This window comes from Poecile atricapillus, chromosome 3 (genome assembly GCF_030490865.1).
Source record: "Poecile atricapillus isolate bPoeAtr1 chromosome 3, bPoeAtr1.hap1, whole genome shotgun sequence".
In the NCBI taxonomy this organism is placed as follows: domain Eukaryota; kingdom Metazoa; phylum Chordata; class Aves; order Passeriformes; family Paridae; genus Poecile; species Poecile atricapillus.
Window position 1 is genome coordinate 100,923,315 of NC_081251.1, and position 71,084 is coordinate 100,994,398.

The following is a 71,084-nucleotide window of genomic DNA, read 5'->3' on the forward strand; positions in this document are numbered from 1 at the left end:
TCAGGACAAACTCCAAGAAATACCAGCTAAAAATGTGCTAAAACATGTCAATAGCACAAAAGGAGGAACAATTTTGCCTGTCTCCAGCTCTTTGAACTCTTCTCCCAACCTGGCAAAGCCTAAAGCATTTCAGAAACTGATGGAGAGACTCTGTTTGGGTAGAGGCATGCTGTGCCAAGCTGCCAGGTAAGGACATGGTTACAACCCTGGAGTCCATTCACACACCCAGAGCCTGGATGTGCATCAGTCCTCAGGAAAACTTTGAGGTTTGATAGGTCCCTGAGCTAGGAAGTCAACATATGTCCTCCAGGAAGACATCATTGCATCCTTCTTCACCCAGAGGGGAAACTCATCCATGCACCCTGGGACACCTCTCTTGCAATTGTCTCTTCTAAACATCTCTACTGACACCTTTCCCAGCCCAAACATTTTCTAACTGAGTCAACACCAAAGATCTAGCTCTGACCACAATGTGGTTCCTGCCTTTATACCAGCAGCCAGTGCTGCAGGTACTTCCAGCACAAAGGTATTTATTTCAGCACAAAGACTGGTGCAAAGGGCTCACTCTGATAGGTATAGCTCCATGATCCTCATTTGTAGAGCCAAAGCCTGGAGGACAGCGGGGTTTTCCTGGGAAGGCTATGGCTGTCCTCAACAGCACGTGACACCCTGCTGCACCTCCACACTTCTGTGCCTGCCCAGCGCCACTGACCCACACAGTGTTGTCTCTGCACCATGGAGCAGCACCTGCCCAGCACAAACTAATCTTCTGACATCCAAAATCCAGCACTGACACATGACTGCTGGACTGCAGGAGAGGGAGCAGCAGGTCTCAGTGACTGGAGCCTCATTGAAATGCTGCATGCCCACTCTCAGGAGCTGAGAACACACCAAGTATGAAGGACGAGCAGAGGGAGCAAGGGGATTACTCGGGATGCTCAGGGCAGTTTAAAGCAAGCAGGCGTGAAAGTTTTGCTTTAGTAGCGGTCCTGCAGTGAGGCTGACACATCCAGACTCTCCACCTGTGTGCATCCCCACTTGGATCAACACCCTTACAGGGTGTTCCTAATGGTCTGCTGATTTCAACAGATGTCCCAGTAAACGTGTTAGAGAGGGAACAGCACCCCAGTAGCAACTGCAAGTGCTAAAGTCCCACTCTTTGGTGCAAAAGAGAAAATTCATCTGGAGAGGGTAAGTTATCAGCAGGTCAAGGGGATATTTGCAATTCTGGCAACAAGCAGCCTTCCTCAGAGCAGGGGTAACAGGGGCAGGCACAGCACAGCCTCCTCTGTGATCTGACCTCAACACCAGGGTCACCTCCTTGTTCACCTTCCCACGGCTCCTGCCACCCTCCTGACATGTCTCCATCCTTGTAGGAAACATCACTTTCCAGGCCCAGCCATGCCAGGGCAATGCACACCCCAAAACCCACCTGCCTCCCAGTTCCAGGTAGGGGATGACCTTCTGGTGACCATGGTCCAGTCAAAGCACTGGGCCTGGGGAACACTGTGTGGGGCAGAGCAGCTCGGCCACATGAGGAGGGGTGAGGCAGGCAGCATTCCCTGGGAGCATTCCCTGGGAGCATTCCCTGGGAGCAGCCTCTGCCCAGGAACAGAGAGAGGACTGAATTTCTATTCTGGGGCTGTCTGTGCTTCCTGTTTGGTGTGACAGCCTCAAAGGCGAGTTAGTATTTATAAGGCTCCAGTCACATCATCCCATTGTTCCCATGAAGGCAAGAGGCTGCAGGGGAGAGAGGAAGAGAGAGCAAAGCACCTCAGCAGCCTGCCACAGCAGTGGCACTTTGCAGGGAGGCAAAGCAAACAGCACAGTGATGTTGCTGATTTCCTACCTCCTGCCACCGAGCAGCACAGAGAGGGCAGTCAGATGCTGGGAGCACAGCTTTTCTCTCCCCAGGTGTCTCCTGATAGTGGAAAAGGCAAAAAGGACAGGGGAATATTTTTTCCCTCTGGCAATCTATAAGATTGCATCTATAAACACACTTCAAAGTCTTTGTAGACCCAATGACAGGAGCTCTAAAGGCTTTTGAGTGATGTCAGCTTCTCAGCTGGTCCAAAGCCATCCCTTCTCCAGAGCTGTTCTGTTTTCTGATGCACACAGATCAGTGTCATGTCATAGAGGCCCAGTGCCTTCTGCATGGGCAAGGAGAGAAGCCTCCAAGGAAGGGAGGGAATGCTATCAGGGCCCCAGGAAGAGGCAGCAGACCCCATCAACCCACCCTACCCAGGCCACACACAGCAGGGGAGATGGGACAGCAAGGCAGAATCAGGAGAGAGAAGAAAATGAGAGCATCTCACAGAAGGAATCTGGGGAGTAAAGGGGAACATAAGACAGGAGGGTGAAGCAGATGTGGCAAATGGAAACCAGAAATAGCTCCTGTGCACACAGGAGCCCTCAATAAGAAGCAGCACAGCATGAATAAAAGCTGTTTTGGGGCTTACCTCAGGATGCTGCTCTTCAGTGTTGCACAGCTCCTCTACTAAGCACAGAGAAAGACATTTTGCTCTTGACAGGAGGAAGGGGCAGAGACAAAAGAGAGGTGCACCAGGAAAAGATCCTGTATCAGTAGTAAGCCATAGCTGAAGACAAAGGCCTTTTATAGGTGAAACAGCCAGGTTAAGAGACTTCAGTAAATCTCTCTGATTATTTGCTTCACCTGTGCTAGGAGAGACTTGCACCTCATGGTGCTGCACAAGAATGAATGCAATAAAGAGGATGAAGCACCAAGATGATAAAGTGATGGGAATTGTGCAAGTTCCCACCTAGGTAAAACCCTCTGTTTCAACTCAATCAGCAGTGGAAATTGTTTGCTCACTACTTTTTCTTAGATTTTGAAGCCTCCCTGAGCCTGTACTTGCAGGACCACAGTGACTTGATGCAGGCTGTATCTCAGTCTCTGTTTTTCCATGGATTGGGACTCAGCATTTCCCATGAACAGCATGAAAACAGATTGCAAAAGGCAAATTTTTCAATCTGATTCTAGGCTAAACAGATTTTAGACAAAATGAGGTACACATGCACAGTCTGGTCTGTGAGAAAGAGCCAGCCTCCAATTTTGACAGTCAGCTTCAGAGGACCCAGAATTTCACCTGCAGTATTTGCTGACCTATCAAGCAATTCATTGAATGAGAACTTCTGCTGCTCTGTACCTTTGGCATGGTTTTATACATGATGATTGAAGAATTTCTTGTTGTTGTTTCCTTTCCCCATTTCATTTCCTCTTTAAATTCCAAGACAACTGCCTGTGTGCAAGGATAGCAGCTGTTTTATTCCTGGAATTAGCACTCAGTTACCGGCTGGCCAAACACTGGGCTTTCTGCAGGAAACTTGGCTTTCCTGATTTGTTGCTGTTTTCCTTAGGCTGAAGTTAATGTCTGCAGGAGCCAGGACAGACATTTAGGGTTTTGTCTATGGAAAGAAAGAGTTCACTCCTTGTCAGCAGCAACACGGGACCTTTCAGAAACAGAAATATTTTCACTCTTAGGTTTCAGCAAGACATTTTGGCAGCATTATGAACCCAAACCTTTGGCAGAATCACACAGGCAGTGAGACAGAGGGAGGGACTTCATGGGAATATGAAGAGCAAAGGGGATCAGAGCTCAGTGCTGCACTGAGTGTGCAGGAGTCCTTCCCACACAGCCCTCACTGTTGGCACAAAGGCACTGCGGGAAAGGGCTCAGACTGCTCCACCTGCTTTTCACATAGAACAAACAGGTCATCACATCACATCACAGTGGCTGCACCTCCAGAAATGTCCTGCAGAACTCACACAAAAATCCCAAAACCCATTCTGGAAGTTTGGGATTTGAGTGTTGGACCAACAGCAAAGCTGTGGGGAGCGCACCACATGTGCACCTCCTCTGCAAGAGCTGAGAGCTCGCTGGGAGAGGATTGGAGTCACCAGCTGGGGAAGTGTCTTGGGGAGCCAGAGGGCTGCTCCAGAGGGCTGGAATTGGCAATTGGCACTGTGCTTGCATTGCCATGGGCCTGCTGAAACCAGAACACACGATGTGACAGAGCTCATTTTTTGCCTTCAGGAATCAGGAGGCCCAGTTAAGTCCACAAACACACAGAAAATAAGTGCTGAAACCTCTGGATGTTGACCCAGTACAAAGTGAAGCTTCTAAAAACATTAAGTTTTCCCTTCTCTGACTGTATTTATCTCCAGCCTTGCTCGAGTGACTGCTCTGAGGAAGGAGGGCACAGAATTATGGTACTACTGAAAGGTGCTGTACAAGCTCACAGCCTCTATCAGAAAGCCATTTTCTGAGGGAAAGGTGCATTGTTTAAAAAAGCAAAGGGTCTTTTTGCTTTCTGTTTGGGAATCCATCTCACCTCGGGTCTTTCCTCCCTGGAAAGGCAGGGGATGTCCTCTGGTCAAAGCAAATTCCTCTCCTCCCCTTGCCCTCTGCTGGGCTGTCTTTCTCCTTCCCTTCCCTCTCCACCATGTCCACATGGAGACTTTAACTGGTCCTGGAGCCTGCACTCCTCATCCCATTAGGGCCCAGCTTTCCTGCAAACACTTCTAGGGCCCCAAGAGCTGAAGAACTGCAGGTCACAGGTGAAAATGAGGAGAGGAGAAAGAAAAAGAACAAGGGTACAGCCTTGACATCTCCTCCTGCCCCACCCTGGAGCCACCAAAGGCTTTTCCAAGTAAGGACAGAAGGCTGGGACAGCCAAGCACAAGTGATGGCAAATCAGATGTTCAGATAAAAATGGTGACAGGTTTTGTTTTGGCATTGAGTTTTTTCCAAAACCAAAAACCCCCACTGAATAAGCATGGCTTTGATCATGGATCTTTGCATTAATGTTCTGCTTAGTTTTGGTATGGCCTGACTTCTCTTTTCCTTCCATGTCTGAAGCTTCAGCTTACTTTACTTTTTAAAGGTTTTCTCTGGGACAAAAAAAACCCCAAAAAACAAAGGACTGGAAATGCTCTTTTTCATTTAAAAGGAAGCTGAGACTCCCTAACAATAAGATGACTCTGGCAGCTGGGCTCTTAAGGACACTCTGGAAATTACCACACTCCTGATAAAATCGTAGGAGCTGTCGAGGCAGTATTTCCCCTGCACAATTACAATTCCTTTGCCTGTGGGTATTGCTGTGTTGAAATGCCGCTAAAGTCCCTGCTATGTCATTGCATTTGCATACATTTCTCTTCGGTTCTTTCCTTCTCCAGCCCCTGCCAGAGAGCAGACATTCCTGAAAATCAACTAACCACACTCCCATAACTTTACAGCCTGAAGACCTTGAAGCAAATGAGTCTTGAAGAGTAATTGTAGAATTGCAGGCACCAAATGATGCTGAATTATGCAGCGCTTAGTGGATGCTGCTCGGTGGTTGGATTTGGGGGAAAACACTGGATAACAGGAGAAAAAGTCATGTTTTCAACTGATAGAGCAATACTAGTAAACTCTCACTGTTGTGATCTCTATTAGCAAAAAAAAAAAAGGGATTCAACAGTTAAGCCTGCACTGGGAAAGGTCAGGTTTATGCATCCCCCTGGCATATCTGCATTGCTGTAAGAGGTGCTGAGAGCAATCACACACCAAATCCAAACACTTCAGCTAGCAAGCATCAGCCAGGATGTAACAGGTCTTGGAGGCAGGTGTGAGCCAAAAATCCATTCTGGTGGCCCAGATGCTGTGGGGGGTGTGGACCTTAACCAAGATGTATCTTCCTAGTAGGATAAATTAAACCCTGTTGACTGTGTGAGATGATTTTCTCTATAGAAAACATCTCAACAACATCATCCCTGACCAAGCCAGGAGAAATGCAGCAGCAACATAAATAAGGAAAGAAACATGATGGAGACATGTGCAGTGATGTCTGGTGATGTAGGTTCATTTCAGGGGGGTTGGACAGATGACCTTTAAAGGTCTTTTCTGACCCAAAACATTCTATGATTGTTAATAATCATTAACCGTCTCTCTGTCTTCGCATGCAGGGTGTTCTGGCACATTCCATGAATGGCCTTCATTATTAGTAGTATTATTATCACTATTAATATTGTTATCATTATTTCTATTCTTCACAGGTAGGAATCAAGCTGAAATGTTATCATTAATTAAGAAATTAATGTAGAGAATCAGCAGCTTGCTCAGCATCATGCAGGAAATGGGTGAGGACTGAGGGATGGGAAGTGGGTGTTCCACTGACCAGACTGTCAGGTTGTAGTGGCTTCCTACCATCAGCTTGGCATTGCATGGGACCCAAAAAACACAAGGCTGCTGTAATGTTTGGAGGTCCTCTTCCCCAAGACTGTGATATTTTCCATGGACAAGAACTTGAAGAAAGGCGGAAAGGGAATGGGGGAAAGTCTGGCTGTTGATTATGAGTGAGAGTGATGGGAAGAGCAGGAGCTTCGATGGGTTGACCAAGAAACCCCCAAAAGCAGCAGTACCTGAAGGGCCTGGCACTCCCAGCAGGTGGAAATGGGCAGCACACGGCCCAGGTGTGCCCTGCTGTGGCACCAGGAGAGCCAATAACCCAGTCACTCGCAGGGCAGTGTGCCAGGTTCCCCAGTGCCCACCTACCACACTGTTCCATGTCCTCCTACCCCCTTCCTGAGCTCCCCACACAGGCTGGCCCCGTGGGAAGGCAGAGACTGCCACAGCAGGTGATGAAGCAAGAGCTTGAGGGAGGATGGGGAGGAGGGAGGGATAAGAAGGTGACAGTCCAATTAAGGACCGTGTGATAACGTCTGGCTCCAGCAGCCGGGCTGCAGGCATTTCCTGGCCGCGGGATGCTGCCAGCTTTGCCACCTCAAAGTTTGCCTTCACACGGCTTTGTAGTCACTGGCCACAGCCCCCTGGCTTGATGGAGAAGTGTCCAAATCCATTGTCCTTCTTTCGTGCCCGTGGGGAGGTAGAAGCAGAGGCTTTAGGTTACCTTTTGGCTTGTCCCTGTTGTTGGGTGTTTAAGCACAGGTGTCTGCTACTGTTGACACTGAGTGATAAGTGGAGACATTTTTTCCATCGGAAAGAATCTCAAGAATTTCCCTGTTCTCTTTTTATTCTTTTTTTTTTTTTTTTTCCCCTTTGCATCATGGTAAAGAGCCTGTTACTGGGGAGGGGATGGGGGAGGCTGGCATGAGGCAGAGGTGAGGTGGCACTTATTTAAAAATCAGATCCTCCTCCATTCCGTTCTCACAAGCATAGCCACTCTGGCCCCAAGCTTAAAATTATTGTTTAAGTAAAATATTCCTCCTTTTCTGCACCCTCAGCTGCCTCTAATAGTCACCTTAATGCTCTAGTCCCTGACTTGCAGTCTGGTTCCCCAAAACAGCATCCAGCAGCCACTTGGGATGGATTATCTCTCCAGAAGCGGGAAGAGCAGCAGCTCCTTTAGTGTAGTCTGTGATGCTGAATTTGCACCTTTGCATCCAGGCTCACATTTCAGCCCCCTCCTTGACCCCTTCAAAGAGAGGAGTAAAACGCTCAGAGCTTCACTTAGCAGCTGGGACAAAAGTGTTTGGATGTCAAATATAAAAACTATGCCTTTCCAAAAGGGAAAAAAGTAGACATGAGCTGGGAGAGGGCCCCCCTTCCCCTTGCCCATCTCATGACACTGACCTGCCACCATAAAACACCCCAGGCTGCCACTACCAGACAGCTCCTATTTTATTTTTCATGCTTTACTGTGTCTCAGCTCTGTTTCAGGTCATTTCTTATGCCATTCAAGCTGGTTAGAATTTTTTCCCAAAAGAAACCAGACCTGCCTTACTCTGGCACACCCTGGGGAGCAGGAGGAAGACCCAGTGACCCCACAGGCGTGCTCACACACCCTCCCAGCGCTGTCACCAAGGGGAAAACCTGGTCTCCCAGGCAGAGGAACATCCACAGCCACATGTGCAGCCACGTGTGTGCAAACACCAGAGGCTGAGGTGCTCCAACACGCAGGGGCACATCCCAGCACATGCAATTGCTGCCCAGCAAAGCTGCCCAGCCCCTTTTGCTCTCTCAGGACTTTGCTGGAAAGCAGACAAGGCACCTCCAGCCCTCCTGCTGGTGCATCGTGCCACAGGGCATCTCTCCTTCTTGGGGTAATTGTGATACTGATAAGCAGCCACCATCCCCAGCACAGGATGGAAAACATAACAAATGTGCTACAAAAACCCTAGTGCAATGGAAAGCCAGGCCCAGGGGGACTAAACCAAGTAGCCTGTGACACCAGCTTGCCTAACACATTCAGAGAGCCTTGGCCACCACACAATTGCCTGTATCCTCAGCTTCCTGCAGCAGCTAGCTGGCTCTGGTCATCTGCTGCCCCTGCCCCAGCAGTGGAGAGGCACGAGGTCCCCACCACGGTGTTTCCTGGGAATCTGGGCTAGCATAAAGCCAACAGAAGCTATTTTCATTGTTAAATTTTTTAAGAAACCCTCATTGCAGTGCAATGGTGTCCTCTCTCTGATCTGCTCCTTGGCTGGGGAAATGTTGGTGGAAATGAAACTGGATGGGCTGGTGTCCTTGCTGCAGAGGATGCCAGCTTTTCTGGAGAGGATACAAACCTGGCGTACAAAATTCATAAATTGCCCTTTTTTCCCTCCCTCATCTCCAATCTGCTGTGTGGGGCTGCACATGCTCACCCTCATGGAGCTGGTGAGCTTCCCCACCCATACCTCCCATCCCAGGCGAGGGGAACTATGGGGGATAAGAAGGAAAAGGCAAACAAGGCTTGTTTTGAACAAAAGGATAAAGAGGCCAAACCACAGATGAAACATTACCACTTCAAAGGGGTAAAAAAATAGATAACAACATTAGTCACCAGCAGTTAACGACCTACAGCCTGAGGGGGGGAGGGCTACCAGGAGCCTTCCATCCTCCTCATCCTCCTCCTCCTCCTTCCCGTCCTCCCATATGGTTTATGACAAAACAACTTATTAAAGGAATTATGCAGCTGAGGTCCTAACCCTTTCCACGCTGGAGTTTTCCAAAGCCTTACTCTTATCAGGCAATTGTGCTGGAGACAGCAGCTACCTGTCACAAGCCCTGTGGTGTGGTTAGTTTTTTTAATGAGGCCTCTGCTCTTTAATTGCTTGCCTGTTTGTTGGGAAAGCTTGGTCACATGAGTGCGAAGGTAATCCAGGAAAAGTGCTATCAGTGTACTCCATTCTGGGGGCTGGCATGCCTCTGGAATTGACCTCTGCCCACAGCCACAGCATCCCAGGAGGTCACTCAGTGACAGGACATCTTCACACCTCGCGGGGCAGCTGGTGTTGGCTCTGCAGCTCACGGTCCATGTCCCCCACAGGAAACTTGTCTCCTGACATGCCCACACGCTGGCTGCCCTGGGATTACCTGGGAAGCCCAGGTGATGGCTGAGGAGGAATGTGTGAGCCTCTGTACCCTCCTTCCACCCTGCTTTCCACTTCTGAAGTGCCTTTGTGTGCCTGAGGCTCCTACCCAGGGCTGGCAGATTTGCTCCAGGAGCTACCAGAGCAGCATCCTCCAGCAGAGCTGATGCACCTCTGGCCTTGCTCCACCCAGGCAATGCACCAGGACACCGGACAAAGGTCCCTGGTCCAGAGCCCCTCACGGAGGGCTCACCACCAGCAGGGACCAGCCCTGCCCTGCGCAATCATCTCAATTTGGACTGTGCAGTTTGGACCAGAGTTGGTTTCCAAATGCCCCTCAGGCTGCCAGCAAGGGGCTGGCGCACACACACACAGAGCAAACCTGCTATATGTGTTAGGAGTCACTCCCAGGAGAGCCAGCACCGTGGCAGGGCTTGAGCCGGGCACTGTGCACACACAGGGTGAAGGGCATGTTGTGTTGCATGTGAGTGTGGGCTTGGGTGAAAACCCAGCTCCCACGTTTGCAAGGAAATCGTCACCTGCTATTTCAGTTTGCTGGTTTCAAACTTGGCTCCCATTTTGTGTAAAACAAATAAAATCACCTACTAAAAGCCCACCCCTCTAACTGCAGCCCACTGGGTCATCTCACCCAGCCTCAAATCTTCTGGTAAACAGTGTGCATAGTGACAGACACCAGGCTGCTCCAAGCCTCTGCACACATTTGCAATATGTAACACAGCATATGAAAACTATATCTCTGTATAATTAGGAGTGCTCAGAGCGGTGACTCAGACATTCCAGTGCACTTTCTTCTTGTCATTAGTGTGTGAAATCTAACTTTGCTCATTTTTTCCAACGGCTTTGGATTTTAAAAACAGTAATTAGCAAAGGCAACTTGTTATCAGCTCCTGTTGGTTACTCGTCCTCCTGCCAGTCCTCCACTGTGTTTTGGTCACAGGCAAAGCTTTGGCAGTCATTTCCCAAGGCTTGCTTTTGTCCAGAGGAGCAGGGCAGCCAAGTGAAGAAAATAGGTGCTAAACCTGAAGCCCTTCCACACATCTTCGTGTTAAGCATCTGATCATTGAAGTAGCTCTAGACTGGGCCTTTATGTAACATGGTAAATAGCAGACAAGACATGAAATAAAACTTTAGAGGCATCATTTTCTCACTTCTCCTTCTAGTTACCGCTAGGCAGGCATCGACAGATGGAAAGTGAAAATACCGTACTCTCATCGTTGTGCTTCTCCTGCCGTGTTTTTTATGGTGCCTTTCATCTGTGCTGCTCACAGCTGGCTTTGCTCCCCATGCATTGTCACATACTGCTGCATCTGCAGGAATGGCAGCCTGCTGCTTTCCACTGCTGAAGGGTGCTCTGCCTTTCTATGAAATGTTTTCAAGGCTGCTATGGAGCCTGTGCTTTGTGAAGGGCAGGGGAAGCTGCTGCTCCCTCTAGCATGCTGCTGGTCCCTGTATTTTCTTTCCTGGTGGGATAGACTGGTTGAGACCCCAGCAGAGGAGGTTGAAAGACCAGCATCCCCTTAAAGTCTGTGGGGAGACTTTTGTCCAGCCAACTTGCCCAAGTGAGCCACCACTCATAGTACTTAGACTGACACTTGTGGGAACAGAAAAATGCTCAAGAGAAATGCTTAAGTCCACAACATTTTAATATGAAAAATTAGAGTGGAAATAACAACTTTACCTGAGACACTGAGGTGATTTCTGGTGAGTAGGCTGCGCTTGTCTGCCATTTGTTACAGTGAATCTCTGACACACACAGAAAGATGAGGTACTGTGCAAGATCCATGTGCACCCTGAGGTTTTTGCTGTGGGACCAAGGGAGCAAACAGGATCAGGCCCTACAGCTGGCCTGCAGACAAAGGACAGGGAGTCTATTTAACCTTCTTGGTCTGTTTTTCTCAGCTCAGGTGGGGAGAGTCATCAAGAGTTTGTGAAGCAGCTGCACGTGCTTTGACCCTGCCACCTCTCCTCCAACCTCCATGGTCTTCATTGCAGTCTTGCTGTGTGTTCCTCATTCTTCCCATTCGCCACTGGAATCTTTTTCACTCGGTTGTGTCACTTCATATGACTGATGTCCTGCTGGTTTGGGGTTATTTATTAAGAAATATGATTTTTCCAGCAAATTCAGTCCTTTGGGTGCACACAGAATGGCTGGCTATGGATGTATTAATCTTTTTGCACTATTGACATGTGAAGGGGCAAACCCAACAAGGGGAAAGTACAAAACAAACTAAGGGTGAGGTTCAGCTCATCTGGATTCAGCTGCTTGACAGCTGGGCATGCAAACACGAAAACCATAGAATGGTTTGGGTTGGAGGGGACCTTAAAGATGATCCAGTTCCAGCCCCCTGCCATGGACAAGGATGTGTTCCATCAAAGCAGGTTGCTCAGGGCCCCATCCAACCTGGCCTTGACATTCCCAGGGATGGAGCATCCACAGCTTCTCTGGGCAACTTCTGCCAGTGCCTCACCATCCTCACAGTAAAGAATTTCTCCTAAAATCTATTCTGAACCTACTCTCTCTTTCAGTTTGAAGCCATTCCCCCTGTCCTGTCACTACAAGCCCTTCTAAATAGTTTCTCTCCATCTTTCTTGTAGTAGGCTCTCTTCAGGTCCTGGAAGGCTGCAATTAGGTTACCCCAAAGCCTTCTCTTTTCCAGGCTGCACAATCCCAATTCTCTCAGCCTTTCCTCGTAGGAGAGCTGCTCCACCCCTCTAATCAACTACATGGTTATCTCCATCCTCTTGCTGGCCTGAGAACATTTTTTCCAGATAGGCTGTTAAAATGATTCACCTTCTGGAGATGTTTACTTCCTTCCATGGAGTACAGCAGGAGACCTAACAACTACCTCAGACTAAACACCCAGATTTTAATTACCATGGAGGCAGATTAGCATGACTAGCCCAGTGCCAGGGTGGGAGGTGGCATCACAGGGTCTGAAGCTTTTGGGGTCCTTTCTTCCAAGGTCTGGAGCTTTTGCTGGCTCTCTGGGTAAAACTCAGCCAAATAAAGCATTTATTCTTATAGCAGTGGCTCTGGAGGTTTCTTCTGATCAGATTTCCTCAACAGTGACTGCTGCTGCATCACACCAGGAACTTTCCCTGTGGACAAATGTCTAAGGTTTGTTGGAAGAGACAGCTATGGGAAGTCATTGATGGCAAGTCCCTGTAAAGGATGAAATACATTAAATATTATACTTCATGCATTCTGTGGCATGAAGTATTTTACAGAGGTCAGGAATAGTTACAGAGGTTTAGTTGCTTAGATCAAGCAAGGCAGAGATAGGAAGCCCTGGAGAAATCGCTTGGGCTGCTACTGAGAAAAAGTAGAAAGGACTGTGTATGGCAAGGAGCACATGGACAGGGTGCAGTCTGTGAAACATGCTGCAGCAAACAGGCAGCTGAGGAAGGCCCTGGAATGGGTCAGGACAGCTTGGGAGTTCATCTGGGAGCACCAGTGGGGTGCACAGTAGCACACAGCACGACTTTCCCCTGCCCTATATGAATGCCCACAGGCTCTTCCCTCTTCCACACTGGGGCACCCACAGCAGACCCAGTCAGAAATCCACATCCAAGTGCTGATGATTTGGGCAAATCCCATTTCGGGTCAGCTGAGAGCCCCATTGATAGAGACAGGTCATGAGACTGCCCACTACAAAGTCCCTTTGTCCTTGAGTGCAGGGGATAATAGCCCCAGCACGATCTGCTGAGCCTGGCAGGGACTGAAGAGCCCCTGCAAAGTTCCCCCTGTCCTATTGTCAGAGCAAGTTTATGCATGAGACCCTGCTCTAAAGCTGCCTCTGTGTTCCCCTCTTGTGAAAGTATCCCAAATCCCAGCAGCAGGAACCTTACTGGACTAAACCCACCAAATCAACATCAGAACGTCCAATTACTCAGAAGGCTGAGCAGAGGGTAAAGCAAGCGCTGGGCACTGGAGCAGGGGAGGGCAGGGCACTGAGAGGCAAATCCCACATCACACACACACAAACACACACAGAGCCTTCTTGGCATGCTGGAAAGGGTTTTCCCACCCAGGGAACATGGGTGGGAAAGCTTTCCCCACCACCCATCTTCAGCCAGTTCACCTCCCCCCCGTGGAACCCAGCGTTGTTGTCACCTGGCCACCAAACAGGTTTTAAGCAGGGGAAGTGTGGCTGCAGCTCTCGTGGCAGCAGGGGTCAGTCCTCACCCCAGCAGGCAGCATCCACTGCAGGCTTGGCAGTGCTGCCAACAACTGCAGTGGAAAAGAGTTGTCAAGCACTGCTCAGGAAGGCTCGTGCTTGACAAATATTTGTTGAGCTGATTGTAAGCTGCCTGGCTCATACCTCCGAATGCAGAGAACCTGTGGGGAAGAGCTCAAACCCCGGCAATACAGCCACCCTTTCTCCCTCCCCCAGCACAGCTGGAGAAAGCTGCAAACCTGAGCCAGCTCCTCACCCAGCTGAGCTGTTCTCAGCGTGGAGAACAGCGGGAGCAGGCTGTTACATGACAGTGGCCACATTTGGATTATATTCCTGTGGTTCCCCTTGTGCTGATCCTCACCTTCGCAGACCCTGGAGGAGGTGGGGAGCTGCCTGGCTGTAGCTGGATGGGGCTCTGGCTGCTGCTCCATTCCTGCAGCTTGCAGCAGAGATGCAGGCTGTGTGCATGGGGGTCCCAGCATCTATGGCAGGGCACTGTGCACACAGCATGTGGCCAGGGGATGTTTGGGTGAGAGGCAGGACACATCTGGGACAGATAGGGCAGGACATACCTGGGCTCCTGAACTGGCTGAGGGCAGAATAAAGAAGGAAGCACTGAAAATGAAAGCAGAGCTGCTGTGACATTTTCATGCTTGGCTTCTGACATCCTCTCCCTCTCATACACTTGACTTCCTTGCTTATTTTTATCAGATGAAGCTGATGGTCGCTGCTAAGGTAACCCTGTGTGGTTACAGCTCTGGCAGCGACCGAGTGCTCAGTGCATGCTTCCTTTGTGGCTTGTGCAGTCTTCCCACCCCTCAGGGCTCTCAGAACAGTGGGTTTGACTTTGCTGTGCCTCAGCTGCCTGTTGTGGTGGGCAGAGGTTCCCCCCTCCAGGCTCTGTTCCCTTGCCTGCCAGCCACTGATATCTATCTTCCACCTCTTCTTGTCCTGTCCTTGCTGTCTTCAGAGGGACACGTACAGGTCACTGAGCCCAAGCATGGGGCTGGGGGTTTCTCTTTTGACGTGGATAAAGCACAAGACAACTTTCACAGGGCTGACAACTTGGTGTGGGAGAAAAAGCTCTTCATTGACAGGAAAAGGTCTGATTTGAAACAACAACAAAAAAAATTACTTCTCTTGCTTTCACCCTGGTCATTCCCCTTTTAGCCATTATAGGGAAGGTGAGACCACAGAATAAAGGAATCTCTTCCCCAGCTGGTCTGTCTCCAGTCCTGGTACCCAGACTGCCCCCAGGCTTTCAGCTCATGCTGGGGCCATCAGCACAGCATGACACAGTCGAGCCCCACTCATCTTTTCCTCCAGGTGAACTTCCACTGAGCAAAAGTTGGGAGCTGCAGAGGTCAGTGGGTGCCCCAGGGTATGTCCTGGCTGCATTTCCAGTCCTTCAGGCATGAAACCATGGAGCCACAAAGGCCTTTGGCAGAGCAGCTCTCCACTATCACACCTAACAACCCCAACCAGGTGCCCTCCTTTGCTTTGCAGCAGCTCTGCTCATCATTACATAAACACACACAATGCCCCCACCAGTCCCAGGCATTTCCTGGGTGAAGCAGGTTTCTCTGCACTCAGTTCCTCCCTAGGTGATGGGCATGAATACTCCTCCCTCCCACTCCTAAAAACAGCACTCATAAACCTTCATTTGTGTGAGGATGGGTTTGAGCTCAGCAGAGCTGCTCTCCAGCCAGGCTTGCACAGCCCTTTCTGCAGACGCATGACCACTGGGGCTGTAGAAAGTGACACATTTTTAACCCAAGTGCTCAAAGCCAATGACACTGTGTTACTGACATTGCTGGCCTCCAGGAAAGCCGGGGATGGGCCATGGCTTAGGGGATGTCCCACGGCTTAGGGGATGTCCCACACACTGCCCTCCTGCTGCAGAGACATTGGCACAGATGCTGCTGACCGTGGGGACACCAGGCAGGTGCACAACTAAACCCTGCTGTGCTCCTCTCAGATCCAGACACAGATTTTCACTGTCCAAACATAAGCAGAAAGGCATCACTTAGACCATGAAACACCCAGAGCTTTTCTCCTCAAGTAAGGATTTAGGGATAGCAATTCCTCTTGTTTATGTAGAGATGCATGGTGCCCCAGATTGCTTTTTGAGAGCTCAGAGCATGGGCATTACAGGCTGCTGCTCCTCACATCCCTTGGTTTGTTCCAGGTGACTAGACTTGGAGGATTTTGTTTTACTTTTGATTGTGCTTCAAGACATCTCAAAGCAGATCAGCATCACAAGGATGAAAGCTCCATGTCCTCATTGGCTGGGAACTTCCTACTGGAACTGGAATGGGACAGCTTACCTGAAAGAAAATTCAGCTTCTCCTGTTGCTTGCAATGATAAGGAGTGTGGCTACACCGGAGCACGACTTCAACCTGCACCAAGGGGATCTGTATCTTAGGGGTGGCTGCTCCCCACATGCAGTGCAGGTGAATTACCTTTGCACTCCCACAGAGCAAGAATTTTTCCTGTCTGCACCCAAATGTAGGCAAAGTCAGATGCCAGCAGTTCATGTGCAGAGGTTCCGGTGACTGTGGGCTTTGATGAAGGCAAACAGAAGTGGGTGCACACTAAACACTACAAATGGAATATCTGGGAACTAAGCAGGACAGCAGTGCACAACTTGCTGTGTCATCAGTTTCAAGTACAGGGCAAAGCTCTGAGGAGGACAAATGCCTCAGGTTTAAATGTGAACCAGGAGAAACATTCTGCATCCAAAGAAAGGTCCTTATGCCACCCATCATTTTTTTGGGATGAGTAAGGCTCACCCATTCAACATCAAACCTATTTTCATTTGATGATCCAAGTTCCAGTTTGGCTACAATAGCTGGAGTCAAGGAGCAGGAAAGAGCCTCCTTTCCACCAGCACTGCTCCAGGCTGATACAAGGCAGACCCCCTGGCTAAGCAAGGCCCACCCTTCTGGTCTCACCACAAAACAGGATAATACATCAGGATTCACTCCTCATTCTGATGTGAGCCTGGAAAACCTGTTGGTGTGAAGCATATGGAAGCAGCAGACAAGTTCAGTACATTTGCAGTCCAGCGCTGTATTTTAAACAAAAACATTCTGGGTCACAAATAAACATCCTCACTGATTTCAGACCAGCACAGATGGTTGTCTTGGAAATCCTGCAGCAGCTTCTACAAGGCAAGCAACTCTGTGCCCAAGGAGAGGAAGAAATCAAAGCCCCTCTGCTAGAGGTTGATTGAAGAAAAGGAGAGGTCAGCTTTAATACTGCATTTGTTCCCATGGCATAAAATATCCATGAGGGTTGAGCACAATACAGTTCATCACTGAACTGTGGGGCTCACATTGAGCATGCCCTCAGTTCAAGCATTAAATGGAAGGGTCATTAGTTAGTGTATTTAAACTAGTCTCATGTAAACATAACACTCCAGCCTCAGCTGGGCTTGTTTGCCTAGGTGAGATTAGAGAGTCAGCTGCCAAATCACAGGAACTTCTATCCATGTACTTTAAAGATATGGATATTCCAGGGTATTTGCCTCTTATCACCAGGTTTTAGTGGAAAATTTAATCCCACTAAGTACACAACTAGAATTACTGAATCCTGGCGTGGTCAGACTCCTACACCCAGAACAGTGCCTTGGTACCAGAGAAGCTCAGACTCACGCTCAGAAATGCCATATCCTCCAGCAGCACCACAAACTCATTGGTGAGGGACAACTACTCAGGAAGAGCTGACCTATAGACCCAAAATGGCCAACACAGACAACCCTGGGGAGCTCAGCTGGGGCCCTACGAGCACACAGCAAGGCAAGACTTGGCTTCATGAGTGCTGCTCAGGGCAGGGAAGAGCACACACAGGGAACATGACTAACAGCAGCTGTGAATAGCTCCCGCTCTCCATTAGACTTCATGTTCTGTAAGACCAGGTAAGGGGGTAGATGTAGATGACAGATACAAATACAGATTTTTTTCAGGAATAAATAAGCTGGAGAAGCTTATTTATTGGTTTTTTATTTTTATTTTATTTATTTTTTAGTTTGCTGCAGCCTTTCACACAGTAGTGAGCAACCACAGGAAGATGGAAGGCAAAGGTGCTGCCCCTCAAAGTTAACTTAGGTTTCCAATGTGATAGGGCATGATCTGAGGCCAGCCACCATTAAGAAACCAGCATCTCCAGGCTCAACTGATAGCCATGATTGGGAAGAGGCTGACCATCCCAACCCACTTTAGCAGTAAAAACAAAGCCAGTATGTTTGGAAAGCATTTTCAAACTTTATTTACAACTGTCACAGTGACAAAAATGTAGTTTGAAAAAAATGCTAGCTTCTCCCTGAGGCTCAAAAAGAATTACAGAAATATAGAATGTATATCATACAACAGGAGGAGTTTTACTGGAGTGCTTTGTTCTTTAGTTACGTTCAACAACAAATAGAAATATACACAATACTTCCAAAAAAAGGATGCAGACAAATATGCAAGTCTTTAGGGCAGACAGCAGGTCTGAAGTCCAAGGATTGCCATCTCACTGCTGCCCACATGGTAATATCTTTGATATAGAGCTTTGACTTGGTGGTACAGATGGTAGAGACCAATAGAGAGTAACACTTAGAAAGAAGACGACTGGCTGGTATGCGGTATACAAGCTCACTCCAGTAAGACAGCAAGACTAGAACAAGTGTTACAGACACAACAGCTGAATCCATCGCTAGAGAAAATGGTATCACCACATCATGGCCATTCGGTGATCAACCTTGCACCAAGGTGGGCAGGGAGAGTGTCTGACTGGGTCTGCGTGGCTGGACCAGAGGCCAGCTGCAGTGTAGGAACACTGAATTTCTCCTGCTTTGTGCTAACTCATCTCCAAACTCCGATCTGTCCAAAAATAGTTACACAGAGCTGATAAATTATTGCCATTATGTTGAAACACAAGCAAGACAAGACTAAAACAATCCTGCCAATATGTTAAAAGCAGTTCCCAAACCCCACCAGCGTTAAACTACTCATGAGGTATTAAAAATACAAATACACACATGTCCAAATAGATTTTAAAAATGGAACCAGTTATAAGCAAAGGAGGGTGGCATTGGGATTATTATGGAAATTTGGTTAAGGCCTTTACATTTCTTTTTCTCTTCCATGACCCCAGATTTGGTTTAGGTGGTAACTGCTCTCATCCTATCCCAAGACTGACTGGCTCCCAAGCTGGTCCCCAAGGCTGCAAGATCATCCCTTTCCAGGAAAGCAGCAGGTTACCTTGTCTGGCAGCAGACCGGCCTTCTCCTTGAGGCAGGATATGATGAAGAGAGGACAAACCCAGACTTCACAAGCCAGTCTGCACTTCATACCCCACTGGTGATCCACACTAGATCTGGTGTTTCGTCTCCGGATGACCCCCAGGTCTGGCAGCCCTCCCCACCAGCCTGTCCTGCACTGAGGAGGCCCTGCAGTGCAAAGCCAGAGGAGAACCCCCCCAAACCAGCCCTCTCCAGCCCACTGACCAACAAGTTAAGAGACACAAAGCCCTACAGCCTCAAGGACACCAAAGCAAGGAGACATAAATCTCCACCGTTGGGCTTGGGGCACCATAAAATATGAGACCACCCACAGCAGCCTCAGCAGACAGGAGAGAAAAATCTGAGGTGTTCAAACATGAGCTCTTGCTGCAGACAGAAGCACCTTTTTACATCCGATGCACATCACCTCATGCTCACCACCTGCAAGATAAGCTAGGGCATCACAGGAGAGATGACAAGCAGCAGCCTAACGCTACCCTGCAAATACAGCAGCTCAGCATTGAAGAGTCTAAAGGCAAACAGGGGGAGAAAGTAACTTTGGGAAAAGTGGCTGGAAAACAGGCTCAACAGCGAGAGCAAGAAACCAGACTACTCCTATGGACGCTCACCTTACCCTAGGAGGTGCCGAACCAGGGAGAGCTACAGGCCCCTTGTCACTAGATCATTTAGCCATGCTTCACTATGGACACCCTTCCACCCCCCAACACACAAAATGGAAGCTGTAAAAAAGGCAAATCTGAGATATTTTGGCTCTGTTCTCATGCTTTTAGCCAGAGGCAGCTCCCAGCCAAGTGCTGCCACCTCCAACCTTCCTCCCCCTTCCCGAGCTCCCCCCTCCAGCAGTCCTCGTGTGGTCACCCTCTGCCATGTGCTTGGAATTTCACTGCTGCCTCAGCCTCGGAAAAATATAGATAACAATCTCGAGAACAGCAAACATTTCTCTGCGTTACTTCCTTCCTTCCTCAGGAGGTCTGGTGACACCGAGGGCTTCAGTTCTCAATACAGAGAATACAAAAAAACTAAGATCTCGCAGGTGCAAAATTGAACTTGTCTTTTTAAAAAGACTTTCAAAGAAAGTGTGGCTCTTCCTTCAGAAGGGTGCAGTCCCTTGCCTTTCCTCAGATGCCATTTATTGCTCCTTGTTGTCCTTCTTTGCATCTTCACAGTTTTCTTCCTCCTCTTCCTCATCCTCCTCCTGCACGAGGAACTCTTCAGGTGGCCATCTCAGCTCCCCGCTCTCCACGTCCCCCTCCGTGGGCTCCACCACAATGGAGGGCAGGCGGTCCTTCAGCTTACAGTAACGATCAAAGTCTGAGGGGTCGGGGAAGATCTGAAAGAGCCAAGAACAGTCTGTGAGAGGGGCTGCACTCATGCAGTCTCAGCCAAAACCCAGCTCAAAACATTTAGGTCTCCAGAGCAGACTAGTCTGGACACAGAGTCAACCACTGAGTGATGGGAATACTCTTGAACTTGCAAATAACCTTTTCAAGTCTCCAAGTAATGGAAATGAGCACTGCCCAAGAGGCTCCTGAAGCACATGCTTGCTTGGATAGTGCTCAGCAAATAGGCATCTGCCCTTTTGGATATTTATCCAAATGCCTCGCTGCCCCCCACCCCTGCTTTTGCATTAATGCTCTTGAGTTTGCACACAGAGCTATCTCGATCAGAGAATCTGAGATCTCATTTCCTGCTGCTGGTCAGGCTGCACATGAGAATGGGCTTGTTCTCCAGGCTCTGCTGCTGGGAGGCAGGAGGCTCATGGCAACACAGCGCTAGAGAAGCCCAGACCCTTGCAGCAAGGGCCTGTGCCTGTTATCACTCCAGAGCCACAGTGCCAGCCTGAAATAGCTCAGCTGCATTTTAGAGATAATTCTGGCAGTATTCTGCACACTACAGCTACCATGCATCAGCAGTGAAACTCAGCAGGACACTCATTTTATGGAGGGGCTGCGGACTGGACCGTATTTCTTCAGGAAAGGGCATAGCCAGCAGTTATGCACTGTATTTCTCACAGCGAGTACAAAGACTCCTTGATCTCCAGCCCCTCAAGGTGCACCTTACCCATTCCCTCCCACCCACTGCTTGCCACACGGATGCACAAGCTGGTGCACTGCAGCAGCACCAGGGCCCATACTCACTGGTAGTGCCAGTGATGCACACTTTGATCCTACTAGAAACTGAGGCAAAGCATGAGTAAAGGAGAAAAACTGCTGGTGCAGTGTTAGCAGCAGCTTTGCATGACTAGATTGCAATGTGAACAGAAAAGGCTGTGGGTAACTTGCTGGAGGAACAGCTTCAAACCCCAGCTCATCCAGAAGGTAATTACTGGGTGATAAAATCCACTGGCTACATCAGACCTCCTGGTTAGTAGCCAGAAGATTAAACAACCACCACCTGCTATTTCAAACGATTTTATCAGACTGCCCATTTCACATCAGAGTTGCATTTAAACACCCCAAAGAAGAAAATTACAAAGTGCATTTTCCCCTTGAGGTTGTAGGCCAGGTGAGAAGTCATGTGGCTGTACCTTTCTTTGAGCATCATCTGCATTCAAGTGACTTGCAAGAGCATCCTTGCAGGGAGCAGCACTGCCAGCCTCAGCCTGAGAGCAAGATCTGATCTGCTTTTATCTTTGTGGTTCCAGTTACAAAAGCAGGCTCCCCATCCAGGAGCCCTGAGCATTAACCATGAAGCCTCATTCTCCTTGTGCCAATCATGTGGGTACCCACCACCTTGGGAAGTCCTGGCCACAAAAAGTGAAGTAACACCCCAGCAACTCCTTCTCCAGCCTAGCAACTATTAGCTACAGCATCACCTCCGTGGAAAATTCATTCTTCTACTACTCAGCCTCATTTCTCCTTCACACGTAAAGCTGTGTGGCAATCAGATTGAGAAAGCCATTGAGCTGCTACCTAATGCAAATTCAGGCAAGGTAACAGAAGGTAATGCACAAATCAGGGGCTGTTTGCATGTGATTATCTGGTCCTGGGGACAGTGGTGCAAGAGTCCAGCTCCTTGTGCACGTTTTTCAGGTGCACAAGAGTGGCTGAAGTCCCTTGAACACAGCCACATCAACCTGGGCATTGCAGTGTGAGCTACCTGCTATTAGTCATTCCCAGCACCAGTGAGACAGCAACTGTTTCTTGGAGCTTTGTGGCTTCTGCTTGGCCAAACAAAATCAGGCACACAGTGCATTACTGAAAGTACAGTCAGTGGCTCTTAAGCATCAAGTTATCTAAACCCAGGATAGGGGAAAAAAAAATACCCTTGACATTACATGATTTAGAAGGTTGCAATGGAAAAAAAAGTGTGGTTCAAGAGGTTACATAAGCTGATAATGTCATGAAAATAGCCTCCTATGGAAGAAAAATAGCAGTATAATAATTAAACTAACCTTTAACTGCTATTATTTTAAGCACATTAGGTCAAATTGGAGCAATTTCTTTGAAAAGAGCCTGCCAGATTTTTTTTCCAGAAACTAAGCAGTAGTCATTTCCTTACAAACAAATATCCGCAAAATGTGGTGTGCAGCTTTTTTAATAATAAAAAAAAAAAAACCCTAGCACAATCTTATCTCAAACAGCTGCAGGACAGGCCAAACCCAAGAAGGTCAGGATTTTTTCCACTAAGTCATGCTTTTTAATCGTTGAGGCAGCACGAAGGGAGATGTTGCAACTGCACTTTGAAGGGGCGTGGACAGTCAATGGAAAAAATACAGAAAGGCAGATTTCCTCCAATGTGATGGGCAGGGTGACAGCAGGCCAAGCACAAGGGCCTGAGGAAAAGGCTTTAAGACTATCAGTACATCTGAGGATGCCAAGTGAGAAGGTGAACCCAACCAGTCTCCCCACTCCTCTTTATAGAAAATGAGCTTTACAGAAAATGAGCAAGCACCAGCTCTCTGTCCTGCTGCAGCAGTGCCATGCTACATTTTTTGGTTCCATAGGCCTAATCTGGTCCCACTCCAGATTTAGACAATGGGGAGAAAAAAATCTCTCAACTTGCAGCAAGCTCCACACTGAAAATTGCAGCTCAGCTCTGATCTGGGAGCTCTGCACTCTCTGGCACAGCAGCCAGGACAGCACCACTTGCCTCCAAGACCTTCTGCTCACATTATCCTGCTCAGGAGCGTGGAAGGAAGGCTCTGCACCTCCTTCCCCACAAAGAGGGCAACAGACATGGGTTAGCTTCTCCCTCTCGTTTGTAACAGGGAACCACCTTGCACACAGCTGAATCAGATGCCTTCCCCTGGCAGACCTGGTCACTTGATGGGGGACAAGTACCAACCAACTGGTTGTGAATGACTGCCTAAAAGCAAATTGAGCAGCAATTCAAAGCCATCTTCCACCCCTCCACCTGCATGACACAGCACAAGGGGCTGCAACTGCTTCCACAGAGCCTCCCTTGTAGCTGAGCCCCAAATCCTGGCCATGGAGAGACACATCCAACATGTCTAGATCCACTGAGGACACATATGCTGCTTCCTACACTACTCAACACAGTTTCTTGCCAACAGCAAGACTGGCTTTTACAGGCCCCTCTGGATTTATGTCTGGGAACTGCTCTCCTCATAAACTTATCCAGATCACATACAAATCAACCAAACTCTTGCCTTGCAGCTGGAAAGGGCAGGGAAAAGCAGAACTTGAAACAAAAGCTTGAAATGATTTTAGGAAGATCATGTTTGCTTCTGTTTCAGATGATCTAGCTCTACTATCCTTGGATGAAGTCCTGGCAACAAGAACGGAAAGTTTTCATTGCCCTAGGGAGGCTCATACCCTCTCTCAGCATTCACAGGAATGGAGAAACACCAAAAGCAGGAGAGATGTCAGACAATTAAGAAGATTAGCTCAGCACTACCATAATCCAAGTGACACTTGTAAAAATTCAAAGCAACTTCCACATGTGTACTCCGTACCAACACCCATAGTTAAAATGCTGGTCTGCCCTCCCATGGGGCTGAAAACTATTTAAATTATATTACATCTTTCCAAATTAAGTTACTGGTTTGGGGGAAAGCTTTGCTTGATTGTGGTAACACCATACAAGACTGCAAAGTCTGCATGGGAGACATCCCACCTCAGGTGCAGGATACACCCCTGATGGACACATCACTCATCCTCCTTGGACTGAAGAACTGAATTTTGTGCCTCTTCAGCAATATCAAGCAAATATACCAAATCCCAAAACAGCGCTGAAGTTCTGAAAATAAAACTTTAATGCCATTGAGAAGCACAGCAAGCTCATTTCAGGAAGTACTTCAGTCATCTCTCAGTGTCCTCTTTGGAGGACTTCTCCAGCTACAACACATACATTTACTCACACAGTAGTCATGACTTGAGAACGAGCTCAAAGTATGTACACAGCAGCTGTGACTCAGGTTGATGAGCCACAACAACTCCCCAGCCACAGAAATACTGCCCTGTCTCAGGGCATGATGTCAGGGAAACTTCCTACATCTAACCATTTTCCCTCAGAGTAAGGAGGCATCAAAGTAGGGAGGCAAAAACATGCTCCGAGGTGTTCCGATGAGCTGCTGTCCTCAGTTTACAGTTCAGTGGAACACTTGTGCACAGAATAGCTGCAAACATGACTGCTTTTGTATCTGTTTACCCCATATCCTGCTTCTGTCTTCACTGAGGTCCCAGACCCTGGCATACACATCGACTCTGCCCACTAATTTGTCTAGCAGCCATGCTTGCTATCGCCACCTTTTCAGAGCCTGGTCTCAAAACCTTCCACAGCAGCAAGCAGCACCTCTAAAGGACTTCCCCTGCACAAATCAAGAATGCACAGACATGAAGCACCTGACAAGAAAACAATTACAGAGGAAGTTCAATTTCCATTGATCCAACATCCCTTGGGCCAATAACACACAGGTGGTCCAGTTTAACTGGAGGGATCCAGAAGACACCGCTCAAGCCCCTCAGCTCCCTGGGAAAGCTTCCCCAGGGCTGGTGAAGAGGTGTTACACTCACCAGAAATGACTTCCCCAACACCTAGCTTTTGGCACAGCCACTGGATAGAGCCTTAAGCCTATTTACCCAGATTCAGCCACTCTGACGTGATTCCCAGTGAGCTGTGGCTGTGATTAAGCTAGACAGATCCCAGCATGATGTGATCATGACTTAAAGAGCTCAAGCTCCCCATGACAACCAAACCTCAGCTGATGGCATGAGGCAAGCTCAGCCTCTGCAGGCCAGTCTCCTACATGGGAGCCTGAAGGACCAGCGAGTCACCTGTCAGCCAGCCTGCAGCAAAGCAGCACACTCAACTCAGAACACTGACTTTGCTCAGAACACACATTTTGGGCATTAAAGCATTTTCAGTTGTGCTCAGACCCTGCTCCACTTCCAAGAAGCAAGGTAGGATTCCGGTCAAGGCACTGTTTTGACAACAGCTCCACAAAATGATTAATTCAGCCTCAGTTTCAGTGGCATTGTTCGTGCCGCTGGGAGACAGCACAGAGGACAAGCTGGCAGAGAGCTGATGAGGCTCTTCAAAGAACAGGCATTTCTAGGGCTGGGAAACAGCAAACAGTGCATTAGCTCTGGCTGGCAGCAGAAACAGCCTGGCTCACTGGACATTGCCAGGCAGGAAGTGCATGAAGCTCTCCATAGCCACATCTGTTTGTGACAGGGGCAACTTGAGCCATCAGCTGCATTTCAATGAGTTTTTTGTTTAGTAAGTCCCATGGGAATTATGGGACATCTATTAAAGATCCAGAAATAGCTTCTCACTGCAGGCACAAGACCCAGCATGACATCATCTCTTCAGACACATCTTCTGTTTTGTCTATGCTGCCCTGTTCTGAGACTCATGCCCTAAATTCACCACTCACTTCTGCTCAGGCCCTTGAAATCTGTTGGCTGAACCACCTTCAGGGGGATCAGACAGCAGCTTGCTGTCACAAATACAATAATAAAAGCCTTCTTATAGAGGATGATTTTGAAGGTAGCACACTAGCTTACAAGCTTCTTGCATATTAACTGGAAAATTATGTAAAACAAAAATGGGCATTTTGGAATTTCTATGATGAGAAAGCATGCTTGCCTTAAGCCTATGGAGGCATCTCAGTTAATAATGGTATTCCTTCTGCAGTCTGAGTTTTCATACTACTGAGCTGTCATGACCAGCCCAGCAAAGGGCACAGTGCCTCACCAGGGAGGAGAGTGCAGACCTTCGGCTGATGTCTAGGACAGACAGACACCCCAGTGGGTGGAAGATGCAGAAGCAAAAAGCCAACAACCCAAGTTCCCTTCATAACCACTGAGACAGAGAGGAGCCAAGAAGTTCAGTGAACTCCACAAGACAGAGGAATCAGATTGCTGAAGTTTACACTCAGGATATGAGCTTGCTTCCTCAGTTTACTTCCAAGTAAAAGCAAAAAGACTTTGAAACAGCTCTCTTTGTAGGACAAATCTGTCTGCAGCAGGTACTGATATGCTCTAGAATTCTAGAAGTGCTGCTGGACTGTACCACCTCCTCTGGTCCAGACAGTTTCATGTCTGCCTCTGGTGGCAGAAGCAGCCCCCAGTCTCACAGGCAGCATCCTACAGACCAACTCCCAAAGCAGTCCCTGCTCTACACAGCTTGAAGGGGGAAATTTTGAACCCTAGCTTGAGGTCATCTCTGTAGTAAAATGAATTCAAGTTCTACTAAAGGAACAAGACAAAATTTTGAAGCTAAAAGTGCACTTTTTATTTTTTGCCTCTCATAGCCAGCCAAGGGCTGTTACACTGTGAGTGCCTGACTCTGCAGATGAGGAGAAGATGATGCTGCAGCTTAGAACAAGCTTCAGTGTAGGAGCAGTCATGCTCCATTAGCCCTGTCTGGTTTTAAGTTATTGCACTACAGCTCTCAGACAAGCATACAATTTTCCATGTACCAAACTCTCTCCATCAGCAAGATGAGGCACAAAGTGCCAAAGTCTGAGGTAGAACAAAAAGTTCATGGTGCTATTTGCATCAGATTTGCCCTAGCTGGTCTCAGTTCAGTTTCAACCCTTCAAGGATGCTTTCAACTTATCTTGACTTACGCTGTGACATTCTTAGCCTAGCAGCCAGAGAAGGAAGGCTGGATCCTGCTCCCCAATCCTCTTTACACTAACCTGATTTAGAGGTAGACCTCATACACAGCCCACACACTGCTAGTGCCATAAGGGTCTTCTATTTCAACTCCTGTACGCTTGCTGCCATCATTCTTCATCACATCACGGTGAAGTTCCTTGCAGGCATTTGAAAAAATTATCTATAACTAGAGCACTAAAGATAATAGATCAAGGATGTAAAAGCCCTGCACAGATATGAGTTGTCAGCTTTTATGACTCACATGTTCAGGTGATCCACTCAAAACCAAACAGTCCTGTTTGACCCAAGCAGACTTATCAAGGTCATTAACACTTGGGGAAGAACATCACCTAAGTGATCATTAGAACAAGCAGGGCACCTAGATTCTGCCTCTCCCTGGGAATTTAGATGGGTAAATAGAAGCATTTGACCTGAATGGGTTAAGCCTCTTCATAAGGTGACCCATAAAGACATTGCATGCAGGTTACTTTGATTGCTTCACATTTAACAACTGTCATTCCCTCTGCACTCCTTCTGTAAGAGAGGAAAGAAAAGGCTGTATACTCCCCACTAACTCAAGTACTGAAGCATGTTACAGCTATAAACCAAACAACTTGCATTATCCAGAGACAGAATCCTAACTAAAAGAAGGAATGCATCCCCTTTTCCTCCACATAGCTATGGCTTCTGCTGGAGGCCTCGGCAGTGGCCCAAAGTTCAGTCGATTCCATGCTTCAGTGCACTGCTGCTGCCTTGTAGTTCCCTTTTCAGACACAAATATGCAAACATACAGCATCTCATCTGAATGCACACTTGGAGCAAGTGCCTCTGTGCAGGTTGTGTAACATCTGCAAAGGACAAAGCCTGCATCTGGATCTGCCGTAAGAGTCACCCGATGCACAGAACAGATGCAAGTCATTTGCCAGCACTCAGCATCTGTGTCAGATCTCATCAATGAGCCTCCTGGAAATGAAGAAAACCACAGAGCTAGGAAGATAAGGTGCCTGACTTGTGCTTTGATTAACTACAGGCAAGGAAATGAAAGGGAAATTGAGACTAAAGGATTAAGTCTCAATCTAGCTGAAGACCACCCTAGCCATTGATCTAGACATTAATAGCTAACTACATTGTTCAGAAGTTTCAGAATAAATGCAACTCATGCCTCCAGGTACCAGTATCTCCAGTGACATTTCATGGCTCATTTAGGCTGTGTCTGGTCTCACTGTATCTTACAGATGACTGTTAACCCTCTCAAATGGGCATATCAGTGAGGTAAACCAAAAACTAGACCAAAAAGATGTGGATACCATATAAACAGCATCATCCTGCTCTCAGCAGATCAGCTGTATGGTGAGTGAGAAAGATCTTGAGAGCCCTCTCAGCCCAGTGAGTGGCATGAATCCTCCTTTAACCCATCTCCCAGTGAGCCCTGAGAATGCTGAATGAGCGGGGGCTTGGGCACTTCAAAACAAGCGAATCCTCTGCCAACCTGCACTGATAGTGAGTGATGCTTTAGACAACCATCTCGTGCCAAGCAGACATTCCAGTCAGTTCTCACTCCTGCAAGACCTGCTGTTAGCTCAGGCCATGGAAAGGTACGTTAGACAAAGCTTACAGTTTAGTCCAGGCAATTCCACATGGGATTAGTGCCTCAACTGCCAGCAAAACACTCACCTGATACGACAGCCCATCCTTGCGGGGGCTTAGCCCGATCTCATCCATGGCTGGGGTGTTCATCATCACTTCAGTCATTTCAGCGGATCTCAGATAATCAGAGCTAGAGACAAAAGACAGCATTCCAGTGATCTTAGGGGCTCCGGCAGGACTGAGCACGACTCAAGCGGCGAAGCGAGCAGCAGAGGCTGTAGGCAGTCTATTTCTGGTCCCTTCCTTCCTGCCCCCCCTTGGAAGGCAGCGGAAAAACCTCAGTACCTCGTAAGCCGGAGCTACATCCAATGCCCTCGGAGCACCTCCCCGGCTCTCCCCCCAAGAGCCCAGCTCAAGCACACCCGGGGACGCACCAGCAGCAGCGCTCCGCTTTTAACTCCGCTTCCTCCAACTCTGCCCCCCGGGGACGGGGAAAAGTAAAAAAACACGGAGCAAATGAAGTGCAAGCGCGGGGGTTTTGGTTTTTCTTTTTTTAATTTCTCAAGCCGCTGTGCTTTAGACCCCACTGACTATTTTACGACCTCGGGGACTCGCACGCCAGCGGAGCGCGCGGCGCCAATTCCAGCTCGGCTCTTACAGCCCTAATGGCATTTCCAGCGCGAGAAAGTGAAGCGAACTCCCTCCCGCAGCTCGCCCATCCCGCTATCGCCCATCCCGCTATCGCCCGGCCCGCACCGCCCGCCGTTGGAACCACCGCCACCGGCCCTGAGCCGCTCGCTCCCCGGGGCCCCTCGCCGTGCCGCTGCCTCGCCTCCTCCCGGGCCACGGGGCGGCTGAAGGGGCTCGGCCATCCCGGCCCCGGCAGCACCCCGCGACGGCAGAGCCGCCGTGCCCCCGCCCGCCCCCCGCGGGAAGCGCCCACTCACCAGGGCAGGGGACACAGCACAGACATGAAGTCCCAGCAGAGGCTGCCCCGGGCGGGGGGTGGCGGGAGGGGCACCCAGGCGCTGCGGGACAGGGCGGGACGATGCGCGGCGTTACCCGGGACTGACCACGCTCCCTCACGCTTCGGCCGCCGCCTCCCGTCTGAGGCTCGAGCCCGCCGCGCGCCGCCTTAAATGGCCCCGGGGGGCGGGGCCCGGGCCAGGACCCGCCCACCCGCCTGACGTCAACTTTTTCATGAATGGCCTCGGCGCGCGCCGCCTGCGGGGGGAGGTGTGGGGGTGTGTGTCCGTCTATCCGTCTGTCCCCGTGTCCCCATGAGCGGGGGGCGGCCGCCACCCCGTCCCGGGCGTTCCCAGTGCAGAGAGATGTGTTCCCGCTGTTTCACCCTGGGCCGAGGTGGGGCGCGCCCCCCCGGCTCTGCTGCCGGCCGCAGAGGGACGCACCGGCGGCACCCCGAGCATCACCGGGGCTGGGGCTGGGGCTCACGAAGCGGGTCTCAAAGCCACCCCCTTCATGGTGGTGGTGGCGGGGGGTGGCCGGGGACCCGGCCAGGGACGGCATGTGCCGGAGAAGCGGCAGCGGCCGCCCAGCCCCGCTCCTGCCAGCACCTTCTGTGCCCCGCACCTCTGGCTGGAGTAAAAGCTGAGTGAGCAGCTTCAAGAGGCCGAGTTATATTTAGCAAAACAATGTGAATCAATGACGGGAAGGCGCAGGAGGAGAGGGAGAGGCAAATCCATTCGCTGCCCGGGCAGCGTGAGCACCGGGGGCAGCTGCCGGGGGAGTACTTTTCCTGCATTCCCCTCCCATCGTGGAACTTGTGGAAGGCAAAATGCATCTTTGGGCGAAAGGCCTGGGCACCCCAAGCTCAACCTGACTCCCGACTCTGTGCATCGATCTGCTTGTGGTCCTGCAGCCTGGGGAACGGGCTGTGCCCCGAGGCACACGCCTGCAGGGCAGAGCTCTCGGCCATAGGATGGGCTGGGCCCTCCAAGGCTGCTGAGGGATGTGCAGGGATTTTGGGGACAGTTCCCCCCTCTGTCTACTTTCCCAGGGAGCGATGTCTTCCCGTATGCTGAGAAGTGAAGTTTGGTGCCAGGACTGTTTGGATTCCACCTGTTGCTCCATTCTGCTGCCCAGACTTTGCCAACACGGTGGATAAGTGAGCACACATTTACAAACGCTTCTCGTGTTTCCTTCAAATGCAGAACACGCAGCTGCTGCCGTGCTTCACACACGTGTCTATGCACGGGCAAATAGACTCTATTTGACCCATTTTTGAAGTGCTAAAAAGCACAAGTTCAGTATGTCTGAAGGGAAACCTTGCCCTCAGCTCCACCCAACTACCCTCCAGACTGTGTATAAATGTGTGCATCCAGACATGCATGCTTTTCTTCAGACCAGATAATTTAATCTTCTTAGATTCATATTATATAATGTGAGCGTATGTGGGTGTTTCACATCAGGCTTCAGCAAGCTGCTGCTTTGTGCCACATTAAAATGAATCACAAGGAGTCGGTCGAACCCTTGCAAGTGTGTGGAAATTCAGGTGAGTGCGAGTGAGCTCCCTGCAAAGGGCCACCAGTCACCTTCTGCAAGGTTAATGGGGGTGGCAGCAGAGGGGACTTCGATGCGCATGGTCCTTTTGCCCTCCTTGAGCCTCTTGATAATGAGGTTTGGAGCCAGGGAGAGAAGTAAGAGGACAACCAAGTCTCCCAAGTGCTGGGGAAACAGCTTCCCTCTATTTTACTGGCCTGTCCACCCAGACCCCTTCTCCCTACTGCATCCCCTGGGACAAACACTTTGACATTAACTGTCTTTGCCAATTTCTGCACTAAGAGAACGCAAAGACTTGACCTATAAAATGCTTTTTTGATGCTGAACAGCCCAGCTCAGTGCCTGGTGGTATGTGCAGAGGCTGGGAGACCACTCTGGGACAAGGAGAAAGACAGGGTGCTGCTTCAGTCAAGTCTCCTAAAATTAACTTCACAGTCCACCCCAAATGCTTTCGTCTCCCACTATGTCCAGCTATAACGTGGGACATGAGATGGGGACATAGTTCAGTTCCCTGGGACATTTCATCTGGAGCAACCCTGCCTGTGTCCCTTAAACATATACATACACCTGCTATGGATTTCCTGGTGGTGTCTGTACAAAATAAAAGCTAATGAAAAACCCACATGCCCCTCAGTCACTCTTGCACCAGGAACAATTTGTGTCTCTAAATGCCTTCCTACACTCAGCAGGGTTTGAAGTTCAAGGTTTTTCCCTCCTTGGGAAGCTCATTCCTTTAAGTATATAATTTTTGATACCTCCAAGTCCTTGAAGGAGGTCAAGAGACAGAACTAGAGCTCACCCTCCCTTCCAACCACCCTCCATGGCTCCTGAAGCCACCACTGAGAAAAAGCAGCGCAGATCAGCCCTTTGCCCATGTCCCCTGGGCACTGCCTTGCCATCTTGGCTGGCATGGAAGATACTCGTTTCCACCTGGATAAGCACCTTTCAGGGGGCGTGCTGGGGACCACACCAAACAAAATCCCTGGATGTCTCTGTGCTGAGCTCGCAGATTACTTCCCAACGACTGGGTGAGAACACGGGCCCTGGCGCTGGTCAATTCCCATCGGGAGGCCTGGGGATCGGTGCTTTTACTGCTGGCTTTGGCTCCAAGCCACGGCGAGATTTATTCGTGTGATTAACCCTAAGCGCGTTAATAGCCCTTTTGAAAGCAGACACACCTCCCGTGATTCCCATCAGCAGCGCTTGGCTGCTTCCCTGCATCGGGGTGGCTCCACAGCCCATGGCACCAGGGCGAGGTTCCGTGGGTGAGCTGCCTGCCAGGAACACTGCACCTTTGGCCCTGCCCTTGGGGGAAGCCTTGCTGGAGGTATTCAGGTATCCCAGGGCTGGAAGATGTGTTATAAGCCTCGGGAGGATTCTCCATGGGAGGGAGCTGTCCTATAACAGCTCCTTCTGCTTTGCTTGCCCTAATCGGGTGTGAAAGGCTGGGGCTGCACAGGTGAGAAGGAGGGGGTGTTGTACCTGCAGCTCCCACCTTGCTAAGAACAAGAACTTGCCCCTTGGATAAGCCTTTATAGCAATGTCTAGGCTGAAACTGAGGGAGCCAAATTAACCCCTGAGCTGCTGAGCTGACACCTTGGAAACCACATGTCCAAGAAATCTGTTTTCATTACATCCCAGAAAATTAGTGATGAAAATTTAGTACTGATTTAGGGGGATAGCTGCTCACCCAGCAGAGCCCCAAGCTATTCGACTTGTTGGATGAAAAATGCCAAGTCCTCACTTCTCTCAGAGAGCAAAGCAAGAGGCCATCCATGACCCAATAGTCACAAAGCAGTATATTGGAGTAAAGAATAAAACGGGATCAGCTCAAAGTCTTTGATCACAAATGAGAATGAACCCCTGTGCTCTTTCCCTGCTCCCTTGATAGGAGCAAGATACGGGCACTTCAAATTGCTATTTTTTTGTCTTTTATTTTCAGCCAGTTCTAGTAAGTGGTGCTCAGCCTACCCTGATTTCCCCTTCTTTCCTCATCTCAGTGTTCACCAAAGCCCCTGTTTCACAGTTGTGTATTTTTGCGTTAAACACTGGGGACTCCCCGGTTACCTGAGGGCAGGAACAGCAGCACTTGGGCTCTCAGCTGGGATAAAGGGCTTTCCAGGGCACTGAGCTGAGGGGAAGCAGATGAGCCCCCATGCGTTTTTTATAACCTTCAGTTAATTTTATAAATCTCTACAATATTTTGATTTTCAGGACAGCATAAACCAACAGAGAGCAAACAAGTGGTAGCTCGTACATTCTGGATCAGCAGCAATCCAGCAGGAGCAGAGTGGTGGTGAAGAACAGACCATGGCTCTCCCCCTGGAAGACACTTGTGCATAAGCAGAGCCAAGGAGATTGGTAATTGACCCATATTTTCCCCTAACCTGCTTGGAATGTAAGAGTTTTCATTGCAAGCAAATACAAGACACTACGTGTCCAGATTTAGATCCCGCTCGGCACGGGCTGACCGCACGATAGCCGGCCACGCTGGCATCCCAGCACCTCTGCGGCCATGCACGTGTCCACCTCCCTTTTCCAAGGGCTGACTGAGGCTGCACGAGGCGACGTGACCAGCACAGGGTCACTCTTAGGGTCACCTCCATTTGGGAGCGGAGCTCGCTGGATCTTGTCTCCCGGCCAGTGTTGTGAATCCTACAGGGAAAGTTTCCTAGTGAAAAAATAAACTCTTCCCACTTGGAATTTAAAAACAAAACCATGGAAACATTTCTCTCTGTCCTAATGTTTTGCAAAAAGTTATTTTAACAAATTTAAATTTGGGGCTTGATCTGACCGTCCGGTGCCCTTTGAAATAGTTGAATCCAGGCCATCACCGCAACCACGTTGGAGCCAGGCCTTGAGCTCTGCCTTGCCTGACATTCCACCAGCACCTTGGGCATTTAAGTCCCCCCTCCTCAGCTGAGAGGTGGTCAGCCTCTCCCCAGTTCTGGGTTCCTGCACACACGATGTGCAGTAGCTTGTTTTGCTTCACCACATTTCATGACCCTCTTGCAAATAGTTTGCATGCCCAGGGATGCTGCAGACGAGCTGAAGCAGCTGCCACCTGCAGGCTGCCACCGTGGTGGCACCACCAGACTGTCCCATGTGCTTCTGCCCAGCAAAATCTTCCTAAGAGGTGGTGACTGCAGCTCAAACAAACTCTGGGCTGTCCCTGCATGGCCCTACCTGTGCATGACCTGGCAGAAACCCTCTCCTCTCCGTGCTCGTGGCACACAATCTATTTATTTCCTTGGAAAAAAAATAAGCTCTCACAGTGTCATTCTTTCCAGCCACTTTCCACATAGCATCGCATTTCAGAGTGACTTTCAGAGAGTGATTGAGAAGAAAAGGCCACTCAACGTTTGGCTGTCCTGCTCTGTGTGCCTGGTTGTGAAGGGAGTTGGAGAGCAGAGAGGAAAAATGGGGTTCACACTCTGTGTTGAAAAGCAGAAAGGATGGACACAGCTGGCAGAGTAGAGGGGTTTGATCTTACAGACCCTGCTAAGGGCCTGGGAATTGGATCTGCTTTTGCAAGGTTGCCTCTGGTTTTATTTTACACTGACCCCCCAGGAAGGAAGGGGCCGTGCCGGAGCCGAGTCTGGAGTCTCTGTCTGGGCTGGCTTCCATCCAGCCCTGCAGGCCCAATTCAGTGAAAACCTTAATCTTGTCCTGATAATTAGCTTTATGCTTAAGGACTTTTCTGAACAGGGGCCTTTCCTTGGTTGGTGACAGCTCCTGTAGATAACCAGGAGGAGAGTGGAAGGGCTGGTGATAGGAGGAAAGGACAGAGGACATGGCTTCTCTGTCTCAAGAAACCTAAAACACGGATGACCTTGGTTTCTTCGTGACTTTTGCTCTTTTCCTCTCCATTGCTAGAGGGGACACAGCTCATTAGCCTATGTCCAGCCTGGCCAGTGTTTCACCTGATGCCTGGTCCTTGTTTCACCCAGCCCTGCCTGGGACATGTCCCCACAGAGCCTGCAGTCTTCCTGGGCACATGGCTGGTCTCTGTGACTCTTCCCTGGCCCTCTCTGTTGCCCACTGCTCTCACAAGAGGGGCAGAATTTCAGAGACATTTTGCAATAAGGTAAAATTCCACAAAGAGAAGAGAATTGGCCTCAAAAACCCAGTGGACGGGGTTTGAGGTGGACCTCACATAGTACAGGTGTTTTGCCATCATCCCCTCCAGGTTCCTGTGAAAGGAGGTGTCTTCTCCATCCTTCTGCTAAACCCTGATGGCAGCTGCAGGAGATCCACTAGGAGAAAGCATGGATGAGCAGGAGAGCCCCATCTTCAGGGCAGGAGGATGTGTCCTTGCTGGACTCTCTGGAGCTGTAGCAAGCACCCTGCACCCTCAAGGAAGCCAGCAGAAGATGTGAGCTCTCAATGTGGCTCCAGATCATGCCAATACAAAAGGACACATTGAGAACAACGAGTGTCTGGATTAATATTTATATTCTATCAAGGGAACAGAAATGCCTTTTGGCTGGAATTGGTGTATGGAAGACTTTCCATTTAAAAAATTGAATCCTTTACTCAATCACTGCCTTTCCCCTTTTCATCATTTTAGAATTTTATTTATTGAAGAGTTTATTTTTTTTAACAGGGTATGTTTTTTTAACTGCATGTGGGTTTTTCTGTTGTTTGTTTTTGTTTGGTTTTTTTTTTAGTTTTTATTTTTAACACTGGTATTTATTTCCCTTTTTAAATCTGTTGGTCAGATGAGTAGCTCCCTGAGAAGACCCTAGAGGCAACATCACCCCTTTCCAGTTTTTTGGCAGGTGTCTTGCAAGCATCAGGGAGAGAGTGGAAGCATGAGAAACACAAAGACAAATCCCCTGCCTAAGAGGGAGAGAGGCAACATGTAAATCCAAGCATCAAGAGGGCACGAAAACACAGGAGCTGACTGGGGGAATTTATTGCTTCTGTAGCATCTCCTCTGTGCTGTTGTACTTGTTTGGCTCTGGTGCTGCAATTAAAGTTGTGACCACTGCTGTCACAGCACAGAGCAGCTTTTACACAGGTAATACTATTTTTGCACCAAAGAAAGACTAACTTTCTCGATGTCAGGCACATCTGTCTCAACAGAACTGAGTCAGTGCTTCAGCTCTGGCTGCTGTAAGAGCAGGCAAACCATTGTGTCCCCACCACAAAGCATGGGAGAGGATGAACAGGGGCATGGCAGCCCCTGGAGTTTCCCCAGCAGAGTCAGCATTGTTAAAAAGATTTGAAAGAACCTAGGGCAGAAAATTAGTGATGAAAATTTAGTACTGATTTAGGGGGATAGCTGCTCACCCAGCAGAGTCCCAAGCTATTCTACTTGTTGGATGAAAGCCAGACTTAGGAAGAGCTATGGCCATACTGCAGATGAGGGGCAGAGGACAACTTGAACCAGGATGTGCCGAGTGGCCTGGCTCTTGGCAGGCATCCAGCTCCTCCAGGTTTGTGGTTGGTCCAGGCTTGGGGAGCAAATCCAGGCACTCAGGAGAGAGGGGCTCTGACCACAGGGGTCTCAGCAATGCTCATCTCCACACCCTGTCCTGTGTGTGCACGGGTATGCAAGAGCCAGTACAGTCCCTTGTGGTCATCAGTCTGTCCCATCCCTGTCCCGATGAAAGTTTCTTACTGTTGCCTGTTAAATCAAACCATGGTGCTGAGCACCGACCTTAGCTCTGACCTAAGAGGACCCACATCTGTCAAAGAGCAAGAAGTAATCCCATAAAATCCTCAGCTTCCTACTTAAGAGTGGAGGCTAGTTATCCTTTTGCCTTCTGCTCCGAGAGCTCACTAAGACAGGGATCGATGCAGTAATTGCTTCTTTGGGGACTTGAGGAATGAATAGCTAAAGTAGCTCAGCTCTGAAGTCCTGTGCCCACTCAGTGCCAGCTCTTCCCTCCCTTTCCAAAGGCTGCAACATTGCCCCAACAGGGATTTGTGTTCCCACTCTCAGTGAGACTTCTCAATCCCTGGTTTGTGATCCACTGCCCAGAATAACCATGTGGCAGGATGATTCCTTCTTCCCCTCACCCACCACTACTCCCACCATTCCCAAATCAGCAGGGAAAGGATCCTGGCCCCAGCTCACCACATCCCATACAGTTACACGCATGAGAGTGGGACAGTCTTGACTGTGTAAACCCTTCATCCAACAAAGTCCCAGGAAGAGTCACTGTAGTTTGTCTTACACAGCTCGGGGTACTTCCCATGGTCAGAAGCAGCCTGGGGGCTCCTGTCCTCCGGCAGCTGTATTGTCTGGCCAGCCCTGAAGGGAAGGGATGGGCTTTATCTTAGATCTGTCACTACTGTTGAGAAATAGTAATTAGACAGCTCAGTCGTTCCACTAGAGAAAAATTCTCTGCTCACCTACCTCTACTTGTATGGACTTCAGTGCAATTGCACCGGGAGAAAGCCCAGCCCCTTTGCCCCGCTGCAGGGACCGCTGCTGAGGGCAGCCAGGACACGCCGTGTCCCCATGCCACCCTGTGCCCATAGGCCCCCCTCCTGCCACTGAAACCCGGGCACTGAAATTCCTGCACAAAGCATCTTAGGGGCAAACTGCGTCCAGAGCGTGGAGCGGCGGCACGGGCTGATGCTCGTCCAGGTCCCCGAGTCATTCTGGACCGGTGTCAGGCACGCCAGAGCGTGCCTGGGGGAGCAGGGAAAGCGGCCGGCTGCCGAGGGTTCGATCCACGGCTCTCCAGCCCCTCTCCCTGCCCCTCCTGCTGCTCCCGCGGCGTGCGGGACACGCTCCCTGCCGGGAGCGGCCGGCCCTGCAGCATCCTCTGCAGCCCGGGAGGAGCGCACCCATCTGTCCCCGGCAGGGGACAGACGGTCGGGCCGTGCTCGGCGCTTGGCAGCTGCGGAGCGAGCCTGAGTGCCGGCTTTGAGGGGGGGACTCCCGCTCGGAAGGCAGACGGCAGCAGAGGGTTTGTGGGTGGGAAGGTGTCTCCAAACACAGCCTCAGCCACCAGCAGCTCAGTCTTGCAGTCGGGGCGTTTCTGCAATATGGGAAACTATCACCGTGGCTCCCCCCTCTGCAAAGGAGCACTTGGCAGCCGAGGGAGTAGGCTGAGAGCGCAGTCACAGCCGATGCTGCGGGAAGTGTTGCTCGTCCCACGGGAAGCCTCTCGAAATGCTCCACGGACCCCTCGCACGAGCATCGCTGACACCCCCAAGGTGCAGCCACCCCTACAGGAGGGTTTGCAGATGAGGCCATGCCAGCCTGGCTCTGCAGCAGTTTGACAGGCGTGGGGAAGGATGAGGATGGTCTCCTCCGCCTGAAATGAAAGGCTACACGAGCAGGCAGGAGAACTAACAGCTCCTTCTGACAGGGCTGAGGAGATGGCTGGAGCTGGCAATAGGTGGCAAATGTGCCTGGACCTTCAGAGTGTCTCAGTTTGTAAGAAGGAGGAATTGTCCCACTCACCTGACTGTGGCCCAGACGGTCTCACCACCGTAGGACACATGGAGGCCAAGTCTGCTCACAGAGGAAGCTAGCAGATTCCCTGGGTTATGCTGGACAAAGTCAAAACCTGCAGCTCAGCTGCGGTGCCTGGGAGCAAGGGATGGCTCTGATCCCCTGACCATATGACCATATGACCACTTTCTCATAGCAGCACCACACCAAAACCAGCACTTCGTTTGAAACATGGTGTTCCCTGACCTGGCCAAAACCATGCTGGTCTTGCAAAGCAGGGCTGGCTGGCTGGACATGGAGTTGCACAGGAATCAGGCCCCACATCTGCGTCTGCAAGGAAGCTCATCTCCCTTATCAGTGCCAGTGTTGACCCAACCTCGCCTGGCTCTTGAGAAATATCAGCCCCACCATCCTGAGGGTGTGCCAGGGGCAGGTCCTTGCAGAGATAACCCAAATCCGTGTCAGCAGGTGTTTCTGGAGCCATGTCCCCAAATACCACAACACAGCCCACTTCTTGTGGGGAGCCCTTGGGCCAGCAGAGAGATCCAGCACTAGGAAGATGGGAAGGAGGATAATACAGCAGGAGGTACAGGGCCAAACCTTGCTCTGAGCTGCTTCAATGCAAAAGCAATCACTCATGCTCCACCTAAAGGCCTGTGATTTAATCCTGGGGGACCGACAAGGGGAGATCTAAGATAAACAACATCTGTGCATTCACAAATAGGAAATAGAATTGCTTTCATGTCCTGAGCCTGTTGATTAACCAGGTTATTGTTTGGCTTGGCTCTAGAAGCTCAGTGACTTGGAAAGAAGGTAACTAAAAGGGATCATTTTGTTACACTCCCTGAATTTGAGAATCTTTAAATAGTGTGTGGGTTTGCATTTTGTCTGCAGAAGACTGATGGGAAAAGGTAGCAGAAGAGTGCAGATGGCTATCAGAAAGGAACCTGTGTTTAGTCTGCTTGTGCCAGATGGGAATGGAAAGTTCTCTCCCTTGCCAAGTGTTTAAAAGAGGAAATAGGATGTGATATTCTGCCTCCCACTTCTTTCTCTCTCCTGAAACCAACCCACTGCTCTACTTCCATTTGTTGTAAAAAGGTAAAAAAATGTAGCTTGGCCCATGTAAAGCCTTGGAGACAGTTGGAGACACACCTTGTTCCTTTTGAATGTGTTTATTATGTGGAGACGGATGGAACAGTGTATTTTTATACGCAGCTGGGCCCAGCACAGAGCAGCACCTGTCCTTCAGTCACTCATATTCATCTGTGTCACAGAAACAAGACTGCAAAGTCCCCGAACCATCTTCTGCTGTCATCTCCTCCATGCAACTCAAGGTTCAGATACCTTGGCTGACAAGCTTACCCATGAGATGGACCAAAGCCTCTTGCCTGAAATTCCCGTGATTTCCCCTGGTTAATAAATCCAGGTCTGCTCTGAACTGTGACTGCTTGGGGAATTGTGGAGGTGGGGGAGGCTGAGGCCATGAGGCTGGTTTAAGACATTGCTTTAGGGAGTTCCAGGGATTGACCCTGTTGGCATGAGTGCTGTAGCACTCTGTGATGTGGTGCATCAGTAAACTCTTGGGTTAATTGCAGAAATAGATGTGGGGGACATGGGTGACAGAATCACAAAGCAGCTCTGGGCAGAAAGGACCGGTCCAGGGCCTCCTGTCCAGCTTCTGCTTGGAGCCAAGCTGACCTTGAAAAGTTGGGTAGGTAGCTGAGGGCTGCTCTAGGTGAGCTGTAAGAGCAGAGATCCCACCACCTCCCCAGGCAACAGGTCCAGGGCCTCACTATCGCCATGGTGAACATTTTTTTTTCTCTCTAACCAGAACTTCCCTCTGCAGTTTGTGCCTGTTGCCTCTTGCTGTGTGCCTCCAAGAAGGGTCTGGCCCCACCTTCTCATCAGCCCCCCATAGGAGGTGGATGCCAGTATCCAGATCCTCCCTTTGCTTCTTTCTCTCCAGATGGGACAAACCCACCTCTGAATAACGTGAAACAATGTCCTCGTAGCAATGATACCCATCCAGCTGGTCTCAAGCACAGGCACTTTGGCAGGGTCCTACAGCTGTAACTTCTGAAGGACGGCTTTGATCGCTTATTTCCCCAGATAATTAAAGAACATTTGTATAACCTTTTCATAGAGGCAAATGGCCTCCTGTGATCCAGCCCCGATCTGTGTGTACCCAGAAATCAAACCATGCCTGAGCAGAGCAGCCCCGTGTGTAACAGCAGAGCCTTCAGGAGAAAAGCATGCATGACTTCTATCACATCTTCCCATACAGACCCCAGGCCACCTCACAAACACACCCACCTCATTCACAAAGCCATGGGGTGCTGGGTCTGGGCACGGTGCCCACTGCTGCAGAAATCCTCGAGGAGGAGAGGGAACAGAGCCCAGCACCCACCCAGCTGGAGATGCTGCAGCTGTGGGCACTGACCACATGGCCATCTCCAGCCTGAAAGGACACAGCTCCTCAGAGTGGGGACAGGGCACCCCACTAGAGGGTGGAGAGCTGAGTGTGGTGGCCAGAGTGTGGGCAGGAGGGCAGGCAGGGAGCTGGGCCAGCCTGGACCCCTGCCTGCCCCTGCCATGCGCGGGAAGCCACCAGGCTTCCACCAGACTTGACTCCAAGGAACTGGGGATTTAATGAGCAGTTTCAGGAGTGCTCTCAGCTTTGCTGTCTCCAGCACTAATTACTAAATGTTTCCAAAGCTGCTGTCTGTGTGAGACAAGGCCCTTCCTTACATCAGTGCTGCTGGGGGCAGCGGGGCGATACTGTGAGGGTGTCTGCTCAGGCTGGAGGGGATGTGCATGTTATTCCTACCTTTTTCTCACATGGAAAAAAAGGCTAGGGCCTCCCTCTCACCATTGTATGAGAGGTGCTGTCACTTGTCACTTGCCTTGCCAAGGGTGTCCTGCCTCTGCTCTGGGAGAGAGTAAGCCTCTCAGGTATGGGGAGCAAGAAGATGGGGCAGAAACAGGCCTGCCCAGGACATGTGTGAGGACCTGCCTCCAGCTGGAAGGAAATCCAAATGGGGACTGGTGAGATCAGTTTAGTAATGCTCACAGGAGAGGAGGGGAGAAGGAAAGACAGGAACAGGGAGAGATGAATGCAAGATGGATGGGTGGCTGGGACCTGACTGACAAAAAATGAGAGCTGTGGAGTTAGGACAGCGCTGGCTACATGTGGGGACAGTTATGGCAGAGAAGCTTGGATAGTGCTGCTGTTTTTGTAAAAGAGTTGCCATGGGGCATGGCCACCCAAAGGTCAGCCTTTCCCTTTGTCAGTGCTTTCCCCTAGCAAAGGCATGGCACATGGGGAAGCAGGCTGCACCCCGTCTCTGCCAAAGAGAGGTTCCTATCCCTCATCCCTGCAAGAGGCAGGGAGAGATGCTTGACTGCATCCCGGGTGATGTGAAGCCCTGCTGTTCAAGAGCTGTTTTTCCTAAGTGAGACTCCCCAGATCACAGCCCCCTCAAAGCTGCTGGATGGTCACAACCTCCTGACAATGTGCAGGCAGCCTGCCAGAGTCTGGCTCCCCAGCTGCACACCTTGCTTTCTGGTACAGAAGAGTAAAACCTTTTCCATTGCCCTGTGCTCCTGGAAGGTTAAGCCCTGGTTAAGGAGAGCTCACAAACAAGCAGTTTGACAAGTTGTGCTACCAGTGCAGAGAGCTGTGGCCTCATCTGGGCACGAGTGGGGGCCAAGCGCATCCCTGCTGCAGGGCTGCTGCCGGCTGCACTTAGGCGGGGAGGGATTTAGCCCTAAGAGTCTTAGTGACGCATCTTGGGAGACTTAGGCTGAGCCTGGCTTGCAGAGACGTGACCTGTGCTGCATTTCCCGTGGTCACCTGCCAGTCTGCATTATGTGAGCTGTCACCCGCTCCCAGACACAACACGTGAGTGCGGTGGCACAGGGGCTTGGAAGACAAGGAGGGGGAAACCGGCCCAATTCCTTACTTGGCCCAGCCTTGCCCCTGTACCAGGGCTGCTGAAACACGATGTGGGGCTGCTCCCAAAGGACAAAACCCACTGCTTAAAGCTGCCAGGGAACCAGCAACCAGTTTGCTTTTGCTTTCAATGGAAGGAGGAGATGCTGAGGGACCTCTTCTTGTCTCTGGGTCATCTACAGGAGAGTCCTTCCCACTGCCTTGGCAGGGGTCAGCATTTAGGATGGGGAAGAGCCAGGACTGCGGTTGCTGAATTCTGGTTTCTGTTTGACCTGTATTTGCAAGAATTGCAGTATGAGTCACTGAAAACAAAGCAGCAAAGACCATGGCACAATTTAATGACATTGTTGTTTATGATAATCCTATCCACAGGTGTATTTTTATAGCTGGAGAAAATGGGGAAAGGAAAGAAAAGAAAAGCACAGGTCACGTCTCTGCAAAGAAAAACTTTGACTTGCAGAAAGGCAGTCCCAGGGCCAGGGCCAGCAGTGGGAAAAAGGAACAACGTGCTGGTTTTTGCAGTGAGGACTGGCTTGCAGAGAGACCACCCACTCCGAGAACTGACCTGACTTTGGTGATCATGTTCAGCTGAGATGAAAGTTGAAACAAGGCCACCTGTAATCCCCAAGAAACCAGGCCACTCTCAGGACTCAGGACAATCAGGTCCCATTAAAAAGCATCTGCCAGACTGATGTCCTGCAGGTTTCATTACCATGCTTAGCAAGAAGTCATTGGTGAGGACTGATCTCCTGTGGCCTGAGGAAGGAGCTCAAAAGATGCATTTTCAGGTGCAGCAATGTGTGTTTTTAGAATTTGTCTCCCAAAGATGATGGGATGGTTCCTTTGGCCAGTATTGTACTCAGCTTTTTCCCTAAAAGACATGGAAACTTAGGAAGAGAGAGATGTGACAGTCTTGGAAGTCACAGGTGAAGTGCTCGAAGTACTCAGTACGTGACAGGGCACAGCTAATAAGCAGCAAAGAGGACAGCATGGAAATGCCTGCTGTTTGCCTTTTTCCTCACCATCAGTTTGTCTTTTGGCTATTGCAAAGTCTCCGAGTCACAATTAGGAGTGAACTTGTTGCAAGAGTTCCCAGATTTAATTGAGCTCCTTTGAAATGAAACCATTTATAACAACCTTTTGCAAGGACGAAACACAATGTACTCTGCTCTGGTACAGCCAGGAATATGCTGTCCTGGGGGCTGGGGAGCCCGCTGCAGCACACAGGGACAGCTGCCACCCAGGGACAAGGTCCGGCAGCTTGAACCCAATCTCACTGAAATCAATAGGAATTTTAAGATCCCTGAAGCAGGGGTCATGGGATGCAGAACTCGAGTCTGGCTGCAGGAAATATATTTAGTAGAGAGGAGCAAGAGCAGGCTGTTAGGAAAATTTTTTTTAAATTTTTTTATTTCATGTATCTCACCTTCCAAAGGTAGTGAGACCCCTCCCCCAGTCCCAAACTGGAGTGCATCTAATGGGACCTTGATTTGCCTTCTTTAATCAATGAAGAACACTATTTGCCCTGCCTCTTGGCAGGACAGACAAAAATGCTCACATTACAGTGGTGGAAGCATAGAAGGGCAGATCCAGACCTTGGCTCATGTTCTGGACCTCTTGCTCATCCCTGCTCCTGAACAGCTAGACCTGGGTGGCAGCTGAGGATTTCTTCATGTATTTTTGGAAGAGAAGTCTCCTAGCTGTCTAGAAATCACACACTTGCCTTTCTGCCTGTCTGGGGCAAGAGCACATGATCCCAAAGTCACGAGTTGACCTTGGGTGACACTTGGGCATCTCTGGCTAGTATAGGAATAGAGCTCAGGGTCATGGCAGGACCAATCATTTACTCACTAAATAAAGGTTGGTTTGGACTAAAGGAGAGTGTTTGCAAATGTCACCCCAAGTCAGCAGACAGTCACACCAGTGCTTCAGACATTAGGGCTAAATCCAAGTACAAAGAAGCCCTGGCTGGCTTCAGACTTCTTTCAGGGAAGTTCTTTCATTTTTCTGAGCAAACCAAACTACCAGAAATGTTCGCTTCTGACTGATCTAAAATGAACCCACTTGACCTTCTTTCTGATTTGATTAATAGGAGGAAGAATTTCGTATTTGTACAGTTTTAATAACAAGCCATCAAGGAGAAGCCGTGAACTGTGGATGAGCCTCCTGTGGAAGGGAAAATTGTCCCAGCCTGACCTGCAATAGCTCCATGAGCTCAGTGGAGCTCCTCAAGACTCACTGAGATGCCACGTCCCAGACCTTGAATGCCGCAGTTGGAAGACACCCCTCATGGTTTAGGGGTGCTGCCACAAATGGCTGCATTATCAAAAAAGTCCTCATTGCAGCAAATTTTACAAGGAAAAGCAGAGTCAACATGTGACACTTGTAGTGGGGTCAGAAAGAAGGACTTGCAGCGTTCTTTTACAAATAAAGTAATTTTAAAATGTTGAAATGTATCTAAAATAAAAAAGGCCACTATGTAGAACTGGCCCAAGCCAACATGACAATAGAACAGGAACCTATCTGCCTTCTTTTATGGGCTCCCAGCAAACAAAGCCCAACACCAGAGGACCAGCCTTGTGCCCAAAGAAGTCACGACTTGCAACAGCAAATTTGGCAGAAGCTGCGTTGCAGAGTAACTCTGAAGAGAAGCAGCTTGTTTGAGGAAAGGGAGGAAGGGCTGTTACTCAGTAAAAACTGCCATGACTTTTATCCACGCGTGTCTAAACCCAGACCCGGCTTTACCCGAGGGCCGGAGGTTTCAGGTGTTACAGGACACGAGCAGACGCTGCTGTTGCTCTCCTCTGACACACACTTGCTTTAAGCTTTAGCTGGCTCGATGAGCCGGGCCGGCTGTGGGGGTGGCCCGCCGGGGTTTTTGCGGTGCAGGGAGCCGTGCGGCGGTGTTTGCCGACACCAGAGGGGGGTGTTGGGCCGCTTTTGCTGCGCATCCCGTGCCGAGCTCGGCGGCTCCGCAGCGCGGCCGCTCCCGGCGCAGGGAGCCAGCGCGGCCGCCCGGACCGCACCGCCCGGCCAGGACGGCTCCCATCGTGTGCCCGAGGTGTGCGCCGTCAAACGGAGCTGTGGAGGGGCCTGCAAGGGCTTCTCGCCCCCTCCTCATCTCCACGTTCGGGTGGGAGAGGGGGTCTTGTCCTGACGGCTTCTGCGGCCCCTCGGCTGCTCCTGCAGTGTCAGAGCGGAGCACCGCCGCGGGCAGCGCTCAGGGGCACAGCTCACACCTGGAAAGTGGCCCCCGCTTGAGGGTGGAGATTCGTTCCCACAGAGAACTGGAAGTGCTCAGCTCTGCGGGGCCTTGGATTGCAGCCTCTGGCAGTCACAGGCCCGAGGTAAATTCATAGAACTGTAGAATGGTTTGGGTTGGAGGGAGCCTTAAAGGTCACTTAGTTCCAAACTCCTGTCAGGGACAGGGACACCTTCCACTAGACCAGGTTACTCAGAGCCCCATCCGGCCTGGCCATCACTTCCATGGGGCATCCACAGCTTCTCTGGGCAACCTGTGCCAGTGCCTCACCACCCTCTAAGCAAAGAACACCTTCCTCACATCTAATCTAAATCACTCCTAGTTTACAATCGCTCCCCCTTGTCCTATCCCAATCTGCCCATTTAAAAAGTCACTCTCCCTTTTTTTATAAGTCCCCTTTAAGTACTTGAAAGTGCTCTATGGTCTCTTCAGAGCCTTCTCTTCTCCAGACTGAACAGCCCCAGCTCTCTCAGCCTGTTTTCATAGCAGAGGTGCTCCAGCCCTCTGAGCATCTTTCTGGCCTTCTTCTGGACTGTCTCTAAGAGTCTCTCTTCTCTCTCTCATGTCTCTCTTCTGCTGGACCCCAGAGCTGGGCACAGAACTCCAGGTGGGGTCTCACAAGGGCAGAGTAGAGGGGCAGGATCCCCTCCCTCAGCCTACTGAAAGTGCTGCTTGTGATGCATCCATGAGAACCCCTAAATCCTCATCAGGGCTGCTCTCAAGGAGTTCTCCCTGTCTCTACTCATGTCTGGGATTGCCCCAACCCAGGTGTTGCAGATGGCCTCACTCCAAGCAGGTCCTGGAGCAGGACAAAGGGACCTGTCTGCTGCAGGGCTGTGCAACCTGCCCAGTGCTGGCCAGTCGTGTTGCTGGTCCCCCTGAAACGGTAGGCCTTGCAGGGGAAGAGTACACCTTTTATAAATTGGTTTAGCTCCTGGGGATGAAAGGTATTCTATGAAGTTAAATATTAAAGCAACCCTGGATTATTCATTAAGCATCAATTATCATCATCACATCTACTGTCAGATGTTTCAACGCTGCTATTCTGCTCTAGGAGGGAACATATTTTTAGGCTGGTTTCCGAAGGAAGGATGTTCCTGGGGACAGTTGTGCCGTGTGCTTGTCTGTCTGTCCTCACAGATTCGGTGAGGACATTTCAGCCAAAGTTTTTTGGCAGGTAGGAAGTCTCCACACACTGTGTTGCTGCAGATTAATCAGCCAAGGGGATGGTGGGGAGCCCCCCAGACCCAGCTAGTGGTGTGGGTGCAGGAAGAGCAAGCACCTGATGGTGCAAGAGAAGAGCCAGGCAGGGCAGCTCTGCTGCCAGCACTGGAGAGCTCAGCCATGGGACACAACACCGTGGGAAAACTCAGCTTCCCAAACTCTGCTGCCCGCTGAATAATTTACACAAATACCTGCCAGCTATGAATCGGCTCCTTATTCCTTATTTCATTCTTTCTGCCACTTCTGCCTCCCCTTGTTTGTGCTTTTATAGCATTACAAAGTTGGAACAAGCTTTGGTTTAACAATAAAGGCAGCCTCATCTGCAAAACAGGATGTTCCAAAATAAGATCTAATTTTCCTCTGTGAGAACCCAAGGCAAAAGTAAATTGATATCCACTCTAGAGGAAAACACAAACAAGGACTTATTATTTATCATTAAAACATCTTTAAAAGGCTCTAGAGCCCTAAAAGCAAAAGTTTGATGCTGTATAAAAGAATTATGTTTCCAAGATGTATCAGTTCAATAATTAAAACAGCATCTATGAAATATATATGTAAGATATTAATAAATTAAATTAAATTAAAGCCACTGAAAGCCAATTATCTTGTAAAAGATCTCTGATAGCTAAACTAATGAGATGTAGAAAGATTAATTTAGATCCATTTTGGGAGGAGATTATAAATTGCTATAATGCCACATCCAGTTACTAGGTTGTTATTGAAACCTGTGAAATACATTTGGAAAGGTTTTTAAATATTCAGGATGAAGTAGAAATTAGAAAGGAGTTAGAAATAATTAAAAATTAGCTGTCTTGTCACATTGCAGCTTTAATCCTATTACCTCTTCTAGTTTACAAAGCTTCAGATGTCTCTCAAAGCATTGATCTGTGGGGACGGTGGGGTTTATGAGCAGGGATTTATTTGTTTTAATAACTGCTGAACTTCAAATATTTCTCTGGTTTTGCTTATTTGAGGGATTGTTTCTATGTAGGATTATCACCCTTGCTGCCAGCACTGCTTGATGGATTTCTTTGGCCATAGGGCAGGACAGGCCATCACCCATGATCCCACTGAGCCCCCAAAGGCACACTGTGAAAATGCTGAGGAGCATCAGTGGTGGTATTTTTGGTCAGGGTGAAGCACAAGGCCTTTGCTCCTCTACTTCTCCAGGTGTTGTAGCAAAACACAGAACTCTTGGGAAATGCAATAGGGTGATGGTGGTGCAATGCATGCTCATAACCCATGATCTATGGTCTTGCCACTGCCAGAGGTTGGCCATGAGGTCGGCCAACCCTGTTTTGGTTGGAGAAAACTCTTGGAGAGTTTTGTCTAAGGACTCAGGGACCTCACCCATCAGTGCTCCATTTTGCTTCCCCTGGTCCAAGGGGTGCCAAAAGGTCTCCAGCAGCTTGGCTTGGCTGTATTTTTACAGAGCAGCAGGAGCACAGCAATCTCTCCCTTAGCCAGGAGGAAAATCACAGGTAGGGAAGGGCAGTGGGGCCTTGAAACCTCTGGCACAGGGTGATAGCAGCAGTCACGGCGCTGCGAGCTACTCCCCCATGGGCAGCTGCTGCATCCATGGGAATGTGGCCTTGGGGCTGGCAAACTCCCCTCATGGGCAGCAGGAGGGCGAGGAGCTGTTCTGCAAGGTGTGCACGGCTCTGCCTGGAGGATCAGTGCCAACATCACTGGGGGCAGAGGAGCAGGGCGAGGGCAGCACACAGACACCCCGGGCGGACTCCAGCACAGGAGGAGGAGGAGGAGGAGGCAGAATCCCACCAGCAGCAGCACCCTGGAGAGGCAGGCAGAGGGGTTCCATCATCAGCATTGTGCTCCTTGGAGGTAAAGGACTTGTACCAGGACACCTACAGCCATCCTCGGGCAGCGGAGGGGTGAGCATAAACTGGGGAAAGGCCTAGCAGACAAGGGCGGGGGGGGGGGGGGGGGGGATGATACTGATAAGGGATTGTTTTTCCCTTTCATCTCCTTTTTCTCTAATAGTCTAGATAATATCATCCAGCACTGTAAGTGGATTGATTGACACTCTTTGATCAGGCTGTTAGAACTGTGAAATAGTCAAACAGCACCTGTGTAAGGTGTGTATCTGAGCTGTGGTGCACAGAACCAGCAGAGCAGGCAGCAGCCCTCTGGGGAGCCCTAATGGCATTTTTGTGAGTAGCCCTTCTGAGAGAGCCTTTTTTCAGATGCCATCCTGTGGCAGTCAGAGACAACCAGCAACAAGGCTACTGTGTGTTCACATAGCCTCAAGTGTCTTGCTGAAAGAATAGCACCTGGTTTTGGGGGCAACACAGACTAGTTGAAAATATTGAAGTGAGGAATCCAGAAGGTTTGAGGGCCTTCTTCCTTCTGCCTAGGGAAGAGAAATCTTCAAGGGATGCCTCTAACCATCTTTGAACAGAGGAATGAAAGCTCTCTGCCTTGTCTGTGAGAAGAGATAAATTAGAAATCCCTGTTTAGGGGGTTTCTTGTTTGAGAAAACCTTCTGGTGGGAAGAAGTACACTAGAAAAACCACAGAGGAGCAAGTCCAGATTTGGGTGAGGCTCTGCCATCTTCTTTCAACCTGCTTGAGCTGTAGATTGTAAACAGACCTTTCTGTAAAGTCTAGAAACCTTTAGGGAAGACAAAAAGATGTCAGAGCTGGAAAATTGGGTTATTCAGTGGGGAAAAAACCCCTGGGGTCCAAACTCTTGCAGAAGTATGCAGCAGGCTGACCTAGAGTTTTCCAAATTAAAAGAAATGACCAAGTGTAAACCTTTCTCCCAAAAATCCTTAAAATGTGCAGGAGCATGGGCAGTGTGGTTAGTTGCCAAAAGCTTAGCTGGAGAAAAACAGGCAGCCCAGGTAGAAATTCAGAACCTAAAGGAGGAAAACAAGAAACTGAAAGAAGAAATAAAGGCTCAGCAGCTTAAACTAGAGGAGGGTATAACTCGAGAAGGAGCTGTGGCCATGGAACAAGTGCGAAGTGTTCTCCAGTATCAAGAGGTGTGTGAACAAAAAAAGGCCATTTTGAATGAAAATCAGGCATTGAAGGAAAAAGTAGCCATCAGTACAAAAGCTGTAGAGGAGGCACAAAGAACAATCCAATTACTGGTGCAAAAAATACAGACCCTAAAAGACAGGAGCACAGACCACCAGGCCTGTGAGGTCAAGATGGAAAAGTTAAAAGCTGCATTAGAGGCGAAGCACGGGGCTGTCATGGCCCCTACAGAATCACCCCTAGAGAGGGAGGATGAGCACTGGGATGGAAAGGAATGGGTTCATCCAGAAGGCAGCCCCTCCACAGGGGAGTGTAGGCTTGCGAGCCCACAGTCAGTAGTTTTTGAGAGGCCAGAAAGATTTAAAGCAAATGGTGTTTCACTTCCCTGTGCTGCAGCGGCTGGGGAAAGGGAGAGGGGAGTAGCGGAGCAGGGCAGTGAGAGGAACGTGCAGCCGCAGGCAGGACAGGTTATCACGGAGAGAACAGCCAGCCCTGGCCCAGCTCCTCACCAGCTCAAACCCAGGAGCACCCAGGGGAGGAGAGAGCAGCCGGCAGGCAGTGCCTGGCCAAGGGAGGGCAGAGAGGGATACGGGAGAGGAAGGGAAAAGGCCAGGGATATGCGGGAGCCACAGGTGCCGCAGACCCCCGCCTCTGCCGCTGTGACCCCCCAGAGCCCCTCCGGGGGAAAAGGGAGGAAGGGGAGGTGGCAGGGCAGGAGGCAGTGGCAGTACGGCACAGCCCCCCGATTCGTGGTACAGAACAGCATGGCCAGGAGGGAGTTAAGCACGATGCGAGTGGACATCTGGAGGGAGCTTCGGGGGCGGGGGGAGGACATGGCCCGCTGGGATAACGCTCCCACCAGGGTTTTGTTGGATCGCCTGCTGGAGATCAGCCGGAGAAGAGAGGGAAGCGAGCCCGGGGCTCCTGCCCTCCCTGCCATGGCCTGAGACAGACAGAGCCCCTCTTCCCCGGGCTCGTGGTCAGCCCAAAAGCGGATCACTGGGGAAGGCTCCCACCCTTGGGGGCCATGGGAAGCAGAGCCCACCAGGTATCATTATCATACATGGCACACATAGAGCTGCGGCACCAGACCGCCTCCGGTGCACACCGAGAAGGCTCCTCTGGTGAGAGAAATGCAGGAGGAATGAAGTGTTAGGGGGTTTTGGGTTTGCTTATTTTCACAGGAGAAACACAGAGGGAAAAGCTGACTTTTCCAGCAGGAACAAGTCCGGGCTGCAGTAAAGCAGAGGCTGCTTGAGCTCTGCCACAGCCACCCCAGCGCCCACTCTGCTGCGCTGAGTCTGGGCAGGGGGATCAAATACTGCTCAGACCAAGCTAGCAGAAGCTGTTTTGGGGACAAAGAAGGCTTTTAGGACAGATAAAACACTGGAGCTGTGATACCAGCTGGGCTGCAGTGTTTGTGAGCAGTGATGTGCAGCGGTAGGACTGGGAATGAGCTCTAGGTGTGGAGGGATGTGCAAGAAAGGTTACAGAAGTCCCAAGCATGGCATAAACCCTGAGGGTGAAGCAAGGAGGAAGGAATAACATCTGCTTTCTGGGTCTTCTGCAGGCAATTCAAAAGGGTTTGGACTTGGGAAAAAAAGCCAACCATTTAAAAAAAAATAATACCTGCCTATTGTCAGAGGCAAAGCAGAGAAACTAAGAGGCACAAGCAGAGCAAATTCAAGAGGTACCAACAAAATGAAGCAGCTCATGTTTAGAATTAGTATTGTTTAATTCAGTAGTGTGTTCTCACATAAGGGTGTGGAAGTATGTGCAGCTGAGAAATTTAGGAGTGGTACTAAAAAAAAGGAAAAAAAGATTGAAACAGAGGAATGTGAACTAATTGCTACCAATGCTTAAAAAGTTACAAGCTGGAAAAGTGGCAGATTATGTGTGTACCTATAAAGTTTTGAGAGGATGGTTATTAATGATAAAATATTCTAATTGACTTGGGACAGAATTCTCTCTGAAAGCAAAAAGTTAAATCTGTGGTGCATGGTTGGTGCATTAACACCAGCATTTTTTTCTTAGAGTGGAGAAAAAGAGAAGTAAAAAAAAAAAAAAATTAAAAACACCTATAATGGTAAAATACACACATTAATGTAATATTTTTAAATTAAAATATAAAGTTCTTCTGTTACAGAGATAATATTGAATCAGCTGAAGCAGTTATGATGGAGGCCTGGTGAGCAACTGTTTAAAAACCTAACTTAATAAATTGTATAAAAATATGTGAAGATGCAATTTATTAGATTCTTAATATCATCAAAAGTTGTATGGGTGTAAATGTTTTCTACCTTGTTTAACTGAGATAACTATTCATAACAATCTTTGCTGTTTGTCTTCCATAGGTAGCACAGAAGAATAAGTAACAATTCCAAATTATGGATACTGTTAATTGTATGATGCTTAGTGCTTGCTTGATTGCTTTTATTTTGCTTTATTATCATACATGCATAGGTGTGTGGAAAAATATAGTCTTTTTTTAGAACAGTTGCTATTACTGAAGCTCAAATAAGAGAAAAGAATTAACAAACTGTAGTGACAAGGAAAAAGTTGATCCATTTTAAAGTGATAACAGTCTCCAAATAAGAGAAATCTAGTTTCCCTTGATGAGTATGGACATAACTCCTGTTATTGATAGTGATCCCAACTGACAGAGACCTGTATATGTGAAACAGGAAACACAGGGCTGAAAAACATAGTATTTTGAAATACTATGAGAAGCAAAGATGAAAAAATAAAGTGTAGAAACTTTTAGTAGGGTGAGTTATATTTCAAAAATATATACACTTAGTGTAGCTGTGCACAGTTTTTAGTTTAGAGCACCTATGTATAAACTGATGGTGCTAGGATAGGTAGAAAGCTAAAGGTCCCCAGTGACGGGGTTATCAAATAATTGCATACATGGATGATACATGTAGTGTGTTGATGAAAAAATTTATTTTGTTATGGAGGGGATGAGGAGGTGACTTTAGACACTGACAGCAGGTTTCCTAAGATGAGAGCTGCACAGTGGACCTGTCAAGCAGCCCAGCAAGGTGGAGTGCTCCTAGCTGCCTCTCTGGAGGGACACCAGCAAGCAAAAAGCACTTACACATGCAAATTGCTTACAAAAAGATAATCAGTTAAGAACTGGGTCTAGCCAGAGGTGAATATGAAATATACTCTTTGGTTTCCATTGGGAGTGTAATCACTTATACGGGATCTAGCTGTGTTTGTGTGTATCTCCAGAATCCAGAAATCACCTCTGCATGTCTAAGTTGTCTGGTAATGCATGACTGTTTAATGTAACTTCAATTTAAATGCATGATTTTAATGACACAATAGTTTTAGAAGTGGACTAAAATTGCTAGAAACTTTTTAGCTGTGTATTGAACAAAGAAACTTTCGAACTGTGTACATTTGGGCTAGGTTTTGATCAGTTGTTGCAGATTAAAGCATCTACCTGCAACTTTCGTAGTCTCACAGGCACCAAAGCAAGGTTTGCAGTATGTCACAAAAATGAGCAAGTTGCTCTTACTACAAAAGCAATAAAAGATGCTGGCCATCATCCTTGGTGTAAATCCTTCCTTGTTGGCACTCCCATCACCTACTGGTGTTTTTAACTAGTCTGTCAAGTCTAGAAGTGTAATCCTGGGAATTGCAAGAATTTGTCAAATTGTGCAAACTATGAAACTGGCTGTAAAAAAAAAAATTATGTAAACCAAGCAGCAGCCATGCACCAAAGTCAAGAGCTACAGGCCACCCTCAGACCCACACGAGGCAAGACCAGGTAGGAAAGAGCAAACGCCTCCAAGAAGATCAGCTGCTCGGTCCTGATGAGGAGCCTTGAGCCACAGGAGGGTTTGCAATGTCCTTGCTGGACTCGTGTGTGACAGCTCACACCCATGGGGTGGCAGAGGAGGTCTGTTCACCTATAGCACATGAAACACAGCCTGGCCACTGCCAGAAACACCTCAGGCCATTTATTAATGCTGCAAAACCTGAGAGAGAGGTTTGTGAACTTTGCTTTGGTTGGGACATGCAGGGACCCAGCAGCCCCGGTGCTATGAACTACTCCCCCCAGGCAGCTGCTGCATCAACAGGAACGCGACCTTGGGGCTGGGAAGCATCGCTCACAACAGCCAGGAGGGCCAGGAGCAGCTCTGCAAGGTGTGCACAGCTCTGCCTGGGTCAGTGCAATGCACCCAGCTCTGAGGGCCAAGGGGCACTGCGAGGGGAGCCTTAAAGACGGGGTGGAAGCAGCTCCAGGTGGACTCCAGCAGAGGAGGAGACAGAATCACCATGATCATCTTCCCATCATTGTCACTGTGCTGCTGGAACAAAGGACTTGTTGGGCCCGTGACACCTGCAGCTGTCCCCCTTCTCCTGGGGACAGACAGCACCTCTGAATCTGGTACCCTGGGAGTGGAGGGCTGAGCAAAGCCCGGGGAAAGCTGCAGCAGTAAAGTGCTCTTATGTGTTAGTTTTGACCCTTTCTCTCTAATACTCTAGGTGATATTGTTTATCATTTTTAGCATCATTGTAATTGATGACTCAGTGTTCTCTCTGAGCACACTGGTAAAACTGTTAAGTAGACTAACAATAAATTAAATCTCTTCTCATACCAGCTGTGTTTCTCTAGCCAACAAATGGCAAAAGTAGTGGTTAAACAACATTGGCTTCCATAAGGGAAGTAATTTCTAAGCTGAAATAATGATGGGGAGAAAGATGAGCATCCAAAGATAACCTCAGAGAACTGGGTCTAGTTAAGTGTCTCCCTTCGTTGTCTTTCCAGGCTACACCATCAAGCCTAGGCCTTCTTGGCCTTTTTCTGCAGTGCTGCCACTTGCTCAGCAAGTGATGAAATTATCTTTCTGCTCACAGGGAAGCTAATTCAGTGAAATACCCAATTTCCAAAGCACAGCCTCACAGATACTGAAAACCAGTGTGCACCAACCTCTTCTCTGACACTAGCAGCCCAGAGCATCCTATCTCAGGTATTTTAGGACGTGTACAATGTTGTTCAAACAAAGAGCAAGCTGCTGGCTCCTCCATCCCACCAGGGAATAACTGGAGAACAAATCTGGGTCAGGTCAGAAGAGCAGCCATTGATTTACAAAAGCTATGGGAGAGAAACAGGTTCTGCTGCTGTGAGCGCTGCTTGCAGGAAGGATAGAAGGTTTACACTCCCTTAGAGGTGCTGTGTGAAAGGCAAATAGTGGGGTACAGATTGTACACGTCTGTCACACACACAGGGCTGCCAGACCACTTGTGGCCAGTCTGGATTCTTTCTTCAGCACAGGAACTGGTTTAACACAGAGGTTACACAGTGATTACTGCTTCAGGAGACAGGGTGGAGGTTCAGTCAGGGAGCTATTTACACCCTAGCATTTCTACTTCCACAGTCCTCCAGAAGTTCTTCATGGCAACCAACAGTGCAGGGGCAGTGCCCATGAAATGGAAACACAGAGCTGCTGGCAGCTATGATGGGGGGTTTATCCCTCAGGAAGATGGGTGACACAGACTTCACGCTGTGAGACAGCTGCTGCACCACAGATCTGACACTCACCTGCATAAATACCTTTAAATAAAATTCCTGACTCCCCACTATGAGTCAGTTTAGTCCCTGCTGTTGCCACCAGCCCTCAGGAGAGTCATTCTGGAGCATTGCTTGGTGCAGCCAGTACAGCACTGAGAGCCACACCCTACCAGCCATGCCCAGAGACTGTTCCTGTCTATCAGGCTACTAGTCAGACTCTTGCCTGTCAAGAAAGGGATTTGAAAATATTTGCTTTACCTTGGCGTTGACTTTTACACATCTTTTCATTCAGGGTCCACCACACAATTTTCCTGAGCTCCACATCAGTGGAGTTTCATCACAGGTTAATGTCCCACAAGTGATGAAGAGGTGACCCACCAGTCAAGGCCACATACACTCCTTATGGAGACAAGAGAATACACTCTGGGGGAAGGGGAGCCAGAAGATCTTAATCAAAAAATTTGCAAAAACAAGAAGAAATTTCCTTCTCACAAGAGTATCTCCAAGCACTCCTGTACCAGGACAAGGAACCAAAATTGTCAAGGTCAGTATTTACAAAAGCAGCTAGACTGAGAACAGTAAAACCTGATTTTCAGAGCAAGCAGGTACCCATACATCTCTGTGCTCACTGCACCCCTGCAAACCTGTCCCTAGCTTGCCCAAGTCAAGCTCTGGAACAGCAGCACTGAGTTCATGTGGCTGTGTGAGCTCTGAGCCCAGTGAGCCTGGCAGTCACACCTGTGTTCAGAACTACAGTGATTTCTCTGTCCTCCTTCAAGGCTGCACATAAACCTCTCCTCCTTCTTCAGGCCACTGTGCATCCCTCAGACAGTGATCTCCTACCAACACTGCAGACCCTTAATTTCTTTTTAAGGGGGCTTTAAAACTCCTCCTAATTACAGCAGTCATCAATTTGTTTAAGCATCCAAATTCCCCTGTGTGCCAGGTTGCCTTCCTGTCCTTGGAATTTGGCTTTCTGGCACATCTTAAAAGCATCCCTGCACACATGACCCTTAATATTTTAACTCTGTTCCTGTCTTTTTGCTCATTATCTTAGGTGGCCTTTTACTTCAAAATCTGAAGTCATAGTCCCCAAATTTCAAATTAACATCAAAGCATCTGTTAAAAGAATGATACAATTACAGCATTTTTTGTTAGGTCTGAAATGTAAACTGAGATTTCAGTACCTTCTGCCTAATAGCAGTGAACCACAACATTTTCCTTAGGTCTGACATATAAATCATCTCAGTACCTTATGCCTAACTACACTGAAGTGGTGAAAGTGTGTCTAGAATAGGCAAGGGGAAAAAAGATTATTTACATGCAATGGTAATTGTTCTTTTCTTCAGCAAAAATTATAGAGAAAAGTATTTTGCATAAGCCTCAGCCTTTCCCTTTGTCTTGTTCCGTTCCTTTTGATGTCTGAATAAAAAGAGAGTAAGAAAAGTTTACATTCATAGAAATAAATGCTGCAAGATTCACAGACAGCTTCTGTGATTCTGTGATTGCTCCCCAGCATCTCCCAAGCCTATTAAAGCACTCGGAGATATTAAAGGGAAAACACTGTAGAAATGTTTTTTCTTTAATAAAAATCAGTTTAGCCATCCAAACAAGTGTGATGTGTCCAAGGGCAGGCTACCATAATACATGCAGGCCTCAAACTGGCCTGGTTTGTTTCTCACATCACAAAGTCATTCCAAAATATTCCCTGCTACATCTCAGCTCTTTCAGATATCTCAAATTGCTCTCATAGAGAAGCAACTTTGTCCTTCTAGGACTAATGTTTGCATTTTCACAGGTGAAATATCAACTTGCTATTGCGCTCTCACATTTCCAGTCTCCAGATAGATGCATTCCTAGAACAAGCAGGAATACAGGGAGGACAGAAGTTAGCATAACACAGAACAAAGGCAAAAGAGGAACTGGAACACATCTGGAAAAACCCCCAGGTACGGCTCCTGCAAGTTCCCAGTCCCTGCAGAAGTAAGCAGTGGTGTAACTCCCCAGCTGCAGGTAATTCCTGGCAGGAGCATTGTTATTATTAAGAATCTTAGCAACAAGAGTCTCAACGGTGGTTCCACTTGCTAGGTCACCATCCAACATGTCCTGTAAACTCATCAGTCTGGCTGAAAAAGAGTAACACCAATAAAAGCAGGGAAACTTGAGGCACTTCTTGCACTCTTCTGTTCTTTCTTCCTCCTCCCGCCCTTATCTGATAATCCTCTTTTCCTCACCCTATTTTAGGCTATTTTTTGTGACTCCTTCAATGTCCTTCAATTCTGGTAGAAAAGTCTACTTTTAGCCCGCACCACAGATGTTTCAAAGGCAGTGACTGACTCAAGTTAGTCTTGTGATGGAAACCGTGCTGTAGCTTTACGTTGCCATGGCTTCTTTAGTTGACAAAATAGTACTTTTGACAGACAACTTCTACCTTTTTCACAGCCCTCTTATTTCACACAGGGTGGTGGTAATTTGAAAGTCAGAAAGTGAGATGACCTTGTAGGGAAAATGGGGTATAGGGGAAAGCTGGTGGCAGCAGTGGACATCGGCCTGAGGCCTCTTCATTCCTAGGGCTGTACCACCTGCCATCCTTCTGACTCCTCTAGATGCAAGAAGGATTTTTCAGCAACAAAATGTAGCCCAGTGCTGGTAACTGCTGATTCACTCAGGCAATCTGTGAGGGTGTCCTGGATTCAATGAAGCTTGACCGATGTGTTTTCCTGTGCTCCTCAGCTGAGCTGCTGGTGGGGTGACACACAGAGCATCTCACTCTCCCCACAGTGCAATGCTCATGGTCTGCAAAGATCAGAGAATATGCTGAGCTGGGAGGGACACACAAGGATCATCAAGCCCAGCTCTGGACCCTGCACAGGACTCCCCAAGAATCATGTGCCCGAGAGTGTTGTCCAAACGTTTCTAGAGCTCTTGCAGGCTTGGTGCTGGGTATCTGAACACACCCACACCTCAGTTCAGTGCTTCTGCATCTACAGTGAAGGTATCAGCCACCAGCTACTGACTGCTGCTTGTTCCTCCTCTCATCCTTTGGGAAAGGGGGAGGGGGATCGAGGGAGGCACCAGTGTTTGATACTGCAGTGCAGCCCTCTGCAGAGCGGGAGGAAACGTCTAAATCAGCTCCCGTCAGATGTAGGCGTTAAGCCACGTTCACCCTCTGTGCAGGCTGTACATCCCAACTTCTCCAGCCAGAGCTGGCCCCTGGTCTTCCTCTATTCTCCCCTATAAAATCTATTGTTAAGGAAAGGGGAGAAAGAGACAGAGAGAGATGTCACAAAAAAAAAAAAAATCAGTCAAAACATACCAGCTATTGCTTCCCTCTGCATTTGCATCTCAGCCTCATTATGTCACCTGAACAATAGGAATTCTCCCAGTCTATTTTAAGGTGGCAGCTGCCTTTAGAAAGCTCCAAATCTGACATTCTCTGTGTGGAATCCTGGGGAAATAAAGTTGCTTCAGATTTCCTATAAATACTATTTCAACCAACATGAGACAAACAATGTCTGTCCCAAAGCTTGTTGTTGTAATAAACAGTGCTTAAACACAGTCTTGGGAAAGACCTGACCCAAGTTTTATTTCAGAAGGAACATGCAAACTTAGGATCTGGCCTAAGAACTTGAAGTGATGTGGATATGTTTTATCCTAAAGATTATAGTCAGATATCACATATCCTTCAAGTCAGTCACAAACAGTGCTTCCCTTTCAAATCCCGTAGATGTCTCGTTCAGCCAGATCAGGATGAGCTGGAATCATAAATCACTTTAATCACAAATTGCAACAGCAGCCTCCTTGGGAAGATTGGCTGAAGTTACTCTATGAGGACAAATCGAAGCGTCTTTGTTAGCAGCTTTGAGCAACCAGGAAAATAAAATAAGAATTTTCCAGGAAAAGCTTTCAAGGCCCAGGTACACTCCTCAGAGAAAGGCTCTCCCCAGGAAGGACAGGGGGTCCCAATTCTCTCAGCTAAAAGTTAGGCAGAGGAGATCTGGCAAAGGCCAAGAAAGCAGGCAGGACCACATCTCCAGGCCACAGCAATTCAGTGGAAGTCCAGCCCACACTTCTTTTGCTCCCAGGTAATAAATAATTTGCAGGCTGCCAAGTTCTGCTTCAGGTTTCACTCCCCAACATTCCTAGATGTTAAAACTCCCACAGACTCTCTTGTGCTGTCAGAAAATAGCTCCTCATTAAAATACAGGGTTGCTAAGGTATGGCATGTGGTATATCCCCAGCCATTAATATTTCTGAAACACAGACCTTGGCTATTAGAATGGGCACATCTCACTGCAGAGCTGATGATGGGGGAAGAGACGTACAGATGCCCCCAGGAGGTGAGCTGGCACTGAGCTGGATTCATACCATGCCATGAGGGTCAGCTCCCATGCTTTGGGAAGGGAGTGCAACAGTGGTTTTTTTAACAGCAGAAATCTTTAAAATAGTGCTGATGTGTGTGTGGAACACCGGTGCTTTGCAGAGAAGATGGATTTACCCCACACACACATGAAGCAAGATGTGTAGTAGACATTTGACAGTGGCTGGCACTCCCCTCTGAGGTCTGGTCCCAAAAAATATCAGAGGAGCACAAAATACCCCTCTGTAAGAAAACATATTGAAAGGAGTATGCAAGGCAATCCACTGTCTATGGATACACACTACAGTGCCCAGCTGCAGCATTCACTTTTGTTTCCTAGGCTGAGGGAGGGAAATAATGGTATTTATTCAGGGTATATGAATGGCATCTATTCAGGAGTCCCTTTAACTGCTTGCTTCACCTCAGTGGAAATTAATTTTGTCACCTCTATCCCAGCCCACCAGCTGCAGCCAGGGCAGCTTGGGATTTCATTAAAGGTGAGCTGGGGATGGTTATCAGATACAATCAAAACATTCGAGTCAGAAGCACTGCATTTGTTGAGGGAGCCATGGAAAGGACCCTACACTAATCTTAAAGACTTCCAGGACCAGTTTCAAAATAGACAGGTGGAATGTCTGTAGTGGAACATTGTCTGAGTCTGCAGCACTTTTCACACCAAAGGAGTCAATAAGAGCTCTGAACCCTGCTTGATCTAGCAAGAAATAACATGGATTTGGTAAGGTAGAAAATGGACACAACAAATAGCCAAATACAGGATATATGAATAGCCAAAGCCAAGAAAATAAAGTATGTGATGGTGAAGGTCAGAGTGGGTGGGAAAACAGTGAGCAAAAGGTCTCCAAGAAAAAAGATGGCAGTTTGAAAGGATGTCACAATAAGAAGTGTTCAGCTTGTGATGAACAGATGGAGACAAAAGACAGAAGCAAAGGCAGGGAAGAAATTAAGATGGCAGATCACCAAATTTGTTTATCTAAGGGGATGTAAAAGGAATCAATCTGAAAGGTAACTGAAAAATGACACCATTTCATTGCTTTTTAATTCAGCACCAGCCTAAGCCTTGCCATGAAGCACAACTGAATTAATATTTGGAATTGTACTGCTTACAAAACAGAAATAAATGATTTAGTGTTTTTATAACAAGTGTTTTATTCTGATCCTCTATCTGAAGCAGAGAAGAAAATTTGCAGGCAACAGCAAACTCACACAACACTCTAAAGAATGCTTGCGTGTATAAAGAAGGTATTCTTTAGGGAAGAGGTGCTTACAAGTGTGATTCAGGAGACTGGTAATCTCAGCACATGTGCACAAGATCAAGTGAAACCAAAACCCACCAGGTACTATGAGTTCATTTTTATTCTATATAATGCTTCTCTATAGATATATACATATATATTCATATATATATATATATTTCTACTTGTACCAAACCTGCAGGGAATTAATAGCTCCAATGAAGTAAACTGATGTCAAGGGAAAAAAAGTGCAAAGGAGAGAATAATCAGGTCCAAAGTCTTTCAAAGACCGATTGTTTGGCAGCTAATCAGGACTTGAAAAGGTCACTGAACTAAGGCATTTCTAAGGCAATACTGTGAACAATTTTACAATGTTAAAAGATGGACAAAAGTATATGCCTCTGACAGATTTTACAACACTTCCCATTGAAGACAAGAAAAATCAGATGCATGCATGCATCCTGAAAGGACATCTCAAAGAATAGTAAATGAAAGGAAAAATATAGTTTTTCATTCCCTTGTCCAAACTGATGCACTTGTTGGCAGCTGGGCTCTCTTTTCTGTTGAGCTGAAGTGTCTGTGCAAAAATCTACTCCTAAATTAAGGCTGCTTGGCACTTGCCAGCACACAGCTCTTTTCAGCTGGCTATGATTTTGCTTGCAAAGCATTACACAGTTGAAGTTTTCCCTGCTGGAGTTCTGCATCGGGATAGGTTATTGTATTCTAAAATAGCTCCTCTAGAAACACGCATTTCTGAAAACTAGACTCAGGGGATTTACATGATTCTGCCCGTTTAAAACAAGGTGTCTAATTACTTTGTTAAAAGGTTGTGACACAACACTTTGGAGCTGGGCCTTGAAATTTGGTAGAGTTGTCACTCCAGTGACAAAAAACACCTTTTGCCATTACCTGTGTGTCTGCAGAGGGGTGTGCAGTGTCCATCTCAGCTCCTCAGACACCCTGGGTGCCAGCCCCATGCAGCAGAGATGAGCAGAGCCTCCTCCAGACCTGTCTCTGCTGAGCATCAGTGCCAGCGGGGCTGAGCTGAGAACAGCAGGATCACTGTGTGTGTGTGTCTGTGTGTGTCTGTCTGTGTGTGTCTGTCTGTCTGTGTCTGTGTGTCTGTGAGTGTTCTTCACGCCTCCCTGGCAGCACACAGGGGCGGGATGAACCCCCCATTTCTGATGCAGTGCCACTTTGCCTCACCCCCAGCAGCGTGCTGGCAGGGCTGTGTGTGCTGTTTGCGTGCCAGCCCGGTGAATCAGACCGGCAGCAGCCCCTCCGTGTCCCCGGTTCACCGCACGGCCGCGGCGAGGCGGAGCCCCGAGGGGAGGAACGAGGCCACCGGCTGAAATCCCAGCAGGGATGCGAGGAGAGGAGCGGGGCAGGAAGGAGGGAGCGGAGGGGAGGTGACGAGCGGCGAAAGCACAGACTGCAGGAGGAACAAAGCACCCTGGGCTGCAGAGAGCAGGAAGAGAAGGGATCAAAAAGGAGCCAGGTAAAGGAGCCAGTGATAAGCATCACCTTCCCCAAGGAACGTGGAGCCGATATCTGAACATCAACACTGCCGGCAAGAAACGGCAAAACCTTCGACAGAGCATCCTTCTCTGCCTTTGCTCTGCCCTCAGTTCCTGTGCCGAGCATCCCCCACCTTCTCTTTCAACCTTTTGACATAAAAACACCAATGCTGCTGAAGTGAGTTTCATGGGGGAAATGGCTTTGTGTTTATTTTTAGGAATAACACTAGAGTTTTAGGTCCTGAATTTGCACTGGACTGAGTGCTAAAAGCTGTTGTTTTTCTGTGCCTCCGGTTTGTTTTGACAGGCAGCCAAAGCTTCCAGGAGCCCTGAGCTTACCTGCTGCTTGACAGAGCAAATGGAGCAGGGTGAGATGGAAAGCTGCCTCCCACTGCTCCTCCCTTTCCCAGCAGTGTGGCACATGCATGACGGCGCTGTTCTCTCCTTGACAGGGAGCATGCATGGAGCAGGAACCTTCCCAAGCTCAGGAGCCTGGAAGCAAGAGTCAGGCAGCCTGGATAGGAAATACAGCATAATTTTCATCTTCCTATTTCTTCCTACAAAGTCCTACATGGAGCAAGAAATTCACCAACTCCGCGTATCAGAAGGGGAAAAATACAAACCCCAACCAAAACCAAAAAACCACAACTGCCTCAACCAAACCAGAACTAGTGTACAAACTGAAAATAAAATTCCCTGTCCCATACTGAGACTTTACATCAAATCTAAAGCCTTCATCTGTCATCTGCTCATCTTTCTTCACCAAAAATCTTCCTCCAGCTGCTGGTTAAGCAGCCAGCCCTGGAACTTAAGTGGTGATGATTACTGCACCAAAGGGGGTTCCCAGTTCAAATCCCAGTCATGAAGACACCAGCAATTACAAATATAATCTCATTTTCTTTTCTTTTTTGTACTTAAATGCACATTAGAAAGTTCATTTTCAAATTGCCTTTAGAACAAAATTAATAAACCCAGCAGTCCAGATTTAGGAATGGTGGGATGGAGACTGTAGCTACCAGTTCAATGCATACCATATAAAAGGGTGATGATGATGGTGCCATCCTTGCTCTTGTGATCACGTGCCACTTTCATCCCCGAGCTGCACATATGCAGGGACAGGATAACCATGTGCTACCAAATCCATTGGAAATCTGGCACTTTTCAAGTGTTCTACTTTTGTGACCTAAATCATATCTCTCTAATGTACTTTTGGCTACAGTAAGAAATCCTTCTGAGGAACTTTGTCCCAAGAATGCACTCTCATTGAGTACATCTCTAAGCTAATCCCTCCTCAGCAGGGAGACATGGAATAGACAATCCATGGATCCCTCTGAGCTGCAACAACTAATCCATTGTACTGGTAGAGTACAGGATAGTAGAAGTGACCGTCTAATATTGCCAAAACAGGCGCTTCCCCAAGTCCTTAAGCTGCACTAATTCTGCAGGGAAGGTGCAACAATCACTACAGACCAGATCAAAGAAAATAAAAATGGGTAGGATGGGGGAAAAGATCTGCTGGCCAAATACCAACAGGGGCATAACCACAGAGGCTCTCTGCACTCTGTCCATGGGATGTACCCGAGTTCTCACTACTAAATTCAGAGCATCCCACCTTTTTGACCATGCACATGTGCCAAGATCTACCCCTGAAAATAATAAATGTCCTCTTCATTTTATACTTACCATATACCTGTGCCTGGAATATCAGTTTTCAAACTTCCAGGGACAGAGGATAGCTGTCTCTAAAGACAGCTGAAAGCCATCAGGCAATGCTTTGATTAAGCAGCCTTGTATGAGCCATCCCACCTTGTGTTCCCCTCGCAGAAAAGGGATCTCCCTACTCCACTAACTGCATCTATTGCAACATCTGCCATTAGAGTGCAAACAACCATGGCATGCAGTCTGTTGTAATCCAGTCAACTTACTGTTTCAAACACCTGTAAATGTTTACAACAGTCAAATCAAACACTTACAAAAGGACAAAGCAAAATCCTGTATCTAAACATCCCCAAGTCCCAAAGAGAAACAGCACTGGATCTTGATGTCAGGCAAACACACATCCCTGTCCCGGGCAGAGTCAAAATACAAGATCTGAATATTCTTCTTTCTCCCATTTACCTCTCATGCTTAGAAAATCCAAATTATTACCATAGCCTTTTGCTCTTTCTACTTTCACTTCTATACAAAGTCAAGTTCTTGATAGTAATAAATGCTTCAGCTAATGAGAACAAAAACAGAGCCTGCTTCAAAGGACAAATACCTTCCAGTTGCCTTCATCCAAACACAACACAGAGCCTGTACCAAAGCCCTGGTGCTGCGCTTTCCACTCCTCTGTTCATCAGGGGACCTCAGATCCTCTGCAATGCCCAAGTGATTTCCACTTTCCCTGAAACCACACCAGGCAAAAAGAAAAGGCACAAGCTTACCTCTAGAATTTCTCCCACCTCTGTTGCTTCAGAGTGACCAGTTTAGTTGACATGAATCAGACACATGCACACACTTTCACCTGGGTTTCTCCTCCATATCCTAACTCCCATTGCAGGGAGATTTTTGGCCATATCTTAGACAAGCACCAGGGCTTATTTTTGCAGGAGCAAGTCAAACAGGAACACAGCCACTCCTTCCAACTGAGCAGCACACAGAGCTCTCAGTATCAAATTGCAAGTATTTCAGGTCCTTCAGAATGAAACACCATGTTTAAGAGACACAGACTGCTGTCACCTCCTTTTTAGAAGGAGGACTTGCAATGCAAACTTTAGCAAATCACACTTAAAATAGCATCAGAAGGAAAGAGATGCAGCACAACAATGGAAGTATCCTGGAAAGGTGTGAATGAGGTCTTCCTTCACATCACCTAGACCCAGAGTACAATGTTCAGTCAAGCACACTCCCAAACAACCTCTGCCTAGACTTGGGGATGAGAGATGATAAAGTCACTAGTATTCTGCCAGAAGAGCCTTTAAGTAAAAAAGCAGCAACAGCTTGGCAGGAGTTTTACTGAGATCACAGAAATCCACTCAAGCAAGAGCAACACTATCAGTAAACAAAAGGCTGGAAGGCAGATGTGAGATTTCTGCCCTCGCACTTTCCTACATGTACCAGAAATTCTTACATGAGAAAGAGGTAGGGAAGGAAGTAACTATGAGACCAGGAAGAGCTCCACACTTGCAGAAACCAGGCTTGTCATCAGCTGTTGAAGGTCTTTGCCACACAACATGTACTGAAACAGACAGGAGCTCACTTTCTTTGGCCATATTTCAGATTTCCTGCAAGAAATGCAAAAAAGAGCAAAAAAACTTGCACAGGAACATTATCAATCAGGTCATACTCCTCCTCACCACTCAAAGCACTCTTGGAAGTTTTTGGGCAATTTTAACTCCAGGCTAGGAAGAGAGGAGACTCAAAAAAGCTTAGTCCTTTTAAGTCCTGAAAAACCAGGATTGGAGAGCAAGTCTTATCAGTGGCCCAAGCAAAATAAAAAGACAGAAGCATTTCATCCTTGTCAGGCATCAAGAAGTCTAAAAAGCCCTTGGGATCCACAGGAAAGCAAGCTTCACTGAATTTTTAAAATTTATTGCTGTTCTAAGTAAAGGCAGACCAAAGAAAGAAACACAATGCACTATTTCTGGCTTTTGCAGAATGGTACTGCAGTATCACAGCTTGTGTTTCTCATCTAAAACAGGGTTCATCAACCAGCTAGCCTCTTCCCACATCAATGTCAGAGCCTTCCCAGCCACCTCATCCCTGTACCTGGCAATTGTGACCTCAACTGCAGCTTCACCTGTTCCTTACCTGCTCATCCACTGATGATCTGCTGACTTTTTTTTCTAAAGCTTTGACTCAAATCAGCAGAGACAAGCTTTCCCTGTAAGAATAAGGCTGTGGCAGTGACCACAGCCAACCCCAGAGCCACATGCAAGGCCACTTTTCCTAACAGAGCCACGAGACATGTACATCACTTCAAAAGTTCTTCTAACATCCCTGGAGAGCATAAGTAAAATGCTTTTACATTTCACAAACACACCATCCAATCTTCCACTTCCAAAAGCTGTGTTTTGCTGAAACAGTAGCAAGGAAGTATTTCAGTTTTGAGGACACCCACAGGATGAGATCATAGCACGGGTGACATGAACTCTAATCCAGCTCACGTCATGTAAATGTCACAGCACCACTGCTGGCCCAAGCTGCAGCCTACGAGCAGATTCCGAGGTCTCCAGGAACGCACAGTGCAGTCTGTTGTGCACTGCAATTTCCTTGCTCCCTTCTTTACCTCAGACCCCACCATGTGCCTGGCAAAAGATCACTGTAGTGGCACATTTTCCTGTGCCAGCCCTCGTTTGAGAATTCCAGACTACTCCACTACTACAAAATTGCAGCTGATGCCAAATAGCAATGTCTCCTCTGTCTCTAGAAGTGCTGTAACCAATGGCCTTGTTCCCCAGAGATAAGTTATCTGTGTTCACACACCAAGTGTCTCAAGGAGGAGCAGCCAAAATACAGGAGACTAAACTCTCCCAGAGCCATCAAAAGTGATATGCTAGGGAACAGCATGTAAGCTAAAACAGCAAGCCAAAGTCTACTGTTTTAAAGCTGCAGAGGACTTAAGTCTCATGGGATTTTTAAGAGTTCACCTCATATGTGTTTTTCAAATCAAATCAAAGGCTTTGTGAAAAGTAATTTTTATCATCTCACAACATTCTATCAAAATAGTCTTAATGTAAGTTAGAGTAAGAGCCCCAGTCTCCATCACACCAACAGAATGATCCTCTCATCTCAGTTCTTCAGCTACAGCTTTAGAAGTTGACCAGCTGCTAGCAGGTTTCTGCCTAACATCTGAACACAAAGGAAAAAGTCCAGATACATAATACCCAATTCATTAATTCCCAAGTCATTTCAGAAGCCAAAACTTCAAGTTTCTTGCAGAAGGTGGATTTTTTGCTTAGCTTGATGTCTTTTCAAAGTCATGGAAAGACATTTGGCACCCAGAATTCCGTTAAATGAGACATTTCTTGTTTTCTCTTTAACAGAAGCAAATTGACGGCTTTCAAGTATCCAAGTGGTTTCCATGAAGCTCTACTTGGCACCTTCCAAAATCAACAGAACTCTTGCCACTCTTGTCACTATGCTGCAGAAACTTAACACAAGGAATGAAAGATGGGTTATGCGATTTGACTGACACACTCTGTGACAATAATTCTAGAAGGACAGCGAAGATCAGTTCAGGACAAAACATACTTTATTGTACTGTAATGTCAGAAGTACAAGAAAAGTACTGAAGAGAACCATGCTAATGGCGCTTCCAGGGTCTGTGAAGGACAGAAGTACAAGATAATGGGGTACTACTGTACTCAGTGCAAAAACTGATTCATTTGAGGCACAAGTACACTATTGTTTAAGCAGCTTGATTCAAGCACAGCTCTGGTATGTGATCTACTCTGTTTTCTTTCTATGTGACATTTCTAGAACAAAGCTACCTTTACATGAAAGAGGCAGTAGATTCAAGTCAGGGGTGTCCAACTTGCCACTTGGCAACCAAAAAAACATTAAGAAAAATACTCTGCATAGCCATCCTCCACACCTTAGTTTCAGATATGGAGCTGTGGCTAGAGACAAAAAGTTATTCTGAAAGGTCAGAACCCAGATCTGTTTGGCTGGGTGGGGTTTCCCCCCTTTCCTACGTCTGTGGGTAACTTATTTCACGTTGACCACAATTTATCCAATAAGGAAAAAAAACCACAACCAACTCATATCTTGGGTAAGAAATCATACATATCTAACATTCAAATAAATTTCAGCCCTTGAGATCTTGACTTATGGCTTAAGACACAATGAAAGTGTTTGGGCACCCTTGAATTAAGTTAATGAAGAGCATTTTTGCTAAAAAAGGCAAGCAAGATCACTGCTTTAAACAGAGCTGATCTCTACAAGAACAAAGCAGGAATCCAAGTCACTAGTTACTACTAGGCTGACATGTACTGCTGCCCAGAAAGATAAAAACGTAACATCACAATGAAAAAGTTCAACAAAGTTGAAAGATAAAGGTTTCAACACCAGAAGCAGCATTTGAAAACAAGCTGTTTAAGTTAATCGTTTCAAGAGATGCAGATTGCATAACTCTACGCATGAACAAACATGCTGGCAATCTTCTCCTTTTACACAGCAGCTGTGTTTAACATAGGAAGTTCTGGGTTTAAAGAAAGCTACTTGAAGAAGAATTAAGATTTGCAATTCCTTGTCTAACTTAATGAGATTAGTAGAGAAACGAAAAAAAATGACTACTGAAACAGTAGTTTCTCAGTGGATCCCTATCATTACAAACACAGCTGGATTTATAAGCAATGCAAGACTAAACAGACAGCTATTACTTTATATTATTACTATGCTCATAAGTTACATCTGTTAAAGTTAAAAAAAGCCAAGCAGTTTTGCCCTATTTCAAGGATAGTTTCCAATCAACACCAGTTTACGTGGTGAATGGGACTTCACAAATAAACAAGGAATGGTGACATCTTTGGGTCAAGAATGACAAGAAATAATGGGCTCTGTGCTACCAATCAACCTCAACAAGAATATGGCACATGGGCCAGCCCAAGCCGTACCAACACTGAACCTTTAGCACTCAGCACAAGTTCGGATCTCTTCACTTTTGCTAGCAAACCAGGTGAAAAGGCTGGGTAAAAAAAAAAGCCCAAAAAACCAAAAACCTAACTAAAAACTTACGCCAAAAGTTGGAATATACTTTAAAAAAAAAAACATCTGTAGATTTAAAATAACTTGATGTTGACATCAGTTTGTGCAAACTAAAAAAAAAAAAAAACACCTCATTGAATTTCTCTTCAACAAAAGACAAATCCTGCAAATATTTTCTTTCTAGCCCACTGTACCTTAAGATACAATCTCAAATCTAACAGATGTAAATGAAAGAGTGTAAAAGTTACAGCATCTGCACAACATTCTTTCTACAAACAGCTGCTGGAGGGAAAGTAAAATATAAAAGGAATAAAGAAAGGAAGGTTCCATCTGAAATATTCTCACAATCTTTCCCACTTTGTAGTCCATGAATCCGACTCTGATGCTAAGGTGACAGTGTATGTAAGCAGATTTTTTTGTTGATTTTATTATATTTGAGTTTCAATTGAAGAGAACCTGAGAAGAGACTGGAGCCTCTTCAGGAATTGTCGGATGGAACATGCTCCTCGAAGCCTTCGCTCTCCCGGACCAAGGCTCTTTCCAGGATAACGCGGCCTTCCTTGTAGCGCTGGCTGTCTTCAGTGGCAAACTCATAGATCCAGCCCAGTTTGCTGTTGCAGTTCTTGCAGCTCACATCCCGGACCATGTGGCGGCCAGTGAGCATGACCCGGTCCTGAACTTCACTGTACTGCAGATTTACCACCTGGGACAAACACACAGCGCACAGGGAACACAAAGCATTAGTCTGCCTCTAGGAAACCTGGACAATCAGCATGTTAGAAGGGAAGAGCCTGTGGAACCACACACAAACTGAAAACTGCAGTGTAAAAAGTCTCCTTTGTGAGACTGTAACACCTTAAAGATGTGCTTCACAGCAATGTAAAACCCTCACATTTTAACTGAGAGACATGGATTACTATCACAAAATATGCAAAGGTTGTGTTCAACTCTGGGTGAGAAACTCTGTGGGTGAGAAATTCCCAGTGAACAGCATATTTATATAATTAATATAAATATGAAATAGTTTATATTTACTTAATTTATATCAATCCAACTGTAACGTATGTAACCCATTTTTAGCAGCTGATGTGATCACCAAGTCCCAGAACTCAAAACCAAAATATTAGAAGAGGTACTTCTTTAAAAATCTTGTGGTGCTTTTGAAATAATTACCTACCAAAAAGCCAGAGTCTGTGGCTGACAATGTAGACATGAAACATGCACCTTTTTGTGTGCTGTATCAGCAATTTAAAATATACTTTTAACTTCTTTTGCAGCACCACAAAACCATAATTCATTGAAAAGTTGATATGGAGATTCTAAAAGAAAGATGGGATTGTATTGCTTCCTCAGCTTTGCACCTGACTACTTCAAATGTATAGTTTCTGACTGCAGAAATGCAAAAACTCAAACTGCTGTAATTAAATCCCACTACTTAACAAAAAAAATTCTGAACTCCAGCATCCAGAGTTTACTGGATAAGGAAGAAACCTCTCATTACTGACAAGATTCAGGATAGCAGAAGTCCCAGAGCAAAACATAGTTAAGACACTATTGATGCCTTTATCAACTCTGCCCACTGCCAAATGCCTTACAAGATAAAATCAAAACTAAAATACACCAAGAATTATGTGACCAGGAACTTTGCAAGAAAGCAAAAGACAATCACAATTTTTTAGTTAACCTAATGGGTAAGTTTTTATGCAAGGTTAATAAATAATCCTATAATTCACTCAAAAAAATATGACTTCTGTATTTCAATCTATTGAATCTGATAAATTAAAAATTATTAAACTAAACCAGAGTATTATTGCCTGTAAAAAAGATTGTGATTGATTGTGGCAACTTAGGTTGCCAGACTACTGTTAACTTAAATGCATTTCAGAAATTAAACAAAATATTATCTA

General features: G+C 47.9%; 2 protein-coding genes and 1 long non-coding RNA gene across 7 annotated transcripts in view; 1 reads left to right on the forward strand and 2 right to left on the reverse strand.

Annotated features, from left to right (window-relative positions):
- Nucleotides 1-17,758: 17,758 nt before the first annotated feature.
- On the reverse strand, nucleotides 17,759-29,578 carry LBH (LBH regulator of WNT signaling pathway). Its single transcript, XM_058835112.1, has 3 exons — nucleotides 29,404-29,578; nucleotides 28,544-28,646; nucleotides 17,759-20,130 (listed from the first exon to the last, which is right to left on the reverse strand). Exons 1-3 carry the CDS (start codon nucleotides 29,427-29,429, stop codon nucleotides 19,930-19,932), a joined length of 330 nt encoding a protein of 109 aa, XP_058691095.1. The 5' UTR covers nucleotides 29,430-29,578; the 3' UTR covers nucleotides 17,759-19,929.
- Nucleotides 29,579-39,694: 10,116 nt separating this feature from the next.
- Nucleotides 39,695-44,844, forward strand: LOC131578249 (uncharacterized). The gene is made up of 2 exons (XR_009277417.1): nucleotides 39,695-39,792; nucleotides 44,438-44,844. It is a non-coding gene; the product is annotated as an uncharacterized LOC131578249 (long non-coding RNA).
- A 22,857-nt stretch (nucleotides 44,845-67,701) lies between these two features.
- Nucleotides 67,702-71,084, reverse strand: part of YPEL5 (yippee like 5) — a 12,306-nt gene continuing 8,923 nt past the window's right edge. For all 5 annotated transcript variants that reach the window (XM_058834993.1, XM_058834991.1, XM_058834990.1 and 2 more), the window contains one exon: nucleotides 67,702-69,880. In XM_058834993.1, the coding sequence (XP_058690976.1) occupies nucleotides 69,656-69,880 (225 nt within the window). In that variant the 3' untranslated portion in view covers nucleotides 67,702-69,655. The remainder of the gene's footprint in view (nucleotides 69,881-71,084) is intronic.

Coding starts and splice junctions, on each gene's coding strand:
- LBH (XM_058835112.1), bottom strand. CDS start 29,429: ATGTCTGTGCTGTGTCCCCTGCCCTG. Junction 28,647..29,403: donor GTGCTGTGTCCCCTGCCCTG/GTGAGTGGGCGC, acceptor TTTTGTCTCTAG/CTCTGATTATCTGAGATCCG. Junction 20,131..28,543: donor AGGATGGGCTGTCGTATCAG/GTGAGTGTTTTG, acceptor TGGCTCTTTCAG/ATCTTCCCCGACCCCTCAGA.